The sequence below is a fragment of the Electrona antarctica genome (genome assembly GCF_951216825.1).
Source record: "Electrona antarctica genome assembly, chromosome: 1".
Classification (NCBI taxonomy): Eukaryota; Metazoa; Chordata; class Actinopteri; order Myctophiformes; family Myctophidae; genus Electrona; species Electrona antarctica.
This window is the reverse complement of record NC_136806.1, coordinates 53021479-53072835: the sequence shown is the minus strand read 5'-3', so window position 1 is coordinate 53072835 and position 51357 is coordinate 53021479. Positions and strand designations below refer to the sequence as shown.

The 51357-nt window shown below is 42.9% G+C and overlaps 1 protein-coding gene across 4 annotated transcripts; it reads left to right on the top strand.

Annotated features, from left to right (window-relative positions):
* The first annotated feature begins 19355 nt into the window (after positions 1 to 19355).
* On the top strand, positions 19356 to 46963 carry tlx2 (T cell leukemia homeobox 2). Of its 4 annotated transcripts, none has more exons than XM_079509005.1 (6): positions 19356 to 19919; positions 27960 to 28232; positions 31768 to 32005; positions 44962 to 45139; positions 45921 to 45989; positions 46766 to 46963. In XM_079509005.1, exons 1-6 carry the CDS (start codon positions 19382 to 19384, stop codon positions 46775 to 46777), a joined length of 1308 nt encoding a protein of 435 aa, XP_079365131.1. In that variant the 5' UTR covers positions 19356 to 19381; the 3' UTR covers positions 46778 to 46963. The 4 variants fall into 4 exon arrangements, with proteins under 4 accessions (XP_079365131.1, XP_079365130.1, XP_079365133.1 ...); XM_079509004.1 differs by having other exon boundaries at positions 44959 to 45139; XM_079509007.1 differs by lacking the exon at positions 27960 to 28232 and having other exon boundaries at positions 44959 to 45139.
* The last annotated feature ends 4394 nt before the right edge of the window (positions 46964 to 51357 follow it).

The window sequence follows — 51357 nt, the reverse complement described above, 5'->3', positions numbered from 1 at the left end:
CCTCGAGTCTTAGTGGGTTAAGTGTTCAATTCCACGAGTCAAGGCCACGCATCCATCACTTGTTGTTTGCAGGGGAAGCGGAGAAGAGGAGTGGAAGGGTACCTTATTTTTTTACTATTTTTTGTTTGGTAGTGTTCACAAAATTAAGTACACAATGCGCATTGTATACACATACACACACACATATACAATATATATATATAATTTCGGGAAAAATTGTGACCTTTTTTTAGAAAATGTTTGAGCTCGGGTGGCACAGTGGTATAAAGTCCCTGCCCGGAGGTTGTGCGTTCGAATCCGCCATGGTGCATCCGGCTTTGTCGAGCGTCTATGCAAATGGCTCGTGTTCGGGGGAGGGAAGGAGGGCGGGGAGGGCGATATTGGTCATTGCACGTACTCCTATACGGACTGGGGGTGGCGCCTGTCAAAACATGGCAAGCTTTCCTTCTCACCCATTGAGAGGCATGTTAAATGACGGGATTTCTCCATTAAAAGAATAATCGATCATTTCAGTAGCAAGAGCTTAAAAATGTCTTGCATTATGTGATGGTTAGGTTAAGTTTAGGTTTGGGTTTGAGTCTGACGTCACCAAAGGTCAAGTTAAGGATCTGGGAGGGCGGGCGGCTGTTGACATGACATTGTCACGGTTGTCTGTCCTTCATCACTCTGTTGCTGTTGTAGAATGCTATTCTTTATCACTCTGTTGCTGTTGTAGAATGCTATTCTTTATCACTCTGTTGCTGTTGTAGAATACTACTGTCCGCTATTCAGCTATTACGTTGTTGCTTCTGTAGGTGGCGATCTGTGTACATATTGCGTGTGTGCCTGTGCGTGTGTGCACGAGTGTGTGTGCCTGTCTGCGTGTGTGTGTGTGTGTGCGCTAATGTGTGCGCTGATGTGCGCGTGTGTGTGCGTGTGTGTGTGCATGTGTGTGTGCACGCGTGCGTGTGCATGCATAAAAGTGTATGTTATAGTGTTTGCATTAGGGGCAGAGAGTGTTTACCTGATTTGGAACGACTAAATCCAGTTACAGAAATAATCAGCCCCACAGCATTCTTGCTTTGCCAAATGGACGCCTCTGTCTGTCGACCCCCAAAGTGCACAGCTCTCGTAGAGAATGTTTACTCTCCCTGGCCCGATAACTGACGGGAGATCAAGCCATCGAGCCGTTTGCGATGAAAGGTTTTGACTACAGAGATGAAGGTTTGTGAATTCCACACTACAACCGCGTCTCCGGTTACAAAGCAAGGGGTCAATCCACTTGTGCCGACTAGATTTTGGTGTCGAGGGCGCCATATATACGCACTATAGGTGGATGAAAAAAAACACACAGGCCACGGACATGTCAGCTATTTCAAGATATGGTCCTCAGCTGTCTCGCTATATGTTCCCCTCATTTATCGAAGCTCAGGGTTTGTGCAACATCGTGACGCACTAGAGAAGGTGCAAGAGATTTGTTAATGTGTCTTCCAACACAAACTTGATAGCCTGTGGAAAGTGTGGAGCATACCTCTCGGTGCCAAATCGTTGCAGAGGCTTGTTGGGACCGCTGGTGTATCAGCAGCACATCTGAAATGTGATCACTCACATCTGTGTGTCTTTTCCACCACAGCCAAATTCCTGGCTACTGTAGCTAAGAGGAATTGTTTTGTTCTGCTGCGGTGCAACCTTCAATGCCCCCCCTTTTGACTGTCTGTCCATAAAAGTGTCGAGATTTAAATGTCTGGATTATTTCTTCGACAAATTGGGTGAAATGTCTCATTGAAGCCTTGTCACACACCAGGAGGAAAAGGCATTAGCACCCATGGAAACCAGATATTGCATTTTTTTATTAAGAAGGACACAAGTGGATTTATGTCAGGGGCTTTAAGATTGAGCCTGTTTCTGTGTGAATGATAAGCCAGGTGCTTTGGGGGATGTTTGCCCCAAGAACAGAATGTAATGGTAATTAACATGAAGGGCATTGTGAGACGACAAACATTTGCATTTGTCAACATTGTAATAATATTAAAATAAAGAACTTCCATGCTTTGTAATGAATCCATTGAGATGGCTATGAGATTGTTATTAACTATGCAGCAGTGTTTTACGCTGCATATTTAAGCACAATATTCCGACTACAGACCTTTTGAAGCACTCATAACATGTCAATAGCATTCTTGCAACGCAGCCTTACTTAAAACACGTATCTGTTACCCAGTTAACTGCTCCTCCAGGTGCTGTCTCGGAACCATTAGTATGTGAACATGTGATTCTTAAGTTCGACTGCACAATGTCACTAAGACTTCAGAATAGCAGAAATACTACTACTACTACTGTTGTTGGTGCCACTACTACTGCTAATAAATAATAATAATAATAATAAACAACTTAATTTGTAAGCTGCAATGATGAGTCGACACAGCATCTGACTCAAGGTGCTTTCCAAGCGGTATTAAAATGAAGACAAACGAAGGCATGATGGAGATTAGAAGACGCATCAAGAACCGCTGTTAAGAACAATCATCAGTCATCAAGAGTGAATGTGAGTATAAAGAGGGCACACACGTACGCACGCAAGCAAACAGTTCACTTACTTAAAAAAATATGCCATTGCATAGAAGCGTTCACACACACAAACACACGCTTTATCCCCATATTACGAATAAAAAAAATGTATATACTGTATAATGCCATTGCACAGAATGGCACCCATGCCAATCGTCAGCTGTTAATGTTTTCTTACCTTCCACAGACGATTTCAAAGGCTATGAAGAGAACTTGAATGGGCCTGTGAGGGCCAGCATGCTCCAGTAAGGCTATGAAGAGAACTTGAATGGGCCTGTGAGGGCCAGCATGCTCCACTGCTCACCGCCCTTCCTTAATTCCTCTCTCCTCTTCCTAGAAAAGAGCAATCATTTCTTCATTAGCCTTTTATTTGTTTCTAACTGTTCCACTTCAGGGGTAACACACAGTTTATTTGGGTACTCTTAATTAGAAAAAGAGGAGATCGTGTGTCACCCGAACCAACGCCAAATGAATGCGTCTCGCCGGCTCCCAGAGGGCGAATTGGCACTTCAGAATTGGACACCATCTGATTGCGTTTTCCAGGATTGATGAAGTTATCGAAACACCAACTATAGTACTACACTAACTTGGGGACCAGCCCGTTTCCACCATGTGTAACTATACAGCTACAAAGAAGATCTGTTTGTCAACCATCTGCTGTCGGTGTGTGTGTGTGTGTGTGTGTGTGTGTGTGTGTGTGTGTGTGTGTGTGTGTGTGTGTGTGTGCGCGCGTGCGTGCGTGCGTGCGTGCGTGCGTGCGTGCGTGCGTGCGTGCGTGCGTGCGTCACTGTGTTTTCCTTGTTTATGTCGAAGCATTTCTTGGATAAACAGCTTTTATTTGCGATTTGGTACAGCAGCGCGAGAGAACTTCAGCCTTGGGGTGGTTGAGCTGAGAGAGAGTTCAGTCAAGGTAAATCTCATCACAGAGCCGTCTCTCCCCTCTGTAGGCATCCGTTGAGGAGGTATTAAGAGCTACCTTCAGGATCTTTTCATTTTTCTCTCTGTTATTAAACAGATACCCCCCCCTCCTCCCCCCAGCCAACAATTCCACCAAAGTGACCAAACATTCTGCAGCAGCTGTGTTTGGCGGCGCTGTTTGCACATTTTACACACAAAACTAAGACAAAACATGTCGGTCGACTACCTATTTTGACTGACGAAAACTAAATGGAAACTAAATTAAAACTAAGCTACGATGACTAAAACTAAGACTAAGTATGTATACCAGGGGTGGGCAACTTTGACGATGGAGAGGGCCACTATATTTCCACACTCACTCCCTAGGGCCATATATTACTGTCGTAGCAAAAATAGCCGATCTACAAGCTCAAAGCGCGTCGCAGCGCGACACGTTTTGAGCTTGTAGATCGGCAATTTTTACTATTTTTTAATTGGAATCCTGAAAATTAACATTTTTATGTCATTTCAAATGCCTTTAATTATACTTGTGTTGAAGCAAAGAGGTACTAATTTAGACTTAAGTAATTAACGCGGGTCATGTTTTGCATGTTGTGGAATTGTAAACAGCTGAAACCAATATTATATCAGTATATTCTGACATTAACCTGAGGGCCGCATTAAGTGAAGGTGGGGGCCGCATGTGGCCCCCGGGCCGCCAGTTGCCCACCCCTGATGTATACTGTCGATTTTGTCAACAAATAAAAACTAGACTAAAATGTTAGGAAGGGACTAGTGGACAAGATATCCAGTATAAGTCATTTTACACTTGGTTGCATGCTGAAAATAGCCGATCTACAAGCGTTGTGAGCTTATTATTTCTTATTTCAGCAAGTGTAAAATCAGTCATTACGACGGCATCAAGCTGATCAAGGCCCGCCAAAATACATTTTAGTCGACTAAATCAACTGTAGATTTAGTCCACTAAAAAAAAAAAAACATTCCAGGTGACTAAAATGTGACTAAAACTAAATGAAAACTATTCAAGAGACTATATGACTAAAACTAAAATCAAAATTTGCTGCCAAAAACAACACTGACACAGTGAATTCCTGGCTATAAGCACTCTAACCACTTGAACCCTAGCATCCCTAGTTTTGGGGGAGAACATTCACTGAAAATAGCCGATCTACAAGCTAACAGCGCATGGCGTTCGGCTATTTTCGGCGAAAGAAAAAAAAAAGGAATAGAAAAAGTCAACCGAGTACAGAGTCAAAGGTCAATTTCACTAAGTATTTAGGGTTTAAAGGTGGCCTTACACTAGCCGATAATCGGGCATTTTTGACGCTCGGGGGGTGCCCGACCGCTCAAATCGGGATCGGCCCGATCAACATCAAGAATGTTTGATATTTGCTCTGCCCCGCTCCGATTATCCTGTAGTGTGTGGTGCTATCAGATTTCAGATTGAAAAAAACTTTGGCTATTCAAAATGTAAAGAGTTCAAGAATCAATATTTTTCAAATATAGCAGATCTACAAGATCATAGTGTGGCATGAAGATGTTTTGAAAAATCTTGAAGATCTGTGCACATCTTTGAACATTGCATTAAAACTGACATTTTTAACTCCCGAGTCCCGATGCGATGACCTTTTCTGCGTGTCTCTCCCCTTCGCTCTCTCCCCATCTCCTGCAGTCTACTTTAATCTATCAATAAAGCCAAAAAGAAATATCTTTAATAAAATAAATATATATGATCAGCAAGTTTTCTCTCTTTCTAAAAAGAAAGAGAGAAAGTTGAATATGCAACAAGATGTCTAAGGGGTCCTTGGCCTGAGAAATGTTGAAGACCCCTCTCCTCTAGAGCAAGGGATCTCAACTTGGAGGAGGACCCCCAAGGTTGAGTGAGACCTTTTCAATACTTCAAAAGAAATTAAGCTAAAAGACCTTTACTGCATCGGAAGTAATAAACAAACTATACCGGTCCAAACTGGCTAACATTGGCCAAATTGTCAGATAATAAAGAGGCAAAAGCGTTGCGAGGCGTTATTATTTTTCACAATACCATCTGTGGACCCGTCGAGTCAAACAAAATGTACACACACACACACACACACACACACACATCCACACACACACAAAGACACACACACAGGCTTAATCAAAAGGCTATTCCTGATGTCCCCCCGAATTGAATGTATATGCGAGTCATCTCTTCACAACAACTCGCCCTCCTCCATTAATTTGGTCTTATGGCCATTAAAAGAAGAATGCTTGGGCTTGCAAATGGCCGAACTGTATACGACTGTCACGGCTATGATGTATGATCACTTATTACATTCCCTCATTATGATTAATAACGTAGTATGGGACCCTCCATTCTCGTGGAGATGGAAAATGCAATTAGCCGCCTTTGGCTGGCGCTGCAGCCAGGGGTCTGTCCTCCTCTCGGCTGCACTCTGCTCCCAAGACAAAACTATATCTGTGTAGCTTCAACCAGCTGTTAGAGCTGAATGGAATACAATCTACAGCTCTATTCTATTGTTCTATATAGAATATAGATTATATAATGCATTCTATTTAGGGTTGTGCTGATGAGACATTTTGGCCGATAGATATCCGATATAATTGATTGCTCTTATGGCCGATAACCGATATTACCGGTGTCGATATGATCTCATTCTCTATTAAAAAATCACACCCGTGTGAACTGAGTGGTGCAAGGTCTTATATAGCCTGATCAGCTGTGGTCTGACGTAATGTCAGTGACCATAGTAACCATGCTCACCTGTGCACGGACACGTACACAGGTACACGGACGCGTACACAGGTACACAAACATACAGACAAAGCTGCTTGTTGGAGTGGTTTGCACCACTCAAAAATTATAATACTTTTGTCCATTCTGGAAAAAACAGTTTATATCTGCACTGCAGGCTTAGGCAAGTCAGATGTAACTTTAATACCATATATTTAATATTGTGAGCTTGTAGATCTGTTCAAGCTGTTACTTTGGGCTTGCTTGTATCTCTTATCTGTAAAGACAATCAATCGAACCGATGCCGATTAGGCGATTAATCAAAAAAATAACTATAAATCGGCCGATACCGATGTGTTTGCCGATTAATCTCCCATCACTAATTCTATTATATTCATGTGCTATGGAATAGAATCTATTTTAATCTATTCTGTAGAATAATATATTATATTCTATGCTATTGAATAGAATCTAGCACTATACTTTTCTCTACAATAGATCCTATGCTATTCTGTGCTATAGAATAGAATAGAAGCTGCCTGTAGATTGTTTCTGTGTCTGTTTGTGTAGCACAGTGGTTCTCAACCTTTTCAGGCCTCTTTATGTATGGTCCTTGGATGGGGGGTGTATACGAGGGGGTCCGCAGAAAAAAAGGTTAATATAGTGTCACAATCATTTTAACCACAACCATATTTTATACTTTGGCTATTCAAAATGTAAAGAGTTCAAGAATCAATATTTTTCAAATATAGCAGATCTACAAGATCATAGTGTGGCATGAAGATGTTTTGAAAAATCTTGAAGATCTGTGCACATCTTTGAACATTGCATTAAAACTGACATTTTTAACTCCCGAGTCCCGATGCGATGACCTTTTCTGCGTGTCTCTCCCCTTCGACCCACCAAAATAATCATATTTGAAGTGCAGGAGGAGGAGGACCCCCCAAAATATTAATATTTGAACTGGGGAACTGAACTGGGTAACTATAGGGAACATACAGTATAGTCCGCCCCCCCCCCCCTCAAAAAATGCACTTGGAATTGTAAGAGTTGAGGCATTACAGTTTGTTTGACTATAGGTTCCACAGATAATAAATGACTTTGTAGAGCTGCAAGTTTCACAATTTTTGCCTTTTCGTATTTTATTTGACAATTTGGCCAATGTTTTACCAGACTTTATAATTTGTTGATTATCGTACTTTTGACGCAGAAATGGTTTTCTTTCTTTTTTTGAGGGCTCCTATATACAGCTTTTGTCCTCACACATCTCAATATTTGCCATTGACAATGAAAGGAGAAATTAGGTCAAATTTCCACCAAATATGACGTAAATTAAACATCAAAACATTAAACGCCATTGACAATGAAGGGAAAATGTACGTCATATGTATAGACGAGCAAATCGGCTAACCAATCAGATGTCGGTGGGAACGCTTGGCCAATGAGGGACCACCATTCTTGATGATGATGTACGACGATGAGCGCCCCTCACTTGAAGTTACTTCACACACGGGTGTGATTTTTATTTTTTTTTATACGTTTTTTAGGTAGGCTATTAGAAAGGTCTTAAAAGTCCTTAAATTGTCACTTCACTGTCCCCCAAAATCATGTGAGGACCCCATGGGATGGGGGTCCCTGCCGACCCACAGGTTGAGATTGAGGATTGAACCAATTGAGGAGAAAAAAATCACACCCGTGTGAAGTGAGTGGTGGTGAAGTATAGGCTATCTTTTCTTGTTTTTTCACCCCCTCTCTTAGAAGTTAGACTGGGCCAGCTCTAAACTGACTGGGCCACAGCCCACGTGGCCCAATGGACCCTACGCCGGTGATCCAGACCCCCAGGAACGTGTCCAGGGGGCGTCCCGGTTCCGGCAAGAAATGGTTGAGAAATGACAGATACTGTGTGGGGGTCCCCAGGGGGTCCCTCTACTGTACTGTACTGTACTGTACTGTACTGTACTGTACTGTACTGTACTGTACTGTCACACCCGAAATCATACAGATCGAGCACAATGGAACGTGTGTGTGTGTGTGTGTGTGTGTGTGTGTGTGTGTGTGTGTGTGTGTGTGTGTGTGTGTGTGTGTGTTAGGCTGCACAACAGTGACACTTGGTAAAACCAACCAAGCGCTATTTTCGTGCTCGGACAGACAGACATTGATTGATTGATTGATTGAAGAATTTATTAACAGTTTGCAGAATTACAGTACATTTCAAGCACAAACTCAATACAAAGGCTGTTAACTGTGAGTGGACGACCCAATTAAGCATTACACTTGTTTCCAATAGGGTCCACCATGTTCAAATCATCAAAACATTTAGAGACGTACAAATAGACACTTCTATAGACAGAACAGGAATTCATCATAGACAGACAGACAGACAGGCAGACAGACACAGCCAGCCAGGGACCCAGGGACACACAAAGCTGTCTATAGGAGTTGTTGCACCACTCAAATATATATACAGTATATGAATCCGATTGACCTTATGTACACCGCTGCCATCTTGCCAGGCAAGGTGCTATAGGTGCAACTTCCCATAAACCCGTTCATTCATCCAAACAGAAAAGTCCTATCTAATTGTATAAAACAACGTCAAACTCACCAACATTGCAGCTGTACGAAAAGCTTGGATTATCTTTTCGTCCTTTTCATAAAAACCCACCGTAGACATGTTATGAGCTACTTCCTGTCAAGAAATTCCTTGCAGGTGATTTTTTTTCTTCTCAAAGTGTTGGAGTTTAGAAGTGCTCGTTGTATATCACTCAATGGCCCATACCACCTGTTTTGAATTTGCACATAATGCAGGAGGCAGCAGGCAATAAATTAGTTAGCACCTTGCTGGCAAGATGGCAGCCGCGTGTGCATTTGGTCAATAATAGGATACGAAAATAAATACCAGGGAAAAGAACGGAAAGAAAGACAAAAGAAATGCTGATGCGTTTTAGCCATGTCTCCTTGCGGAATTAGCTTCGAAGACCCAGTCGGTTTCCGAGGCTAACAAACAACGCAAAAAACGTGTACGATGTAGGCTATTTCCGCTTGTATAGCCTAATATCAAAATAAGACATAGGCTACAATAACAATAAATTAGACATGACAGAAGTGTATATGTATATGTATGTATGAATTGTATGTATGACTTGAATGCTATAGGCTATAGCAAAATAAACTTTGAAAAATACACCTGGTAATTTTCCTTCGGTCTCATTATTGGTTTCATTGATTTGAGCTTATTTCAACCTTTTTTTGCAAATAGTAGGCCTAATGGTACAATAAAGCAAATAGCTATAATATTTGTCTTTGCTATACAAACTGCTAAATTTTGGGCCATAAACAAGAAGTTCAAGGATAAAAGTATACGTCTGATAATACAGAGCGCATGCATTTTTACATGATATAGCTATTTTTCAAACATTTTATTTTCTAACATTTTGGACAAGATTGCCCTAGCTGATTTGTGGTGTGCAGATGTCCCCAGTGCCCATCATGCCCACCAATCCTGTATCCGGAGGGGTGGAGAGCAGGAGCAGGCACGGGGGGAGGGGGAGGGGGGGGGGGGATTCTCATCATTTTATTTTGTGCCTCTGCACCACCTGCGTCGTCAGCACCTGTGAGATTGATATCACTAAATGTCAATTAATGCCGTGATATTCTCAAGGCGACCCCTCGGCTTGCACCTTAGCGTCGCACAGTTGCATCATGTTGACAGCATAGCGTCGATTGATTTTATTCCTTCCAGATTGATATGAACCATTCAGCGCCTTTGCTCTGACTTATGAGCCTTTTATATAGCCTATATAGCAGGGGGGTGGGCAACTTTGACAATGCAGGGCCACTATATTTCCACACTCACTCCAGAGGGCCACATTGCATATTACGGTCGTATAGCAAAAAAATAGCTGATCTACAAGCTCAAAACGCGTCGCAGTGCGACGCGTTTTGAGCTTGTAGAGCTATTTTTGCTATTATTTGAATGGAAATCCTTTTTGTTGCTATTTTTCAAATTGGAATCCTGAAAAGTAACATTTTCATTTAATTTCAAATGCCTTTCAAATGCCTTTAATTGTAGTTATGTTAACTTAATAAACTAAATACAAATATATTGGACATCAAAAAGACAATAGCCTAACATTTTAATATGCTACTATAAGCTATGAATGTAAGTAATTAAAAGTAATTAACTGTAATTAAAGCGGGTCATGTTTGCAAATCAATAATATATCAGCATTCTTTAACCTGAGGGCCGCATGTGGCCCCCGAGCCGCCAGTTGTGCAAAAACACAATAAATATGATGTGCTATAATCATGTGACAAATATAAGAAACTCTACGTCTCTGTTTGGAGACGAAAGAGTGAAATGTCTGCTATGCTCATTGCGCTATCACAAATCTATGCATCAGTTAAATTGGCTATAGCCTATATGCATGCGCCGGGCGCGCGTCCGTCCCTCATCATCAATCACGCGTGCTCGCGCCGCGGACGGACGGCATTATGCAAACACAAACAAGCAATCAATTGTTTGGCTCACAGCTTGGGGCAGCTAATACAGCGCATTTATCCGACTCCACGTGGCGCCTAGCCCCAGCGATCCTTTAATTTGCGAGACATTATGTTGAGTTAATGCCTACCAGCCAAGGTTGCCGGCCCGTAGCGTATATATACACACAAACCGGGGGGACTTTCTTTCTTGGCACATTTCATGTGTTTGCATGGCGAAGGAGAGGCGCGCGTAACGTAACGCATTTGTTGTTGTATTGCACTGGGAGCTGTGATGTAAATGATCCGCACGCACCGCCGCCTTGTCGTTAATGTGTTGGGGGGGGGGGGGGGGTTCTCCCCCGAAATGAATTTATGTGCGAGAACGTTGAATTGCATAGCGAATATTGCATTGTATCATTGGTGTTGTAATTATAGAAAGATAGACCTACTTTGATTTGGCCACATGGATGGATGGATGGATGGATGGATGGATGGAGGGATGGAGGGAGGGAGGGAGGATGGATGGATGGAGGGAGGGAGGGAGGGAGCGTGCGGGAGGAGGCCTTTTTTGGCTCTCCGTTCGTCCTTCAACGGAAAATGGAATGGCAACGTGCGTGCGTGCGTGTGCGCGTGCGTGTGCGTGGGTGTGGGGGGGTCTAATAATGATGTGCCCTGCAGGCCTGATGTAGCACCCTCCCTCCCTCTTTCTGCCCCTCTCATCATCCCCTCATAAAACACACGCACACACACACACACACACACACACACACACGCACGCGCACGCACGCACACACACACACACACACACACACACACACACACACACACACACACACACACACACACACACACACACACACACACACACACACACACACACACACACCGCTGTACAAGCCGGTGTTCCATTGTGCTCGATCAGAAGATGCAAACATGTTCGAGGTGCCATGCGCATGCCCCTAGTGCCCATGCTATATATGCTGTTATGCAGATGTTTGGCTATAGGCTTACAGTATATATACATAATAGATAATAAAGTCATGAAACACCTACACATGCAGGCTTGTATATAGTATGTAGCCACAACTGCAGCCATCTCTCGCAATTCAACTATTAGACCAGCCAACTAACCCACACTACAGTCATGAGTCATGACTCATGTCAGCTGAGCTCTCATACTTCACCGGTGTTTAAATCTAAACGCCAGTGAAGCTTGGTTGAAAGCCTATTCATATCTAAGCCTGCACCCAAATACCCCCCCCCCCCCCCCCCCTCTCTCTCTCTCTCTCTCTCTCTCTGTGTGCGTGTGCGTGTCTGACCCTTTTTTCTAGCAATGGATTGCCTCTCACATTTTAATCAGATTTTCTTTTTGTCCCCTTTTCTTTTTTCGGTGGTGGTGGTGGTGGTGGGGGGGGGGGGGGTATTGGATATCATTCATACATTTGGAAGCGTTCAGTTAGTTGGCAGAAGGCTCTCTCGCTCTCTCTCTCTCTCTCTCCCCCCGGCCCCACTCCATGTGACAGTGGCCCCGGGGCGGGGCGGGGCGGCTCGAGGCGAGGCGAGGCTCCAGTTTGACGTGACAGGCGGCTGGTGGCTCTTCAGTGAGGCGGAGGAAATTAAATTACCGCTCGTCCTTGCTCGGTTTGTAAACAAGACAAAGCCAATGATACGGCCAATTACGCTTAAATGCGATGCATGGCATGCGTATACAACCACCGGGCCGAGGTCTAGGGAGCCATAGCGAAGCGTTTTCACTCAGTGTATGGGTGGCTATATAGCCTGCCTAGAGTATAGGCCTCGTTGGCTAGCCAAGAAGTGTGAGATGTCCAAACAGAAATCCCTCCCGCCGTTGTTGTAATAATAACAATATAGTTAATATAATATAGGCTATATAACAATAACAACAAAAGCTACTACACTATTAGCCCATTATTATTATTATTATTAATAATAATAATAATAATAATAATAATAATAATAATAATAATAATACTATATTAGCCTACTACTAATAATAAGGTTGCCCGACTATATTATTTATATTCCGTATAAACTGTATTTATTTATTCCGTAACTTTATGGTTAGGCTACCTGTAAGGCTGAAGTGACGTGACGTCATGTCGGTCAATACACATCATCATATTGTAGCTGCTCATTTGCAATGTCCCAGAATTGCACCTTTAGCTACTTATTATATATAATGACGACCAAACAAAAATAATTAAACATTCTTTACTCTCCAAAACACACACACACACACACACACACACACACACACACACACACACACACACACACACACACACACACACACCACACACACACACACACACACACACCACACACACACACACACACACACACACACACACACACACACACACACACACACACACACATGTCGTGTCCTCACCTTCCAGCACAGCTCAGCTCACAGTGTGATGATCAGGGTGAATAAAAATCGAAGGTCTCTATCAAGGTAATTAGATTCACCTTAAACAGTGCTCTGGAGGAGCGGGGGCAGTTCCTGTAATTCACTTTAAGGTTCACCAACTTACTCAATAAAGCCCAGGCTGAGGAATCAAACTGATGTGTAATCAATAGATTTCTCTCTGAGAGAGAGAAAAACTAAACAAAACTAAAAAAAAACACAACAGCTCTAAACAATAAAGAAAATAACAGGAGAAGAAGAAAATTAAGTGGCTTTTAAAGTCTGGGGGGAGGGGGGGGGGGATCACATTCTCAATGTATTATTATTATACGCCATTATTCTGCCATAGACATATAGGCATATACAGCTGTGTGTGTGTGTGTGTGTGTGTGTGTGTGTGTGTGTGTGTGTGTGTGTGTGTGTGTGTGTGTGTGTGTGTGTGTGTGTGTGTGTGTGTGTGTGTGGTGTGTGTGTGCGCACGCGCGCGTGTGTGTGGAAGATGCAAATGGTTGGCAGGACTATATATAATTGTTTTAAATGTATTATAGAATCTAATAATTATGCTGCAGGACAACATAACATGCAATAGCATCTGCCATAAGAAGCTCACAATATAGACACTATATGACACTGCCGAGGCCCAGTGTGACACCCAGAGAAACCTATTCCGCATCTGGATGATCAGAGATGATCTCTCTCTCTCTCTCTCTCTCTCTCTCTCTCTCTCTCTCTCTCTCTCTCTCTCTCTCTCTCTCTCTCTCTCTCTCTCTCTCTCCATTCCCTTCCCTTCCTCCAGTCCCTGGAGTGTCGACTCCCGTCCAGTTTCAAGTCGTCTGATCCGGGCAGGAGGCGCCAGGTTCTCCCCGGGGATGCCGAGTGGAAGTCAAGGACTGTAGCTCGAAATGCAGAATAATGTAATTCTATCTGGTCTGAATTCAACCTAATTACAGCAGAAAAGCAAAACAGCAGCCTAGGGAGAGACAGAGAGAGAGGGAGAGAGAGCGAGAGCGAGAGCGAGAGCGAGAGCGAGAGAGAGAGAGAGAGAGAGAGAGAGAGAGAGAGAGAGAGAGAGAGAGAGAGAGGGAGAGGGAGAGGGAGAGAGAGAGAGAGAGGGAGAGGGAGAGGGAGAGAGAGAGAGAGAGAGAGAGAGAGAGAGAGAGAGAGAGAGAGAGAGAGAGAGAGGATGCAAATGTTGGAAAGGGATGACAGGACTCGTCAGCGTAATCTTCAACATCCGTGAGCTGAAGCGCGAGAAGAGAGAGAGAGAGAGAGAGAGAGAGAGAGAGAGAGAGAGAGAGAGCGCGCTTTTTGGAAGTCAGGCCGTGGAGCAGCCACCGAAGGACGCGAGCCTGACTGACACGAGTCAATGCAATGTTGTTGTTGTTTTCCCCCTTTCCCCTTCCATCCATGTTCTGTCTTTTTATCTCTCTCGCCAAAACGACTAATAGTGCTGTAGCACTGACTATTCTTAAGATTAACTCGATAACGTTTTTCCCACCACAGCTTTCATGGGGCTGTTGTGTGATGTTGTTGTCAATGGTCATTCATTTTGACAGTTAGCCCTAATAATCTCCTGGTGATGATTATGATAATTATATAAGCGTGAATAGCAACAATGCAAAACTGTATTTAGGCCTATTTATTATTATTATTATTATTATTATTATTATTATTATTAGTAGTAGTAGTAGTAGTAGTAGTAGTAGTAGTAGTAGTAGTAGTAGTAGTAGTAGTAGTAGTAGTATAGTAGTAGTAGTAGTAGTAGTAGTAGTAGTAGTAGTAGTAGTAGTAGTAGTAGTAGTAGTAGTAGTAGTAGGCCTAGTAGTATTTTTTTAATTATTATTATCTTTCTATTACGAGATAATATTCCATACAGCTACACATCTATAGATGTGTAATACATTATTTGGTAAGTGAGGCTAATTATTACCAATAACTTAAAGACAGAATCATCCAAATTAAGAGGTCAAATTAATGACGATTATGCTAGAACCATGGGCAGGTGCATGGCCCATTAATGACACTCAGGTGTTTAGTAACTTTAGTAAGTTGATGACTCTTTAAAATTGTTTATATTTTTGACTGTTTTAATTGTTTCTATAGCCTATATATATTTACGCTCCTAAAAATCAGCTTTTGAAATGAGTGCAAAAAAATAAAATAAAATAACTTAAAACGCACGGCACGTGCACATACATATACGAGCAGCTGATATAGTGCACGCGGACCGCGGCGCACTTTTAGGGGTCATGATGCACTAATACATCGGGAGGGGAGGCAACTGTGACAAATTCCTTTTTGTCTCCGATATGCTGGTACTTTATTACCCCGACGAGTAGCATGGCCTGAAGACACCGATTCATCACGCGCAGCAGCAGCCATGGCAGGCAGTAGGCCATAGACATACATAGACAACGCCTTTGGGCAGAGGAGAGGAGCCCCATGCCGGGAGGAGGGCGCTTTATTTCATATTGGCAAGCTGGAGGAAAAATAACAACAGGCGCTGCATGCCCTGCACGCGTTTACGATTAGGGTTGTGGAGGTGGAGAGGGGGTGCTAGGTAATTAGAAAACAGGGTTTCAGACAGTCGCATCTGTAAAATGTTATAGTCTTTTTATTTATTTGTATTCCTGATCTTATTATAGGCCCTGTTTTATAGCCTATAATCGATCACCCGCGCGCGTGGGCTCACCTGCATGTTAAAGAAGCTGTTTTGGATTTAGTCCCTGATACCGGTATAGTGAATGCATGCAATGCATCAATATTATTTGGAAGGATGCCATCAGTTTTTAAATTCCTTTAAATTCCCTCCAACAACAACGTGCTTTATATAACAGTTCTTGTGTATAGTGAGTAATTATATATTGAATATGGCCGATGCTGCAAGTAATGAAACTAAACACTATAGTCGAGTCAGATGGGCCTGTCAGCTTCAATAAGAGCGACCGCTCATATTGCTCGTAATAATTAGGATTTAAACCAATTACAGGTTTACCATTTGCGAACTGTTTGAATTAGATTTGAATCTTCTTCTTGGCGAATCTATAGCCTCAACCCCAAAGAATGTCTTTCATTTGTGGAATAAAACGTGCGCGTTTCAAAGTTGTGTTTGGTTTTAGTTTTAGTTGCAGTTCAATTTAAATTAACACAGAGTCTAAAATGTTTCGGACTGTGGAATCATACTATAGCTTCTTGTAAAAATGCCATTCTTGGCTCCCGCGAGTTGAACAATTAGCCTACTTTGATCAGGAGAATTCTCACTTGATTAAAAAGTGCAAGATCGTTATAAGCGCTCTCATAAAAAATGGCCGCCCTATAAGCTACATAATTAGCCTATATACATGCTGAATTTGTTTTGTCACCGTTTGTTTTACATCACCTAATCATATAGCAACATGAGTTAGACTTTAATATATTTGCGCCCCTCACTTCACACGGGTGTGATCTTTTTAATCTTAAACCTCTCCGAATCAGGCCAACCTGAGTTTTTGCACTTATACCGGTCATTAGCAATCTGATTGGCTTCGTATATTGGCTATAGATCCACGTTAAATTCCAATCATTTGCCTATATATGGGCTATGGCAATAACGAGGGGTATACCATGCAGTTACATCCGTCATGCACTGATGAAGACGATGCATATATAATAAACTCCATTTAAAACGTTATTTTTTGCGCTGTGCTGAACATATGGTGAATTCCAATTCCATGAATTCCATAAAAAGCCATGCACTGCCGGGGGGGGCACCTGTTCTTATCTCGGACAGGGTTGCTGCATGCATGCATGATGCAACCACCCTTAATTAATTTTACCACTGCGCGCGTAAATACGAAACACATACCTAATAGCGGGCTTACATTTCCCCTCTTCTCCTCCTTGCGTGCACTAATATTATTGATATGGCCTCGAATTCACACAATTGATTTGTATGCTTCCCCCTAGCCACTTTTGTGCAGTTGAGAGATATGTTTATTCGCGCGGAAAGTGAAATAAGTGCGTAATAAAACGATGATATATTAAATTCGGTTTTCCCCGCGTTGCGGTTTTTATTATGAGTCATTTTTCATTTTTATTGAATTGAGACTCGGGCTATCGCGGCCGTCGCTTCAGGCGGAGAAAGGTTAAATAATTTGTGCCAATCACGACGATGCTGCGTTTTCACCATGGGCTGACCTATGAGCATGCAGGTGTTATGCATCTGTTGCCTATATAGCTGGCTATATATATTATAGTGTGTGTGTGTGTGTGTGTGTGTGTGTGTGTGTGTGTGTGTGTGTGTGTGTGTGTGTGTGTGTGTGTGTGTGTGTGTGTGTGTGTGTGTGTGTGTGTGTGTGTGGATCTATAGGCCTATGTTGAAGGTTTAAAATTACGACTAACTGAACATCTAAGGCATTTCTTTATATTGTGTTATATTGTCAAATGCTATATTTCATAGTTTCATACATATTACAAATATATTTGTTCTAATTCATGTCAGATTAATCACGGGTATTGCATTTGCAAATTGCAATAAAGTATACGCGCTGTATATTCGCAGAGGTATACGGCTATATTCTACATAGACGATGATTAATGTTGAGTGCAACATGTTAACTTCGCTTATTATATGATATATCCCAATTGCTTGAATGACTTGCTGTCATAATTCAGGTTGCTGACTGTAATGCAATTGTCTCCGCGCTTCGCCATTGGCCCGTATAGTCTTAGCGTCACCGTGTCGTTTCAACGTCCTTAAAGGCCTATTTATTTACCCCGTCACAGCACGACGTTGTGCAATTGATTCAGAATATAATGAATGAATGAATGCATGGGGTAGCATATCTTCAACGTGTTTATCCGCAGCGTATATATAGGCCTATTATACAGCTGGCTCATTGAAAAGTGTCGGGATAAGAAACATGGTTGGTTCTCAAAGTGGGGTCTGGGGACCTCCAGGGGTCCTTGAGGGGGTTCCAGCGAAATGACTTGATATGACATCATCATCATCATCACTTTAAACATATACTTGATCGGCTATTCATACATAGCAGATATAAAAGCTCACAATGCTCAGCAATGTGTATCTTCAAAAGAAAGAAAGAAAGAAAGAAAGGTTATAGGCTGGCCTATACATTTAAGATTGTATTTAATGTATTGGGTTTGTATGTTTTATTTGTTTTTTTTCCAAACACACAAATCCCTTGAGCACAATCTTTTCAAACGGGGGTCCGGTCCGTGGCCATGTAGCTGGGGGTCTATCATGACAACAAGACTCAAAACGTCTGTGAAGTGAACCAATGCGATATAGAAAATGAGTTGCGGCTTCTTTAAGAGAGATGCGATGCAGACAGCAGGAAAACAACTGTGTGTCTGGTTGGGGGGGGGGGGGGGCTGGAGAAGCCAATGTCTCACCTGCTGAAACGCACTACAACATCCAGAGACACAACACAAGTCAGCTATAGCAGCGCTGCTCCATGCTCCTCCAATTAATATTCATGTGTTAGCAGCAGCAAGGTTAACATTTCATTTTGTTTCGTTGTTTTTCTTTTTTTTTCTTTTTTCCGTTGACGCGCCGCCGTAGAGCAGTCAAGACTTATGGCTGTTATACATGCATGGCCTGGGCATGTGCTTTGAATGGATTTGTTTGTTGTTGCCAGCAGAATATTAGGCTAACAAAGACCACCATCGGGATCACCGTGAGAACTCCCTCAATTATTACGGATTTGGTCTGTATAAGTCATCGGGATATATATACCCGTCCGCTGTCTTCGGGTATTTTTCTTTTCTTTTCCCCCCCGCTGTCTTGTCAAATTCGTTGTGGGAAATGAATGTGCTCTAATAATGGATGTATCTGTACATAATATGTCTGCACTGTCGAGTGATATCCAGATCATTTAGCAAACAACAACCGTGGACATAAAAAAAGGAATGGCAACATATTGGATCATAGCGCTGCTGGACACGTTCTTCTGAAGGGAAGTAAAAACACAGCAGCAGGCCGATCCCGATGCTCGTCAACGAGAAAACAACGAGAAGAAAGTCCTACTGCTGCGACGGCAGCGAATGTGGTGCTGGTGGTGAGGTGTCATCTCGGGAAAGACGCGGCGTGGTGGTGGCAGATAGTGGTGCGCGTGTACCGGCGACGATAACCTCTGTTTGCTTTTCGACATTAACGCATGCTAAAGCGTATCAAACAGCGATCAAACTGTCTGTCTACAACAGCAGCTGATATAGGGCTATACACACAAAGCAGCACCGTCCGTCCGTCCACTCCACAGGCAGCGGCCATGGAGCACACGGGCATCGAGGAGGCGGTGAGCCAGCAGAGCCTCCCGCAGCACGAGCCCATCAGCTTCGGCATCGACCAGATCCTCAACAGCGCCTCGGCGGACCCGGCGGCGCAGCAGTCCAGCAGCTGCATGCTGCCCAACCGGACCGGCGCCGGCGACACGGCGGACTACGTGTACGGCTACAACGGCGTCTACAACCCGGCCTGCTCCATGGCGGCGGCGGGGCTGGCGGCGGGATCCTACAACGTCAACATGAACATGAACGTGAGCATGAACATGAACGTCAACGTGAACTCTGGGAACGGCAACGCGGGGGTCGGCGGCGGCGGCGGGGTCATACGCGTGCCGGCTCACAGACCCATGCCGCCGGCGCCACACCCGCCGCCTCCTCCCGGCCATCACCACCACCACCACCACCACCATCCGCCCGGCATCGCGCCCCCGGGGATGGCCGCGATGGCGGGCATGGGGAACGCGAACTTCACGTTTCCGTGGATGGAGAGCAGTCGGAGGTTTGCGAAGGACAGACTAACAGGTAAAAAAAATATATAGATAAATAAATACATAAATACACAGAATAAAGCCCATGGTGGTTGTTTGCATGCTATTCCCTGCGCACTCTCACCCCCATGCCAGTTCTTTGAACCCCGTGCACACAGTGCAAGACACTCCCATATAGCCAAAGTATAGGCCAGGGTGAGACATTGTCTATAAAACACATTATGCTATAGGCCTTTTGTGTTATAGGTTAATAATAGGCTACAGTATAGGCAAAAATATCTTAACTTATTATTTGATATATAGGCCTATATAGCTTTTCAGAGCCTTATGTGGATTAGAATAGCCACTTAAATTCACAGGACCTATATGTGCGGTTTCAGAAAAATATTACATCCATTGATAACCAAAAAGGGCCCTGCATGGTGGCGGTTAAAATATAGCCTATAATATGTTGTCAATGCGGGGCTGGTTTCATCGTTAGCTCGTGATCTAGGAGGACAAATCATATGCGAACCAAGTCAGTTTTTATTATCCCGGCTGTGGGCCGCTCTGATGAACGAGAGGAGAAATTGACACGGACACGCAGATGAATCAGGGCTTGGAGCCATCACTCTCCATTTAGGACGGATGACGGTTAACGACGAGAGAGAGAGAGACAGAGAGAGAGAGAGAGACCCCTTTTTTCAGAATGATGAATTATAATATTATATCGCTGTTTTTTTTCTCTCCTCCTCTTTCTCTCTCTCATAAGCTTATTAAGAACACAGGAAGCAGATGAAATAATAGGATATGACAACACAATAGCTATAGCTAATATAGTAGCCTATAACACAATACAACAAAAATAAACAACAACAACACGTAATAGCATAATAATAATAATAATAATAATAATAATAACAACAACAACAATAGCAGTAGCGCAGCAACAACAACGGTGCCTATAATAATTAAAATAATATCGGTTACATTTTAATTAAACGAAATGTCTAGGCCTATATTACTTTCTAATGCGTGAAAGCTGTATCCAGAGCAAATTAAAAGGAGCTTTGCATACACACACACACACACACACACACACATGCAGGATATATATATATATATATATATATATATATATATATATATATATATATATATATATATATATATATATATGGGGCCTGAGCCATCTATCTGTCCTCTATCCTCGTGTTAAGTCACTTTCAGGCAGCCGACAAGTGCACCTCCTGCACCCTTGCATCCTAGAGATGCCGGTCTTGAAAATCCAATATATATTAGGCGTTTATAGGCCTACAATATAGGTTAGATATATAGATACAGGCTACATCTGAAGGTAACATTAATAATAGGAAGATAAATCAATAATGGCTGCATTTGCTTGCTTGAACTCTAGCCTATAGGCCTAGGCTATGTTAATACAGATGTACACAGATGTTATTTTTTTAGGTCATGACGACTACATAATTTTTAGGCCTTTTTAAAATAAAATAAATAAATAAAGATAGGCTAAGGTTATATCACTCAAAATGTCTCTCCTATATAGAACTGTTAAATGTTTTTGCTAAACTCAAGACTTTATAACAAACAAAGCTGATTTTTTTAAATAAAGCTTGGAGGAGCATTTCAAAACGACTTGCGAGTCCTTCCTTGAATGATTTCACAGCCTACATGTCTCAGCACCGACCTATGGGGGAATGTGCGTATATAGGCTAAATGTTTTTTATTGAATATGGCTAAACTGGGTCATCGTCGTCGACGTTATACTTCCCATTCACGTTAGTTATTTAAGCTCTAAATAGCGACATGAGTATAGCGTTGTATTGAGTTGAGGCCATATAGTAGCCTTACGTTGCGTTTTACTTTATTTATAGGAAGTATCTAATCTTCCACTGATTGATTGAATACTTCATGCCAGTTTGCAAATAGTAGCCTACAGTGGTACGATTATACAAATGGTGACAAAAGGATAACACAAAAAAAGAAGCCCTGAGGGCTTATTTCCATTGTGGTCTGAATACACATGCGTCTCAATTGTATTTCTTTATATAGCCTATATGAATGAAGGCCTATATTGGCTATAAAATAATTTTACATTGAGCTGGGAGGAGCGGGGGCATGAAGTGCCCTTTTTAATTTCCATTAAGCAAACTATATAATAGCCTATTATAGTCGCTGCGCGCGCAGTGTGACGGCAGGTGCTATACTGCTATATAGTCTATGGCTTAGTTCCGTGTTCATATCGTAATGACGTCACCGTTATGAAGATGAAAATGAAGAGCAATCACCATGGGCCCCGCATTAAATATTCACCAATCTGTGTGAGGTTTCCCCCCCCCCCCCCCCCCTTCTTCTTCTTCTTCTTCTTCTTCTTCTTTCACCCTCCATCAATTATTAAGAGCCATGGGACGATATGTCAACTGCAAAAAGATACAGTGTAAATAGGCTTATCAATTTTACTCGTATAGCCACAATGGGCCTGCAGTTTAATTCCTCCCAGCTATATACTGTATGTCCTGCTGTAATTATTATTTGTTGTTTCTCTCCACTCTATTGATTAGTGTCAATATGCGCAAGCCTGCATCCTCTCCGCCTCTCCTTTCTATTCATTTTAATACAAAAAGGGCTTCAACTCGTGACTCGACTGTCGTTTGCTGAAGATCGTTTATATAGAAATGGCGTATAATAATATTTAAAAAACGGACCATATAAATAGCCAAAAACAAGGGATGGTTAAATATTAAGTAATAGCCATAGGCCTGCATGGTGAGCGGTGATTTCTTTAATTTCCTGATTTGTAGGCTATCATAGGATACTTTTTCAGATTACTTTAGCCTATATTATGTGTGGGAGTCGAGAGACCTGTTTAGGCGGCTGGCTATATAGGATATTGCCTCCCGTTCGGTATTGTAGGTTAGGTTATACTATAGTTAATAGCCATAAGTCACTTGAAGCAGAAAACTCCCCAATTTTGTTTTTGAACCATTCCATCTCGTGCTGCGCCAAATTTCACCGCAACTGTCACAGCACGGCATGGACCAGCAGCAGCGGATTGAGACCCGATATTCTGCTCTTCTAGTCTATCTGGGGACGAATGCTTGCGCTGTAACGGAATACGACATGGGTTTTTTTTATGTTAATTGACTTCTTGGCAGTTTGCAGGATTATTAGAGATGTAGAGAAGCATTAACGGCTTCAAATAGCCTACACAGACGGCCGTTTAACAGGCCTCTGCACAGTGCGAAGAGAATCTATGGGTCAATACTAGGCCTAATAGCCCAGTGGTTCTCCCCCAAATTGATATATATTTTACCGTGGACCCCTATCTGAAAAGGTTTTGTGCCAGGGACCCCCAGAAGAGATGATGTATTAATATAAATCTTCCAAAGATTGTCGCGGGGGGCTGCGAGTATAGTGCTGCGAGCTTGTAGATCGGCTATGTTTGAACACCAACAACAAGTTAAAATGATTGTGACGCTATGCTTTTGCTGGGGGGGGGGGACCCCCCCCCCCCCCCAAGGACCCCTGGAGGTCTCTATAGCCGTGCATGTAAAAACACAAATGGCCTTGAGCTATATTGTTTATATTGTTGTTGTTTTTGTTGTTTTTACCGTTATGCAATTACAGCTACTAAAACAATATCGGTTATAACTTATACGAGGAAAAATATACATGTTTTAACTCAATTTCCATTGCTCGGCAGCAATTTTGACAAAGATGAGTATCCTAATGTGCGTGACTCGTTGCAGTATATATAGTAGTAGGGCTATATTAACCAAAAATAACACCTGATACCAGATATATAACTCATGTTACGCATCCATTGAATGCATGGGGCTGTTATCACCGTTATAATCATCCCAACATGGTCCCAGGCTCCCAGCTGAAAATAATGACACATTCGTGCAATTATCGTTTATTTCATCACATATTTGATCGCCCAACGTTGGGCTGCATCATGTCTCGTTGTGCTCTGCCGATATGAATATATAGAAACATATTTTGAATTCACTCCAATGGAGAACAACCGGGCCGGGGCCTAAATATACAGAACCAAATATCCCGTTCCGTATACAGTCTGTCTGTGGTCTCAGCATAATGCAGTAGAAATTCATATCCATGCTTTTATAGCGGCTTATACTCTGAAATGTCTCCATGAAGCCTCGATTCGCCTCCACGATGTGACAGAAGTCTGCAGTGTGTCTGCTATACTCTCTGCTTTGTCTCACTCCAACGTAATAAATAGCAATATGTGTTCATGTTATATTTCAATATCCCCCCTTTAGAATCCTTCACGGATATATTTATTAGATTGCTACAAAGGTAATATCCGCAGTGGGGAAGGGAGGCGCTGTCGCCGTGAAGTGTTATTAAGTATAAGTGGTTTTATTATGGGCAACATATTCTCCACGGCGGCGTTTTTATTCTTTTATATGCTTATGCTAAATTGTATTACCTAGGCTGCAGATTTAGTCTTCTCGACCATTTCCTCATGTCATTGCACGCATGCACGCATTGCACGGTGACGAAAACGAACGCCTCCCTGCTTGGGACAATATTTGCAATGTTTTCAGTTGAAACGAGATAAAAAAGGAAAACAAAATACATTTTTATTGATTTATTATTGTTTAAATTGAATACGGTCCAGTGTGGGTTCGGAGGCAGTGCTTGATCTCTGGACACACACACACACACACACACACACACACACACACACACACACACACACACACACACACACACACACACACTCACTCACTCACTCACTCACACTCACACTCACACTCACACACACACACACACACACACACACACACACACACACACACACACACACACACACACTTAACTTTCTTTTCTCGTGCAATGTTGAATGAGGACTATAACTAGCCCTAACGCGCTCATGTGTGACGTGTGCATGTGTGTGCAGTAGACTTCGTGCATGTGCACATATTTTTTATTTTTGTATGTATATCCATCCAGTCTAGAATTCTTAGAATTCATTTATTATTTATGACATAATTCCAGACACAACGTGTTGCCATGCATGAGTCAGGGTCAGGCTGTATACATTTAACCCTTTGCCACCTTTGTGCATGCAGGTGCTCAGTTTGGGGTTTTAGACAAATCATGCAGGGCTTGCAGGCACACCAAGATACACTTTCAAATCATCAAGCTCTTCCAACAATAGGCCATTTGAAGAGGGAATATGTATACCTATCTCTGCCAATGGCATGTATTGCTTAGTCAATAAAACAGTAGGCCTACAATATATCTATATGATATAACCTATATAATCGCCAAAAAACCCCCAGAAAACCCCAAAATAATAATAAATAAACTCAATATTTTAACGCTTTCATATTCATAACACGAAACCATTCGCAGCATGCAGTTCCCTGCAGGTTGTCAGCAGCTTGGGATCTGTTTGTGTGTTTTTATACTGGTGTTGTTTGTAGTCTGAGCGTGCTTGTATGTGCCTGGTCCATTAGCAGCCTCGCAGATGGCCTGAAATAGCCGTCTAATGCAGTATTATCTGTTCCTCGCGGGCCTGCTGCCTGCCGTTGGAGACAGCAACAGACACGTTTCTTCATGGCTGCATGAGAAAGCCACGATATATAAGCCTGTAGACACATTCTATTTTTTAAGGGCAAAAGACTATAAAGGCCTATTTATACTTCAGTTGTGGGTGATGAGGTGAACCTGCACCGACCGAAATGCTGCATGCATGGTCACCTTATGAGTTGACCACCGAAAAGGTGGTCACTTCATATGGTAACTGGAGTATGAATATGCCTTATTTATAAGAGATGCTATGCCATTTTAGGCGTCGTTCACGTGAACTTTATTCGTGGCCTATAAAGGCCTATTCATAGTCCAGAGGTATAACCACAGAAAACTACAACATGACGTCACCGCTCGCACAACACATCTACAAAAACTACAACATGACATCACCGCTCGCACAACACATCTACAAAAACTACAACATGACGTGACGTCACCGCTCGCACAACACATCTACAAAAACTACAACATGACGTCACCGCTCGCACAACACATCTACAAAAACTACAACATGACGTCACCGCTCGCACAACACATCTCTCTGTCCGAAAACCGGACTATTTATGAATAGGCCTAAATTATAGCTGCAAAATCATGGATGACTGATAGGGACGTCGTCACATCGTCAGCCCAGTCCCCTGAAAATGATCGTCGTTGAATCATGCACAGTAGCTTTGTTTTCCATTTCCCCCCGTGAAAATGTTCTGCTCGTGTTGGCAAGCGAGTTTTCAGGTTGCTGAACTCTGAACGCATGCAGCAGTGTTGTTGTTGTTGTTGTTGTTGTTGTTGTTGGCCCCCCAAGGGGACACCTATGCAGATGTGCTTCTCATATTCATTTTGGCTCCTGGTGTGTTTTCCGACACAATACGGGGAGAAAACAAACATTGTAAGACAGGCCGACACAACAGCTCGCTGACGGGAGGAACAAGAGGGAGAAGTGTCACTGTATTAATGTTGTAAATTTCCATTCTTGGAGGAAACAGAATGAGTATATGTGGTGGTAGATCCTATATACACAGGGACTGGATCCATGGCCAGAAACGATCACGTTACACACTTTATCGATCTTCTGTTTACCCACGGCTGACAAAATAGACAGGATTCATAGATATTTTATGATGCAGACGGATGATAAGTTGTTATTAATACACAAGATGCAGATTGATATTGTGAAAGTGAATTACCGAAAGTGGACGGCATATCTATATATAAAAATAAATAAATAATAAAACAATATTCACAGTAAATTATATATTTGAATGGCTGGCGACCGAAAGTAAAACTATATAGGCCTATTACCAGGGAGAATAAATCACATTTGAAGTGTCCCATTGAGAAATGTTTGCACAATCAGGCATCTACTTGATTGACATGCTATATCACAAAATGAAGGCAAGTCACAGTACCATGAAGCTGGAAGCCCTATAGCTCTGGTCCATAGTTCTAATGCTTCTATGATTCTGCCCTGCAGGGCAGAATCATAGAAGCATTAGAACTATGGACCAGAGCTACATATGCCCTGTAGCACGGGACCCAAACGAGTGAAAATAGCAGACCTACAACAAGCTCACAACGCGCCACGTTGTGAGCTTGTTGTAGGTCTGTTATTGTCACTATACTTCTTATATATATTTATGGAAATTATTAGATTTGTTTCGTGTTATTCATGAAATACTTTTGAAAAATGTTGGAATTGTTTTCATTGATGAGAAGTGGTGATTTAGTTTATAATAATATAATAATGTATATAGCTTTAAGTGTAGGAAACGGAAAACAGGAGATATTTTATAATAATTGGTCCACAACCCGAAGATGGGTCCCACTCCCGACCGACTGTTTGGGAAACTATGGCCTTCTATACAACCCAAGGTTCTGCAGTTAGTTCAACATCGCTCTGACTAAATATATATATATACTGTATATGCAGTGTAGCCCCATTCTTTCCCCACAATGCACTGTCCCTAAACCCACAGTGGTGGGAAAAGTACTGGAATGTTTTACTTGAGTAAAGGTACACTGCAATTTATAAATACTCTTTTACTTGAGTACAGGTGCAAAAGTAATGACATCAACATTTACTTAAAGTACCAAAAGTAAAAACTCTTTATGCAGAATGTCCCATTTTAGGGTTTTAAATTTATATTAGGCTGAAGTGGTTCATGTATTATTTTGTAATCATAATCAAAATCTACAAAGAGACTATAGGAACTAAAGTTTTCAAATAATTGTAGTGGAGGAAAAAGTAGAACATTTGGCTCTGAAATGTACAGTGGAGCGGAAATACTCAAGTAAAGTAGGCCTACAATTACCTCAAAACTGTACCTAAGTACAGTATACTTGAGTACTTAAGGCCTATTCATACTCCACATCACTTTAGGTGATCGTTTCGGTGGTCAACCTTTCGGTGGTGACCTAAAAGTGGACTATGAATATAGGCCTTCAGTGACTTGACACCATATACTCCAGCATGGGGTACCTTCACTGTGTCTCGCCCCCTTTCCTTTAGGGGAGGAGTCAGAGGACACTAGCCCAGCAGCAGAGGCCAATGGGAGGCCAGAGGCGGGGGCCGCCACGTCCCTGCCAGACCTCTGTACTCCTCTCCTCAAGGCGGGGGACATGGTCAAGGGGGTCCCCGTCCACGGCCCCGCCGCGTGGAGTACGGTGGAGTCGTTAGCCAAACGCTATTATTATTGTTACCCCGAGCTCGCTGCTCACCTGCAAGACGGCAGCGGCCTTCTGGCCGTAACAGACTATCCTCTTCAAAAAGCCGCTTGTTCAGGTGAGTCAGCCCCCCCCCCCCCCCCCCCTTCCCTACACATCACACCTGACCTAAATGGTCCCATTTAGACCCGACTTCGAAATTTAGAAAATGTCTTGTAAATCATGACAGTCTTCTGAAAACCCTATGTTTCTATATCAGTGGTGCTCAATATTTCTTGTCAAGGACCCCAGAAACTATATATGTAATCGGCCACCAACCACCATCTGAAAATATGTTGTTCCAGTGACCCCCCATGCAGAAGCAAAGATTTGACTTAAAAACGCTCGCTCTGAAAGAATATATATATTCAATGATTTGGGCCACATTTTCACGATTTTTCAAAAATAGCAGACCTAAAAGCTTGTGAGCTTGTAGATCTGCTATTTTTCAATAGCTAAAGTATAACATCATGCTTAAAAACACCAAAAGGGGTTAAAAGGAGTATATATAGTTCACCCAAAAATGACTTTACTGTCTGATTCCACACACCACAAAGCCTTGAAGACTACACTGGCCATCAAATTATTCGCTTATAGGAATACAACAAAACATTAAACAACACAAATTCAAGGCTTCATAGTGTGTGGAATTGATAGAAAAGTATTTTTTGGGGTGCTATACTAGGATATACTACTAGGATGTTTTCACAATGATTATAAGCAGTAGTAGTATTAAATAAGAGTTGAAACAGTATGCATATAGAAGCATTAGACATAGTCATTGTGGTAGTAGTAATAGTGGTATAGGCACAGTGTTGATTTTGGCAGCAAATTTAGATTTTTAGTTTAGTCATAGTCTTTTGAATAAAAACAATGTTTAGTTTTAGTCACATTTCAGTCATCTGAATTCTGAAATGTTTTAGTGTTAGTCTATAGTTTTAGTCGACTAAATATCATAAGATTTTAGTCGACTAAATGTAGTTGATTTAGCCGACTAAAATGTATTTTGGTGGGCCTGATGGCTGATTTTACACTTGCTGAAAATAGCCGATCTACGAGCTCACAACGCGTCGCAGCGCAACGCGTTGTGAGCTTGTAGATCGGCTATTTTCAGCATTCAAACCATGTGTAAAATGACTACTGGATCGCTTGTCCACTAGTCCCTTCCTAGCATTTCAGTCTTGTTTTTATTTGTTGACGAAATTGTCAGTATATTTAGTCTTAGTTTCAGTCATCATGCATGCTTATAGTTTTCATTTAGTTGTCGTCAGGGAAAAAAGGTAGTCGACGAACATTTTTCGTCATTGTTTTAGTTGACGAAATCAACACTGTATAGGCATAACAGTAATATAGTACAAGTAATAGAAGCAGTACAGTGACTATGCAGGGCTCTTCAACGTTTTTCAGGCCAATTAAGGACCCCTCAGCTCAGCTGAGAGAGAGATGAAGCACTATATAGTGGATCAAATTGTGTTGCAGATTAAAAAATCTCGTACATTTGACAGATATCCTCATATAGCCTCATTTGACAACATTATTAACTATTATTAACTGTTATGATGTTAATGTGTATTTTCAGACAGTTATTAACCTAACATTTTGGGCGGGAACCCCTTTTGATGTTTTAAGCATTATGTTATACTTTAGCTATTGGAAAATAGCAGATCTACAAGCTCATAGCGCGGCACCAAGTGCCGCGCTACGAGCTTGTAGGTCTGCTATTTTTGAAGAATTGTGAAAATGTGCCTCAAATCTTTTAATATATTCTTTCAGAGTGAACGTTTTTAACTCAAATCTTTGCTTCTGGGGGGAAAACTGCAGGACATTTTTAAAATTTCGACGTGCAGGCCTAAATTAACCTAATTGCCGAAAATAGCTGTCCTATAGGAGTGTGAGGCGCTGGGAGCTTGTAGATCTGCTATTTTCGGCTAATGTTCCCCAAAGAAAATGGATGCTAGGATTCAGGGATTCTAGGATTCAAATGGTTAATGTAAATCCCCCCCACGGCCCCCCGTAGTAATTCTGAGTATAGGCCACTATCGGGATCACGTTACTGTACTTTATAAGCAGCATTAGTATAGTAGCAGGCAGGGACGTGCACACATAGACATCAAAGGGGGCTTCAGCCCCTGCCCTTTTACCCGTCTGTAAAACAACTGCCCTTTCCAGTCCACGAATGCAGCATTTACTACATGGTGAAAGAAATGCAATATGCCTCTCCTTTCCATGCCATGCCGGAAGGCAGCATTCAGGAGAATTGCATTTTTCCCCAAAGTCTACTGAACTTGAACACAGCATTTTGCGTTGAACAAATATGTTTAGAAATCAATGTCGTACAACCACATCTCCACTAGCTAAAGAGTGCTGGGTTGCGCCCCCCGTAAGAGGGCACTTTTGGACAAAAAAAAAAAAATAGCGAAAATAGCAGATCTACAAGCTCACAACACGTCGCGCTGCGACGCGTTGAGAGCTTGTAGATCTGCTATTTTTTGTCCCAAAGTGCCCTCTTACGGGATTTCAGCCCCTGCCTCTCTAACACTCTCTGCACGTCCCTGCAGTAGTGGTAATTGTATAGTAGCAGTGTGTGGGGAGTCTGGGGACATGTAAAAACCATGTCAGTCATGGTTGCTTCTGGAAAACAATGCGTAGAGTTTGTAATGTTGGGAGTATACATATGGATCACAGTAATACTATTGCTTTCATGAGTAATTAAGTAATATTGTAGTACTTTCACAAAGTGGGCAAAGTTATTACACTTTATTGTCAAGTAACACGGTGCTTTCAGAAGAAGAAGATCTTGTTTCTAAAGCTTCTAAAAACCCATGTTGCACGCTAATGACTGCAGTTTGTGTGCGTTAGCCTATCTTTTTCACACTTTAGTTTTTGCTTTTTAAATGTATACCCTTGTATGCGTGTATAAATGAAGAGGGTGCTGCAGCCTCTGAATTGTTTCTGTAGTGGCATAAAATGTGATGCTAAAAATAACATTTTAACACCTTGTAGCATTTGTCTTTTAGCTAGCTATACCTTCTTCAATTTAAAAGGTATTGTAAGTAAGGGATTTATTTTAATAATGATAAAAAACAAAACTCCATATTATGACAGAAACAATTTGTCCATAGTGGTTTTTCTTTAGTTACATGGGCATCCCTGTCTCTCCAGCTCTTCAACAGAATACATTTTCAGGTGCAGGGACAACCAGTCAGTTCATTTGTTGAAGTGCCAGTTTTGGTCTGCTCATTGTTTATGTATTATGTAATGTTTCATCACTTCCGATTTAACTTGTTTTATCATGAGCTTTCTTTCCTGGTTCAGTGAAATTGGTACCCTGACCTGGAAATATAATTTTTTGTGTTTACTAAAGAGATGGAAAGACAAGGAGACACACCTCTTAATGTACAAATGCTGTACAATTGAATATAGATCCATATTTAACTCTTATTTTAACGAAAACTATAGTTCTTCTTTAGAACATGAGGATGTTTTGTGAATAACGCAAACATGTAATATAACCTAACCTATAGCCTATACTGATCTAATAAAACATTTTATGAATTATTATACATTTTCTTTTACCCCCCCCCCCCCCTCCTTCTCATTTTTTGTCTTTCCAGCCGCTCTCTCGCCCTTCTCCGTGACCCGTCGCATCGGCCACCCCTACCAGAACCGCACGCCTCCCAAGAGGAAAAAGCCTCGCACGTCCTTCAGCCGCGTGCAAATCTGCGAGCTGGAGAAGCGCTTCCACAGGCAGAAGTACCTGGCGTCGGCCGAGCGCGCCACCCTGGCCAAGGCCCTGAAGATGACCGACGCACAGGTCAAGACCTGGTTCCAGAACAGACGGACAAAATGGAGGTAGGGTCACTTCCCATGGAACGTTCTTTTTTTGGTGTGATTCAACCCATTATAACCCATTTAGACCCGACATATCAGTGGTGCTCAATATTTGATGTCAAGGGACCACCAGAATTATATGTATTTGTCCGCGGACCCCCGTCTGAAAATATGTTGTTCCCGGGAACCCCCCACTGATTGAGATGCTATTTTAACTAAGTCTGTTCAAATATTATTAAACAAAATATTTTGGGATGAGGGGGTCCGTGGCCAAAGACATCATTTTGGGGGTTCCGCTTGACATGAAAAGGTTTGAGCACCACTGATATAGGAACATACCTTTTTTTACAAAAAACTGTTTAGGATTTAGACAATTATTATATTCAGTGCGAAAGGACAGGCTTTACTGTTGCAAAGAGAACGTTCATCAAGATAAAAGTTTAACAGTCTCTCCCGTGGATTTCTAAACAAATTAGTTCAACGCAAAACACTGCGTTCAAGTTCAGGAAACTTCGGGAAAAAAATCAATTCTCCTGAATGCTGCCTTCCGGCATGGCATGGAAAGGAGTGGCATTTGCATTTCTTTCACCATAGTAAATGCTGCATTAGTGGTCTAGTTAAAGGTGTAGGGAAACGGAAATGGTGGGCATTTTATTTTGAAGTTTCAGACGGTTTCAGCTTGAAACACCGGCTCTGAAGTTTCTGAACCAATCAGAGCGTCGCATCCCTTCAGGCAATGGGACGGTAGCTAGAGACGGTAGCTATGCTACACGCAGGACGCATGGAGTGTGTTTGTTTACTAGACATGCATTCCTAGACATGCATTAACCACTTCAGCCCTATATGTATACTTCCATCCGTCCATTTGAAAACAGCCGATCTACAAATGTTTTTCAAAATCGTAAGTAAAAAAAAGGGCAAAGAAGTTTAGGAATAGCATGGACGAAAAAAGAGCCCTTTCTTTGAATTCCGTATTTCCACATTGCAGTATTGATACTCTTACTTTATCACCACTGCTTATCCCATTTAAGTCGAAATAAAAAAAAACTTTCTTCTAAATCATGACAGTTTTCTGAAAATCAGTTTTTATTTTTTTATTATTCTTTATTTACCCAGGGAAGTAGCTGAGCACAGGTGCTCATTTTCAGCAACGCCCTGCACATAGAAACACACAGACAGACACACACACGCACACACACACATTAAAACCTGGGAGCTGACCAGTACAACCACAGTCTTATGCTGTTGGCCACTAAGCAGCTCCAGGGGGAGCAGTTGGGCGTTCAGTGCCTTGCTCAAGGGCACTTCAGCGGTGTTGGGTGAGTGATGACAATCACTTCCCCACCCAGATTTCTCCTGCCCGTCCGGGGAATCGAGCCGGCAACCTTTCGGCAACAAGGGCACTCCTAACCCTTAGGCCACCGCTGCCCCAAAAGTGGTGGCCAGTGGTGCTCAAACTATTACATGTCAAGGAGCCCAACAACTGTATATAATTGGACACTGACCCCCCATCTGAAAATATGTTGTGCGAGGGACACCCCCCCACCCACCCCCAGAAGCAAAGATTTGAGCCACATTTTCACGATTTTTCAAAAATAGCAGATCTACAAGCTCATAACGCGGCACTCGGTGCCACGCTATGAGCTTGTAGATCTGCTATTTTTCAATAGCTAAAGTGTGCTTGAAACACCAAAAGGTGTTCCCGCCCTGAATGAGTACTTGAATGAAAACACAAGTGAGATTGACAGTCTCTGCAGCTGAAGCATTCAAGCGTGCACCACCAGACACATAATATTGTGCTTAGCGTAGCTACAAGTAGTATCTTGGAGGCCAGTTCACTTGACCAAGCACAATTATTGCTGGCCCGCCTAAAAGGCTTTTTAGAAATGTGCTGTACGAAGCAATATTGACCCACTCATCATAGATGGAACTGACTGCACATGCAGTCTGTGGGAAGAAGGGAGGGGGAAAAAGCCCTCACTTCATTCTGTCTGCATTGCTTGCAGCCAATTTGAAGTAAATGAGTGGGAAATCAAATTATGATACCTCAGCCTTACTTAAGGGTGGCGGGCACATTTCAAAGGTATATTAAGAGTGGCTAAATTACCTTTGAATAATCATATTTAAATTGTGTTAACGTTCCTCCACAACAAGTTTGATTTCCATTTCGTAAACATTGTAATCGTTTTGAAACGGTTCTGTGACAAACATGGGTGATATAGTGAACACCCTGTCTGTCTTGAGAAAAGATAAATTGAATGTTATTAGAAATAAAACTTAAAAATTCTCATTTGACAACAACATGATTTAAAAATGAATTAGAAATCATAGTGGAATAAGCCTAAATTAAGACAGAGGGATATAGAGACTGTAATTGCAGAATGGAAATGGAAATAGTGGAATAATGTTTTTGAATCAATAAAATGACATGAAAAAAACAACAACAACATGCCATGAATAACCAAGGAATTGGCTGTCAGATTTCCCAGTTTTGCAGAGATTTATGTCATTTCCCCGTAGCGTGTGTGCACCTGATATAGGACGGGGGATGAGGGATGTCTCCGCGTGCACGGCTACGCTAGTAACAAGCACATGATCGAATCAACAGCCGGCACAATTACATTATGATAATGCTGTTAACAATAACGTGTGGCTAATGGATGGGGAGCCGGCGTGCATGAAAGACTTTATTATTATAGAAGCCTCAACCTGCAGCTTTCACGTTGCTTTTTGTATGCAGTGCTGTTTTTGGCAGCACATTTCTATTTTAGTTTTAGTCATAGTCTCTTGAATAGTTTTCATTTAGTTTTAGTCACATTTTAGTCACCCGGAATGTTTTAGTGTTCAGTCTAGTTTTAGTCGACTAAATATAAGATTTTAGTCGACTAAATCTACAGTTTATTTAGTCAAACAAAATGTACTGGGCCTTGATGCAGTCGTAATGGCTGGTCTTTTCACTTTTTTTCTCTAGATCAGCTATTTTTCAACTAATTGTAAAATTACTTATACTGGATGTCTTGTCCACTAGTCCCTTAACATCTGTCTTGTTTTTATTTGTTGACGAAATTGTCAGTATATTTAGTCTTAGTTTTAGTCATCATAGTTGAGTTTTTATTTAGTTTGTCAGTGGAAAACGGTAGTCAACATTTGTTGTCTTAGTTTTAGTCAACGAAATCAACTTCTGCTTTTGTATTCCTCCTCCTCCTCAGCCAGTCAGCGGTGGTAAAAGTACTATATATACTCACAGGCTTTTACTTAAATTACAGTATCAATACTGCAATGTAGAAATATATAATAATACGTTACAAAGTCCGGAATTCTAAATGTACAACATATATGGCTATACTTAAAGTAGTACCAAAGTAGCTCTGGTCCATAGCTCTAATGCGTTGCATTTAGAGCTATGTTACTCTCGACTTCCGCCGCTCGCATGAATGCAGACCAGCCTCTCGTCTTTAGCGTAAATAAAAAGAACGTTTTTGCTACTCACCAAAACAAAGGCGGGTTGTGTCATTAGAAAGCCTACTTTCCTTAGTGGAAGCACTCTGAGCCCCCCACCACACGTAAAAACGGTACTTTTTGGCCAAAAGGGGATTTTGTTTCCACCGGGAAAAAAATACCTTTAGTTACTCCGCTGCGCCCTCTACCGATACTGCCCAGAGAATTGCCTCATAGAGAATATTTTCCCCCCGGTGAAGAAAAATCCCTTTCTGGCCAAAAAGTACCGTTTATACGTGTGGTGGGGGGCTCAGAGTGCTTCCACTAAGGAAAGTAGGCTTTCTAATGACACAACCCGCCTTTGTTTTGGCGAGTAGCAAAAACGTTCTTTTTATTTACGCATTTATGCGAGCGACGGAAGTCGAGAGTAACATAGCTAGTACCAAAGGTACTATGCATAATGTCCCATTATACGCACATTTTCAAATGTAGAAATAATCTTGTGAAAATAGCAGATCTACAAGCTCACAATGTGTCACATCAAGAGGCATTGTGAGCATGTAGATCAGCTATTTTCAAATGGCCGAAATATATAGGGCTGAAAGTGGTACTGGGAAATGTATGTTTTGTAATAATAATCATAAAATCTACAAAGTAACTAAGTAACCAACCATTTTTCAAATAATTGTAGTGGTGTAAAAGTTTGCCTCTGAGATGTAGTGGAGACTGTGGAGTAGAAGTAAAAGTACAGACAATTGGAAGTACTCCAGTAAAGTAAAAAATAGCTAAAAATTGTACTTATAGGTACAGTACTTGGGCGGCTGTGGCTCAGGAGGTAGAGCAGTTCGTCCAATGATCCCTGGGTCAGCGGTTCGAATACCGGCTTCTCCTGTCCACATGTCGAAGTGTCCTTGGGCAAGACACTGAACCCCACATTGCCTCCAATGATTCGGTCGGTGTGAGCTCGCCACCATTGGTGTGTGAATGTGGGAAGTGAGGACGCTGGCGTCGAATGAATGAATAAAGCGCTTCGAGCACTTGGAAAAGCGCTATGAAAATGCAATTCATTATTATTACTTGCTGCTAATTTGTTTATATGGAGTATCCATAATGGTAATCAATGATAATGTAAGTATACCAGTAAGACACCTGAAGGCGAGAAGCCCTCAGACGCGCCGGCTGCCGGGCGCAGCTGCACTAATAACTTTGGGGCAGGCCCGTCTAGAGTTTAAATGGACAGGTATCAGTCAAAAGGGAGACATCAAAGAGGAAGGATGGAATGGAATGTCAGAACAGGTCAGCTCAATATATGGAGACCTAAGGGTTTGAGGTTTGAGGTCAGATGTAGAGTTGCTGGCCAATATTGTTGACATCACGGATCTCCATATATGGGCATTCCCATATATGGGCTTACTATTGATGACATCAGGTATCTCCATCCCTGATGATGTCACATGATGTCACGTGATGACAGACTAACTGACTGACGGGAAATGCACGTTTGTCCAGGAAAGCCATATGGAAATGTATCGTTTATGACTATACAGAATTTGAATCTCTACCTATAGTAGAAGCCTACTTGGACCTGTAAACCTATACAGTAACAAATAATCTGTAGGCTCACATGTGGGGCCGGGTAGTTATACGAGTAAACGGAGACGTTTCAAAGTTCATCAACTATATAGCTGCAAATTAATTGAACTTTTCTGTCATCCTCACGCACACTTTCACTTACGCGCATCATGACACTGGTCGTGTGATCTATAGTTTTGTGGACGTCGCGGCGACCCCCACACGGAGTTGCACCACTTACTTCACACGGGTGTGATTTTTTAAATTTATTGTATTGACCGTTGAGAAATGTGATGACGACGCGTCAATGTCGTCAGTTACTGGGAAGTCGGACGTCACGAACTTCCACAGAAAAGGGAGTTAGAATCTCAAGGGAAACCGTACCGGTTTGCCTGGTTGAGTCACCATTCTAAGGAAATGTGCCCATAATCAATCGCATGTGTCTGCTCGCTCATACAAACAGTAAGTTACAATGAACAGCAGCGTGAGTTTAAAAAGGAAGGTACATTTTTTCACAGTGGTCCCCAGGTTGATTCTCAGTCAGGGTGGTGGTGGTCCCTGGTTCATAATTAGTTGATTCTCAGTCAGGTTGGTGGTGGTCCCTGGTTCATAATCAGGTTGATTCTCAGTCAGGTTGGTGGTGGTCCCTGGTTCATAATCAGTTGATTCTCAGTCAGGTTGGTGGTGGTCCCTGGTTCATAATCAGTTGATTCTCAGTCTGGTTGGTGGTGGTCCCTGGTTCATAATCAGTTGATTCTCAGTCAGGGTGGTGGTGGTCCCTGGTTCATAATCAGTTGATTCTCAGTCAGGTTGGTGGTGGTCCCTGGTTCATAATCAGTTGATTCTCAGTCAGGTTGGTGGTGGTCCCTGGTTCATAATCAGTTGATTCTCAGTCAGGTTGGTGGTGGTCCCTGGTTCATAATCAGTTGATTCTCAGTCAGGTTGGTGGTGGTCCCTGGTTCATAATCAGTTGATTCTCAGTCAGGTTGGTGGTGGTCCCTGGTTCATAATCAGTTGATTCTCAGTCAGGTTGGTGGTGGTCCCTGGTTCATAATCAGTTGATTCTCAGTCAGGTTGGTGTTGGTCCCTGGTTCATAATCAGGTTGATTCTCAGTCAGGGTGGTGGTGGTCCCTGGTTCATAATCAGGTTGATTCTCAGTCAGGTTGGTGGTGGTCCCTGGTTCATAATCAGTTGATTCTCAGTCAGGTTGGTGGTGGTCCCTGGTTCATAATCAGGTTGATTCTCAGTCAGGTTGGTGGTGGTCCCTGGTTCATAATCAGTTGATTCTCAGTCAGGTTGGTGGTGGTCCCTGGTTCATAATCAGGTTGATTCTCAGTCAGGTTGGTGGTGGTCCCTGGTTCATAATCAGGTTGATTCTCAGTCAGGTTGGTGGTGGTCCCTGGTTCATAATCAGGTTGATTCTCAGTCAGGTTGGTGGTGGTCCCTGGTTCATAATCAGTTGATTCTCAGTCAGGTTGGTGGTGGTCCCTGGTTCATAATCAGGTTGATTCTCAGTCAGGTTGGTGGTGGTCCCTGGTTCATAATCAGTTGATTCTCAGTCAGGGTGGTGGTGGTCCCTGGTTCATAATCAGTTGATTCTCAGTCAGGGTGGTGGTGGTCCCTGGTTCATAATCAGTTGATTCTCAGTCAGGTTGGTGGTGGTCCCTGGTTCATAATCAGGTTGATTCTCAGTCAGGGTGGTGGTGGTCCCTGGTTCATAATCAGTTGATTCTCAGTCAGGGTGGTGGTGGTCCCTGGTTCATAATCAGGTTGATTCTCAGTCAGGGTGGTGGTGGTCCCTGGTTCATAATCAGTTGATTCTCAGTCAGGTTGGTGGTGGTCCCTGGTTCATAATCAGTTGATTCTCAGTCAGGTTGGTGGTGGTCCCTGGCTCATAATCAGTTGATTCTCAGTCAGGGTGGTGGTGGTCCCTGGTTCATAATCAGTTGATTCTCAGTCAGGTTGGTGGTGGTCCCTGGTTCATAATCAGTTGATTCTCAGTCAGGGTGGTGGTGGTCCCTGGTTCATAATCAGTTGATTCTCAGTCAGGGTGGTGGTGGTCCCTGGTTCATAATCAGTTGATTCTCAGTCAGGTTGGTGGTGGTCCCTGGTTCATAATCAGGTTGATTCTCAGTCAGGGTGGTGGTGGTCCCTGGTTCATAATCAGTTGATTCTCAGTCAGGGTGGTGGTGGTCCCTGGTTCATAATCAGTTGATTCTCAGTCAGGGTGGTGGTGGTCCCTGGTTCATAATCAGTTGATTCTCAGTCAGGGTGGTGGTGGTCCCTGGTTCATAATCAGTTGATTCTCAGTCAGGGTGGTGGTGGTCCCTGGTTCATAATCAGTTGATTCTCAGTCAGGGTGGTGGTGGTCCCTGGTTCATAATCAGTTGATTCTCAGTCAGGGTGGTGGTGGTCCCTGGTTCATAATCAGGTTGATTCTCAGTCAGGGTGGTGGTGGTCCCTGGTTCATAATCAGTTGATTCTCAGTCAGGGTGGTGGTGGTCCCTGGTTCATAATCAGTTGATTCTCAGTCAGGGTGGTGGTGGTCCCTGGTTCATAATCAGTTGATTCTCAGTCAGGGTGGTGGTGGTCCCTGGTTCATAATCAGTTGATTCTCAGTCAGGGTGGTGGTCCCTGGTTCATAATCAGTTGATTCTCAGTCAGGGTGGTGGTGGTCCCTGGTTCATAATCAGTTGATTCTCAGTCAGGGTGGTGGTGGTCCCTGGTTCATAATCAGTTGATTCTCAGTCAGGGTGGTGGTGGTCCCTGGTTCATAATCAGTTGATTCTCAGTCAGGGTGGTGGTGGTCCCTGGTTCATAATCAGTTGATTCTCAGTCAGGGTGGTGGTGGTCCCTGGTTCATAATCAGGTTGATTCTCAGTCAGGGTGGTGGTGGTCCCTGGTTCATAATCAGTTGATTCTCAGTCAGGTTGGTGGTGGTCCCTGGTTCATAATCAGGTTGATTCTCAGTCAGGTTGGTGGTGGTCCCTGGTTCATAATCAGGTTGATTCTCAGTCAGGTTGGTGGTGGTCCCTGGTTCATAATCAGTTGATTCTCAGTCAGGGTGGTGGTGGTCCCTGGTTCATAATCAGGTTGATTCTCAGTCAGGGTGGTGGTGGTCCCTGGTTCATAATCAGGTTGATTCTCAGTCAGGGTGGTGGTGGTCCCTGGTTCATAATCAGTTGATTCTCAGTCAGGGTGGTGGTGGTCCCTGGTTCATAATCAGGTTGATTCTCAGTCAGGGTGGTGGTGGTCCCTGGTTCATAATCAGGTTGATTCTCAGTCAGGGTGGTGGTGGTCCCTGGTTCATAATCAGTTGATTCTCAGTCAGGGTGGTGGTGGTCCCTGGTTCATAATCAGGTTGATTCTCAGTCAGGGTGGTGGTGGTCCCTGGTTCATAATCAGTTGATTCTCAGTCAGGGTGGTGGTGGTCCCTGGTTCATAATCAGTTGATTCTCAGTCAGGGTGGTGGTGGTCCCTGGTTCATAATCAGTTGATTCTCAGTCAGGGTGGTGGTGGTCCCTGGTTCATAATCAGGTTGATTCTCAGTCAGGTTGGTGGTGGTCCCTGGTTCATAATCAGTTGATTCTCAGTCAGGTTGGTGGTGGTCCCTGGTTCATAATCAGTTGATTCTCAGTCAGGGTGGTGGTGGTCCCTGGTTCATAATCAGTTGATTCTCAGTCAGGGTGGTGGTGGTCCCTGGTTCATAATCAGTTGATTCTCAGTCAGGGTGGTGGTGGTCCCTGGTTCATAATCAGGTTGATTCTCAGTCAGGTTGGTGGTGGTCCCTGGTTCATAATCAGTTGATTCTCAGTCAGGGTGGTGGTGGTCCCTGGTTCATAATCAGTTGATTCTCAGTCAGGTTGGTGGTGGTCCCTGGTTCATAATCAGTTGATTCTCAGTCAGGGTGGTGGTGGTCCCTGGTTCATAATCAGTTGATTCTCAGTCAGGGTGGTGGTGGTCCCTGGTTCATAATCAGTTGATTCTCAGTCAGGGTGGTGGTGGTCCCTGGTTCATAATCAGTTGATTCTCAGTCAGGTTGGTGGTGGACCCTGGTTCATAATCAGTTGATTCTCAGTCAGGGTGGTGGTGGTCCCTGGTTCATAATCAGTTGATTCTCAGTCAGGGTGGTGGTGGTCCCTGGTTCATAATCAGTTGATTCTCAGTCAGGGTGGTGGTGGTCCCTGGTTCATAATCAGTTGATTCTCAGTCAGGGTGGTGGTGGTCCCTGGTTCATAATCAGTTGATTCTCAGTCAGGTTGGTGGTGGTCCCTGGTTCATAATCAGTTGATTCTCAGTCAGGGTGGTGGTGGTCCCTGGTTCATAATCAGTTGATTCTCAGTCAGGGTGGTGGTGGTCCCTGGTTCATAATCAGTTGATTCTCAGTCAGGTTGGTGGTGGTCCCCAGGTTGATTCTCAGTCAGGGTGGTGGTGGTCCCCAGGTTGATTCTCAGTCAGGGTGGTGGTGGTCCCTGGTTCATAATCAGGTTGATTCTCAGTCAGGGTGGTGGTGGTCCCTGGTTCATAATCAGTTGATTCTCAGTCAGGTTGGTGGTGGTCCCTGGTTCATAATCAGTTGATTCTCAGTCAGGTTGGTGGTGGTCCCCAGGTTGATTCTCAGTCAGGGTGGTGGTGGTCCCCAGGTTGATTCTCAGTCAGGGTGGTGGTGGTCCCTGGTTCATAATCAGTTGATTCTCAGTCAGGGTGGTGGTGGTCCCTGGTTCATAATCAGTTGATTCTCAGTCAGGGTGGTGGTGGTCCCTGGTTCATAATCAGTTGATTCTCAGTCAGGGTGGTGGTGGTCCCTGGTTCATAATCAGTTGATTCTCAGTCAGGGTGGTGGTGGTCCCTGGTTCATAATCAGTTGATTCTCAGTCAGGGTGGTGGTGGTCCCTGGTTCATAATCAGTTGATTCTCAGTCAGGGTGGTGGTGGTCCCTGGTTCATAATCAGTTGATTCTCAGTCAGGGTGGTGGTGGTCCCTGGTTCATAATCAGTTGATTCTCAGTCAGGGTGGTGGTGGTCCCTGGTTCATAATCAGGTTGATTCTCAGTCAGGGTGGTGGTGGTCCCTGGTTCATAATCAGGTTGATTCTCAGTCAGGGTGGTGGTGGTCCCTGGTTCATAATCAGGTTGATTCTCAGTCAGGTTGGTGGTGGTCCCTGGTTCATAATCAGGTTGATTCTCAGTCAGGGTGGTGGTGGTCCCTGGTTCATAATCAGGTTGATTCTCAGTCAGGGTGGTGGTGGTCCCTGGTTCATAATCAGGTTGATTCTCAGTCAGGGTGGTGGTGGTCCCTGGTTCATAATCAGGTTGATTCTCAGTCAGGGTGGTGGTGGTCCCTGGTTCATAATCAGGTTGATTCTCAGTCAGGTTGGTGGTGGTCCCTGGTTCATAATCAGTTGATTCTCAGTCAGGGTGGTGGTGGTCCCTGGTTCATAATCAGTTGATTCTCAGTCAGGGTGGTGGTGGTCCCTGGTTCATAATCAGTTGATTCTCAGTCAGGTTGGTGGTGGTCCCTGGTTCATAATCAGGTTGATTCTCAGTCAGGGTGGTGGTGGTCCCTGGTTCATAATCAGTTGATTCTCAGTCAGGGTGGTGGTGGTCCCTGGTTCATAATCAGGTTGATTCTCAGTCAGGGTGGTGGTGGTCCCTGGTTCATAATCAGTTGATTCTCAGTCAGGGTGGTGGTGGTCCCTGGTTCATAATCAGTTGATTCTCAGTCAGGGTGGTGGTGGTCCCTGGTTCATAATCAGTTGATTCTCAGTCAGGGTGGTGGTGGTCCCCAGGTTGATTCTCAGTCAGGTTGGTGGTGGTCCCCAGGTTGATTCTCAGTCAGGGTGGTGGTGGTCCCCAGGTTGATTCTCAGTCAGGGTGGTGGTGGTCCCTGGTTCATAATCAGTTGATTCTCAGTCAGGGTGGTGGTGGTCCCTGGTTCATAATCAGTTGATTCTCAGTCAGGGTGGTGGTGGTCCCTGGTTCATAATCAGTTGATTCTCAGTCAGGGTGGTGGTGGTCCCTGGTTCATAATCAGTTGATTCTCAGTCAGGGTGGTGGTGGTCCCTGGTTCATAATCAGTTGATTCTCAGTCAGGGTGGTGGTGGTCCCTGGTTCATAATCAGGTTGATTCTCAGTCAGGGTGGTGGTGGTCCCTGGTTCATAATCAGTTGATTCTCAGTCAGGGTGGTGGTGGTCCCTGGTTCATAATCAGTTGATTCTCAGTCAGGGTGGTGGTGGTCCCTGGTTCATAATCAGTCAGGTTGGTGGTGGTCCCCAGGTTGATTCTCAGTCAGGGTGGTGGTGGTCCCTGGTTCATAATCAGGTTGATTCTCAGTCAGGGTGGTGGTGGTCCCTGGTTCATAATCAGGTTGATTCTCAGTCAGGGTGGTGGTGGTCCCTGGTTCATAATCAGTTGAAAACCCCCGCTATAGATCAGTGGTTCCCAAACATTTTAGCCTGCGAGTCAGTTACCCAAAAGATACATTTGATGTCTCCCGGGACCCAAACTGGTGAAAATAGCAGATCTACAAGCTCACATCGCGACGCTTTACGACTATTTTCACTACTACTTAAACATTTGTTTTCTAATTTATGGAATGTCTTGATTCTTCTTTTATTTCCTCATGAAATAACTGAACAAATCATTTGTTAATTAATTAACCCTAGAACATTAAACACGGGTGATTTTCACCCGGACGATTATATTTTTGCAATTTTCATAATGTTGCTGATGTCTGAGGTGGGTGGGTCTTTCAGTACCTTCATGATGCTCAGTGACATCATAGAAGGTAGCTTGTAGGTTTTTTTTCCTGCCCACATCCCTGGTGTTTTCGACAGGCAGGTGTTCGGGTGAATTTTACCCGTGTTTAGTGATAGTGTGATAGAGAAAAAATCCCATACACCCACAATGGACATTTAATTTTTGTATTTTTTTATTCACTGGACCATGTCTTAGGAATGGGTCGACCAAAGGAGAAGTTCCCAACTTCATTTCTCTTTTTGAGTGGTGTAAACCACTCCTACAACTGGCTTTTTTGTGCAGAAAAAATGAGCATGGTTGCTATGTTCACCCTGTCTGACTGACGTAATGAAATCACACCCGGGTGAACAGGGTGAACATAGCAACCATGCTCATTTTTTCTGCACAGAAATCACCCGGGTGTGATTTCATTACGTCAGACATGATTTCATTACGTCAGACAGGCTATATAAGATCTTACACCACTCAGTTCACACGGGTGTGATTTTTTAAGGAATATTCAAAAAATAATATGCACGTTTTTCATCGATTTTGCCCCCACATGATAGGGTGGGTGGGGGATTCAGATTTTACGGGGGCCAGTTTCGAATTGCAGCCGTCCGTATAGGTGCTCTTTGAGAGCGGTTTTGAAGGAGTCAAGGGATTTGCATGTCTTAATGACTGTTGGTAGGGCGTTCCACATTTTGGTGGCATAGGAGCTTAAATAATTTAGTCCCTTGTTTGTGCCGAATCTGGGTTGCACATGGTTTATTGGGGTAAGCAAGTCCCTGGACATACTAGCGACATGTCCAGCAGGGGTGTATACCGTAATTTCCGGACTATAAGCCGCTACCTTTTTCCCATGCTTTGAACCCTGCGGCCTATAAGGTGCGGCTAATCTATGGATTTTTACAGCTAACGGCCACTAGGGGACCTTCTAAATCTATCTCTATGGCCGGCTATGGCCTCTATGCGGCTTATAGTCCAGTGCGGCCTGTATATGTACACATTTGTTTTTTTCCCTAAATTTAGCTGGTGCGGCTTATATTCAGGTGCGCTTTATAGTCGGTACTTGTACATCATGTTGCCTCACGCTACAGAAACAGGAGATAAGCAAGGTTTATACTTTACTTTACCTATAATATCCATCTAATATAACTTTATGCAACGTTCCTCTCCCCTTCACCACCACCCCTTCCCTCCCCACCTATATACATTCGGTCCAGGAGGCAGACAGCCGAGGAGAGAGAGGCAGAGAGACAGCAGGCCAACCGCCTGATGCTGCAGCTGCAACAGGAGGCCTTCCAGAAGACGTTGAGCCAGCCGCTGCAGCAGGACCCCCTGTGTCTGCACAACTCCTCCCTGTACGCCCTCCAGAACCTGCAGCCCTGGGCCGAGGACCAAAAGGTGACCTCCGTCACCCACGTGGCCTCTGTGGTGTGACTGTGTGCGTGCGTGTGACGTAAAGCATTTTTTAAATGTTTTTTTTTTGTGGCTTTCGCCTTTATTTTATATATTTTATGGAGGGACAGACAGTAGGCTGACAGGAAATGGGGAGAGAGATGGGGGGGAAGACATGCAGTAAAGGCCAAGGTGCCTGGACCACTGAGCCATGGCCCAGGCCCGTAAAGGATTTTTTTAAGCCTGATTTATGCTTAGTTGTGCGCTGGTGTCACACCACCGCAAATAGCAGATCTACAAGCTCGCAAATGTGTCATGAATATTATAGCATTATGTACGAGTCCATAATGCTTTGTGATATCACATGACACGTTGTGGGGGTTGTAGATCTGCTATAATTTCTTATGGTGCACAGCCGAGTATAGAGCACTGTATAGTCTGATGTAATTTACTCATCCTACCTGGGTCCTATGTTTTTTCCCTTCGTTCTGAATTCCCATTGACGTGTTTAACATCACGTCATGTAAGAACTGAGTTCCAAAAATAAACAGACAAGCACAGCAGTTTGACTCATGGATGTGAAACATCAACTGACGGCGAGAAAACGCTATGTTACCGTTAATTAATGAATGAACCTTTCTCCAGAAACAGACTGTATCAAATATTGGTGACCGATTATCGTATGCGATACAGACTTGCAGAGCCTGCACCTCCCTGACAATATCGCCGGTGACAGATTCTTATACATACACGATTCTAAGATGAACCCCCATGTTATTTTCCATAGAGAAAATACTTCGGTATCGACCCAGGAGATGAGCAAGTGACGTCAGGACTTCGGTACTCTATAAATCAGGTATTAGAGAGTGTGTGTGAGAGTGAGAGAGTGAGAGTGAGAGAGAGAGTGAGAGAGAGTGAGAGAGAGTGAGAGAGGGCAGAGCATGATATTGGGTGATGTGAATGACATCAGTGTATAAGGAACGGACAGACGGGAGTCTTCTCTCTTTTAGAGAAACAGAACCCCTCGAATAAACACGACAATAATGCAACACCGTCATATACTGTAGCTGCAGGGGTCGAAAAAAAAGGAAGTTTGCCATGGAAATAATTTAACTGGACATCACTGCGTTTTCCCCCATTCATTTGATCGTTAACCGCAGCAGCCTTGTGAGGAAGAAACAAGGACGTGCAGAGACTGAGACATTTTATGCACATTTATAATAATTATTAAAATAATAATAATAAATTAAAATTTACATTTGGGGGGTATCTTTCACAGTAATAAATAAAACATGTTCTAGATATTATAATGATCACAAAAAAACATATACAGTTATTTTACTTACTTTTATCATGGTTAAATGTCAAAGGTCATAAAAAAGATCCAGAGATTTTTAATTTGTGTGAATTTCAGCCTCTGTGGGGGGTATTTATATGCAAATATCATGACCAATGACATTGCAATGATGACGTTTAGGTGAAAAAAAGAACAGAACATAATTTAATTAATTAATTAATGAATTCAAATATGTTGTATTATTGCAACGCTGGGTGTTACAGGGTTAAGGTACCTGCAAACTGTTGAGTATAATCTTTCCTGCCCTCACACAACGATTTCCACTCTCCCTCCAGCTGTCGGTCTAAAAAGGGAGGACGTACGGCACTTAACCCTGCAGAGTGCCAGGAAACAAAATGGACACCTCTAATAGATGCCCAACTATCAAGACTGTCCCCCCCCCCCTCTGTGTGTGGGGCTCAGGACACGCCTCAGTCTGCAGCTCTCCGGAGGCGGCAGGCAGAGAGACACTGACATTCTGCCAAATGGCAACAAATTAAAAAAATGGTCTCCTTTTCCCCCCCTCCCCGCTTTTGACTTTGTACAATGTAGTAAAATGCATGTTTCAAAATCTTTTGTGTGTGATACTCGGGACACGATGGGCGTTGAGAGGACACCTGCCATGGAGGAGGAGGAGGATATGGGCTTTCCTCCCACCCCCGGTTTGCAGAGTGGTATAGCCCGTTGATGGGATAAAGCCCTGCCCTCAGTGGTATAGCCCGTTGATGGGATAAAGCCCTGCCCTCGGGCGGGCCTCCATCCAGCCTGTCAATTTAAAGGGTGTTTTATATTAAATGAACATTGTGACTTTTTTTGAAAAGATGACGAACATCTCTCTCGTTTCTTCTTGCCTAGTCTTTCTGTGTGTGTCTCGTTGCGTCCTGTGGGGTCTTCCCAACGCTGTTCTGTCACAATGCTCAGTCCACTCTGACACACATACATGTCTATAGGAGTGGTTGTACCACTTAAAAAAGCAACACCTCTCTAAAGCAGGATGATATATTAAAAAAAAAAAAGAATCACTGCATTCTTGGAGACAACGCTTTCACGGACCATGTCTGTGCATGGAATTATTATTTATTAAGACAAGGTAATGATTTTCTTCCAAAATCCATATGGTATTTTGGAATTGGACTCTTTATACTTTTTGGTAAATTGGGTATTTAGTTTCAGGGCTATGATGATGATCTCACATTACATTTTAAAAGCACTCCATGAATGAATATCAAAACCATTATGTTGGCCACTAGTGGAGGTATTCAGTGGCCAACCATTGAAGACTATTGCGAACATGTAGGGTTCGATTTGTAGAGGAGGGGTAATTTTATACTTTCATACTTCTTTGTATGATGACGTGTGTCATTGTGATTTATTTTTATTTTTTATCAAACATCAACTCAAATCTGAAAAAAGAAAAGAAGAAGCGCTTCGTGGGTCCTTAATGTAAAAACAGGTGCTCTTTGGAGAGGGTTTCAAATAACACAACACACGAGTTCTTTAAAAGTTCTATACCTTGAATGAGTCAAAATCTATGTGGAAGGAGGTAAGAAGGTGGCAAACTTTAACCCATTTAGACCCGAGGACGATTCTACAAAAATGTACAAAATGTTCTAAATCCTAAAGGTTTTCTGAAACCTATATGTTTCTATTTCAGTGGTTCTCAAACATTTTCATGTCAAGGACCCCAGAAATCTTATGAATTTCATATGATTTCTGGGTTTCTGGCTGCCGACCCCCATCTGAAAATATGTTGTTCCAGGGACCCCCCCCCCCCCCCCCCCAGAAGCAAAGATTTGACTTAAAAACGTTCGCTCTGAAAGAATATATATTACTTGCGCAAGCAGAGCGTGCAAGTAATGTTATCAGTCAGGTGCTACGATGCGTATGTCCCTTAGCAGCATATGATATGACGTCATATGCTGGCACGAAGCAGAACGTGCAGGTATGTTTTCGGTCATGCTACGAAGCGTATGTCCCATGACGTGATGAAGATATGTACCTATGTCCCTTAGCAGCAAAAGATATGACGTCATATGCTGGCACTGGACATACGGAAGCAGACCGTGCAGGTATGTTTTCCGCGTATGTCCCATGACGTGATGAAGATATGTACCAATGCCAGGGTATAATTGGTTTACGATGGTGACATAATGATGATATGTTTCAGTGTCGGGTGGATTCAAGGGACATACGCATCAAACCACCCGAGTAACCACATTATACCACTAACCAACTCAGAAATTACATATACATACATATAGACATATACATATATATAGACATATGAGCATATGACGTGATGAATATATGTACCAATGCCAGGGTATAATTGGTTATCGATGGTGACGTAACGATGACATGTTTCAGTGTCGGGTGGACTAAAGGTAATGCCCCTATCTATACATGTATGTAATCTGACACCACTGCCATAAACAGGCATAAGTAATCATTACCATACTTCAAAATACTACTTTTTTCCCTCCAAAAGCAAGGTACGTAGCAAATAGCTAAACCTAATAATTCAATATTGCAAACGTTCTTTCACAGAGAGGCTGAGATTTGAAAGTTTGTAGCGGTCTACAGTACTTGCACGCTCTGCTTGCGCACCAGTAGGCCATTTATGGCACCAAAAGAGGTTCCCGCCCAAAATCGGTTAAAGAGGGTCCACCGTCCAAGGCAGCTCTGTGCAGAAACGACAAACGCGTTGGTCGTTTTTTAAACTCTTGTTGTTTTTTAATCTTCATGAAATAAAGGATTTTCTACTTCAACGGCACAGAGCTGGCTTCATGGACCCTCTTTAAAGTTCACCACCTTCTTACCTCTTTCCACATAGATTTTGACTCATTCAAGGTATAGAACGTTTAAAGAACTTGTGTGCTGTATCAACTCAAGTCTATTTTTCCCTAAAGGAAATGCATGTATTTAATTTAACTGGGGAAGCATCCGTGCAGTGTTGTTTTCGTCGACTAAAACTAAAACGGAAAATGTTCGACGATTGACGAAAACTGGAAACTAAGCTATGATGACTAAAACTAAGACTAAATATACTGACAATTTTGTCAACAAATAAAAACTAGACTAAAATGTTAGGAAGGGACTAGTGGACAAGAGATCCAGTATAAGTCATTTTACAATGCTGAAAATAGCCGATTTTCAGCAAGAGAAAAAAAAACTGTCATTACGACGGCATCAAGGCCCGCCAAAATACATTTTGTTCAACTAAATCAACTAAATCAACTGATATAGTCGACTAAAATCTTATGATGTGTTAGTCATGATAGTGACTAACACTAAAACAGTCCAGGTGACTAAAATGTGACTAAAACTAAATTAAAACTATTCAAGAGACTATGACTAAAACTAAAACTAAAACTAAAACTGCCAAAAACAACACTGCATCCTTGCACATGCCATTTTAGATTTAAGCTGGTTGGCTATTCAAAAAAATCGCAGATCTCCAAGCTCATATATAACGCGTCAGTTCCTGCCGTGCTATGAGCTGGTGGATCTGCTATTTTTGGTGTGTAGTTCCCAGATGACAGTAAAATGACAAACCAAGGACTTTTCACTTTTAAGAACGTTTTAATACCCAAGACAAAACTAAGAAAAAGACCATTACTCCATCAAAAGTAAACAACAAACAAACTGGTTTACGTTGGGCAAATTGTCAAATATAAGAAAGGCAACTAACTAACTAACTAGAGGCAAAAACTTTGACATATTTTCATAATATTTATCTGTGGAACCGAGTCAAACTAAATGTAATGCAAAAGCAAAGCAAAGCAAAGTTACTATATTTACCCAGGGTAACTGGACTAAGCATCAGATACTTGTTTACAGCCAGGCCCTGCTCATAGAACATTTCATGGTAGTGGTTCAATGCCTTGCTCAAGGGCACTTCAGCGGTGGTAATTTTAACGTGCCGGTCCGGGGATACGAACTGGCGACCTTCCGGTTCAAGACCGCTCCGCAAACCGTTCGGCCACCGCTGCCAATGCCTCAACTGCTACAATTCCAAGTGCTTGTTCCCGGATCAAATATGTTCATTTTTTTTGAGGACCACAGCCTGAAAAGGTTGAGAGAACCACAATAGGGCCCATTCCATTGTCTGAAACGCAAAGCCACAAACAACCCAAATAAACTACCCTGGCAATTCTGGTATGAGCTCCCATGCAGCGCCGTCTGGGAAAACGCGGCCACCTAGACACCAGACAGCTGTAAACATGCGCTATCATCCACACTATCGTACCAACGCTTATCACCCGAGTCATAACAAAGCATCCTATATCTAGATAGAAGCAGCACAGCAACCACCAAACATACCGTCAAGAGTAGATCTGCAGGTTCCCTGCTCGGAAATGAGCCTTCCCATTAAGGCTTGTTGGTGCCCAACCCCCTTCACTCCACACAGTGGCTTGTGTGTTTTGGCCTCCTGTCAGTCTTTGCCAGTGGTGGAAAAAGTACTCAATTGTTTTACTTAAGTAAAAGTACCAATACTGCAATTTAGAACTACTCTGTTACAAGTAAAAGTACAGAATTGAAAATGTACTTGAGTAAAAGTACAAAAGTATCGGCATCAAAATGTACTTAATGTAGTAAAAGTAAAAGTACTCATATTGCAGAATGTCCCACTTCACAAGTTCAAAATGTGTAAAAAAAAGGTCTATTGAAAATAGACGATTTTCAAAAACAATCTGCTATTTTCAAATGGCCAAAATGTATAGGGTTGAAGTGGTTAATGTATGTTTTTCTAATCAAAATTAAAATCTGCAAAGTAACTAGTAACTAAAGTTTTCAAATAATTGTAGTGAAGTAAAAGTACAAATTTTGGCTCTGAGATGTAGTGGAGTAGAAGTAAAAGTACTGGAAATTGGAAATACTCAAATAA

Excerpts from the sequence above, each read along its gene's own strand:
- tlx2 (XM_079509004.1), top strand. The coding sequence starts at position 19,382 with ATGGAGCACACGGGCATCGAGGAGGCGGTGAGCCAGCAGAGCCTCCCG. Across the intron at positions 19,920-27,959 it reads TGCGAAGGACAGACTAACAG|GGGAGGAGTCAGAGGACACT; the intron begins GTAAAAAAAATA and ends CCTTTCCTTTAG. Across the intron at positions 45,140-45,920 it reads CCTGGGCCGAGGACCAAAAG|AGAAAATACTTCGGTATCGA; the intron begins GTGACCTCCGTC and ends TATTTTCCATAG.